We start from the raw sequence: 69685 nt of genomic DNA on the forward strand, positions 1-69685 counted from the left end.
TTTTTATATACAATTTTAGATCACAAAAACTTGAAATGTTAATATTTATTTGATGACATAACAATTGATATTTGATTTTCTTGAAATTTTGCAAGCATGAAGGATATAATACGAACATTCAATCCAACGGTTAGATTTTTAAAATTCACATTTAATATATAGATATATGAGAAGTTTGAAGTGTTTCTCTTCAAACTAATTTGGAGAGAAACTTTGTCCTTTTTTAAAGTATTGATTTCTATTAGAACTAATGGTTAAAAAGACACTAGTGACACATCAAATCTAATATCATTAAGTCATAATTCTTTTCTAAATATAAATAGGGAGTCATTGAACTCTCTCAACCCCCACCATTTTCTTCTTCTTCTTCTTCTTCTTCTCTCTCTCTCTCTCTCTCTCTCTCTCTCTCTCTCTCTCTCTCTCTCTCCATGAACTCCTCCAATGGACACACATGCCTAAAATTCTATTCAGTTTCTCAAATACAACTCGATTCATATCATTTTCAGTGGATTACAAGTTTACTTTTTGGCACTGTAAAAGGGGTTTGGTCCGTTTGGAGTTGGAGTGGGAGTCTGTTGGTGTGAATGCTATATGAATGGTTGAACCTTAAGATGCATGTCTCATATTTCACCTCTTCCCTTTTGCAACTATCAAGGGTCATTTGTTAATGTTAATCTATGTACACTGATTTCTTAAGCTAGGAATTTGCCATGGCTATCTAATTTGCTTCACCACAATTTTTTGATAGTGCCATAGTAACACGAGTTATCATCTCAGATGACTTGGAACTCTTTATCTTCCTTATTTATGCTCATAGTGACACGACTTCAACCATGATTTTCACAGAAACAATCCAATAGCACCCACTCATCATAGATTTGAAAGCTTCAGATAAAATAGATCCATGTTTTAAGCTGGGGTGCTCTTTGGTAGATGAGTATGGATTGCAGATTGAAAACAGAGGTACACAATAAGTAAGGAGAGAGAAAGAGAAAAAAAATTATAGTATTAATGAGGTAAAAGTAATAACATTTAAAAAAAAAAAATTAACCATTAGATTTTTTAGAAATCTATGGTATAAAAATTTGGTAACTTTACAAGAGTTACACAGGTGTAACTTGAACTAATCTCATTATGATATATATATATATATAAATAAATAAATAAGTTCAAAAAGTAACAAAACATATGGAAGAACACTTGTTATGGACCTTATGGTCCATATCAAAGACGTCAACGAGTAGGAGCTTGGACAAGTTGTTTTTGTCACAGAAAATTACATTGAGAAAGTACTTAAATGCTGAATATGCAATCGACTAAACCGAGGAGTACTCCACTAGCAACACAATTTAAGTTTTCCGAGACTTTGTCACCACAATTTGAGGAGGAAAAGGAGCACACGGTTCATGTTTCTTATTCTAGTGCAACTAGTAGCATAATGTATTCTATGGTTTGCGTTTATTCAGATATTTCACATGCAGTTAGTGTGGTTACCAGATATATGGCTAATCCTGGTAAAGAATATTGGCAAGGTATGAAATGGATTCTTTAAAGAGTATTGCAGATTTTGACTGTGTATATGACATGGCTTCTGTTGATATTAGCAGGGTTGTTGGACTTTTAGATTCCAATTATGCCGGTGATTTAGATAAATGGAGATCTTTGACAGGTTATGTCTCCACAAAATGTAATTGTATCATCAGTTGGAAGGCGACATTATAGTCCATAGTTGCTTTGTCTACTACTACAAAGACAGAATATTGGCAACAACAAAGGCAATGAAGGAAGCTATTTGGTTAAAGGGTTTGGCTAGTGATCTTGGTTTGCAGTAGGATGATACTTTGTGTTTGTGATAGCCATAGCGCCATATATTTGACTAATTAAATTCTAGATGTATCATGAGAGAACCAAACATATTTATGTCAAATATCACTTAATTCGCGACATATATCTTAGGGAACCATTACAATAAAAAAGGTTGATCTAGTAGATATGATGCCTAAGCTGGTAGTTTTGAACAAGTTTAGGCATTGCTTGGATTAAATTAGTATTTACAGTTTGCGATTACCCTTAGGGGCTTTGGTGAAGGGGATGGGGGAGTTGTGTTTGTGAGGCTAACCAGATTCACCTCTGGTGGAGATTTGTTGAGGCAGTTGCTTGTTTTTGTCAACTTAGCTGACCGTGTCCTACTTAAATTAGGACAGTTCAACAGATTTTAGATCGCGTTGCAGAAAACCTAATATTAGCCAGCTTTATAACTAGAGCAAACTAAATTTCTCTATTTTTTGTTATGAGAGAGAGAGAGAGATCTTTGGGTGTTATTTGAGTTCAGGATTTGTGAAAAAGCCTTTGTGCCACCTCTGTAACTTCCCTATGTTCTTAGTGAAAAACCTTCTCCCAAACACCATCCGTGGACATAAGTCTAAGGTCAGACTAAATAAAGCTTTGTGTTCCCTCTGGGAAATTGTCTTTTCTATTTTACATAAAGCCACCATTTTTTGGTTATGCAAACAATAAATAGTTATCAAAATTTCTATTGTCTCAATATTCTAAATCATGAAATAGTTCCATTTCAATCATAATTGATGAAGTTGGATGAAGAAGGGGGATTGAAATATAAAAAAAGGGAATGGCTTTGGCCTCCGGACTACTGGTCTTCTAGAACTGTGTTAGTCTAAACCTCCCTTAGAGCATCTCCAATAGATTCATCAAATTTTTGTACAGTTTGGAGAATGAATAATGACTTTTACCTTTATCTACCTATTTTTTCAAATACACCTTCCAACAGATTCTATATCTCATTTAAATATTATTTTTTTCATTCATTATTTATTCTTTTTTTAACAACTACACATCTTCCAACATTTTTTTTTATTCAACACATAATTATTATAATAGAAAAAATGTATTTGAAGAATGAACAGTTGCCCATCAGACTTGATGGGCTACTGTTCATTAGCCAAAAAAAAATCCAGTTATACCGAAGCTACTGGAGCATATACAATGCACAAAATCTCCAAATTTTAGCTAATAAAGCCGGATACCGATGCTCTTGGAGATGCTCTTGGCTCTTTGTTTTGGTTTAATTAGAAATGCACTTAGAGACACTTTTATGGGCTAAATAAACATCATATTTCAACTTCAGAACTGAGATTTATCATGAAATTTACATTCTTATTGTTGTTATCCTCTGCTTTATTCATTTCCAACTGAAATCCAACACAAAACAATCAACTAGGAAAATAGAAACTGTTGGAGCATTTTAATATTAAATAATTAAAATGAGTAAATGTTATAACATAAATATAAAGATGTGGGAGTGAATATGGAAGATGAAGAGTTGTGAAAATGTTTAACCCCACATTGAAAAGGAGAGAGACTTTTTTATTCTTTTTAATTGTGGTGATTAATGGGCTAACATGAATTGTCTCAGATATTGGGCTAGATACGTGCGCAAGGGGGAGGTGAAGAGTGGAGGTATCAAAAATGAAAATGAATCAGCCCCTTGGATCCTCCTACTTGACAGCCCATTCAGAGTAATTACCATATCCGTTGGTGAGTAAATGGCCCGAATTAATACTCCATTTTTATTATGGACAATGAAGAGCCATTAACCCACTTAATGGACTATCCGTTTGGGCCTATTCATTCTTCAGAAACTCCTTATCTCACCATTAATTGTGTAACTCCAGCCCATCAGATTAATATCCAACAATTAATCTTGTAACACCCACTACATCAGAATAATTGGACCTAATTAATCAGAATAAATTGGGTAGTAATTTCGTAAGGCTCATTGAGCCTATAAATAGACTCATTCAGACCCAATCCATGTTACTGAAATTTACAATACACACTAAAAAAATAGAGAGATTATTGGCAAGGAAGGGTGTTCTTTCTGGTGGAGCTTTGGGCTTGAACACTTTGTGCAGAGGTTGTTCTAGCCATACGACACTTGTTGGGCTGTTGTATCCTGGGGGAGACAAGTCAGAGAAAGGTCTGCACCGGTTACAAGAGTTAGCCAACCAAGGGCTTGAATCTCCTTAAAGAGAGCGAGTGCCGCGCCTCAGTCCAAATAGTGTTGTGTATTTCCTTTCTTTATATTAATAATATTCAGAAGTACTATTCAGTTTCTCTTTGTGTATTATTTCCATTATTATTGTGTTTGCACCAACAATTTTAAGGAGATTCAAACACATGGAGTCTTCACAAGAGAAACCAAATGAGCCTGTTGGAGATCTCAACAAGCCCTTTCGCTTTAAGGGAGCCCATTTCAAGAGGTGGAAAGGAAAGGTCCTCTTCTACTTAAGTCTTCTCAAAGTCTCCTACATCCTCACTGACAAGAATCCGTCAAAAGTTCCTACCGATGAGATGAGTGAGGAAGAATATATTCTCCATCAAGAAAAAATAGATAAGTATACAAAAGATGAATATAATTGTCGCTCTTATCTATTGAATTGTCTTGCCGATCATTTCTATGATTATTATGATACAACTTACAATTCTGCTAAGAAAATTTGGAAAGCTTTACAAAGCAAGTATGATACCGAGGAGGCAGGTGCAAAGAAGTATGCTGCTAGTAGATTTTTCCGTTACCAAATGGTGGATGGAAAATCGGTGGTGGATCAAGCACAAGACTTCCAAATGATTGTGGCAGAATTGAGATCCGAAGGCATAAAGATTGGAGACAATTTGGTGGTAGCTGGCATAATTGATAAACTACCACAATCTTGGAGGGAGTTCCAAAAGACTTTGCGGCACAAACAAAAGGAGACATCCTTGGAGACTTTGATCACACGCATCCGTGTGGAGGAGGAGGCTAGAGGACAAGATGCACTCATGACACAAGAGAGCAATGGTAATTCCACCACAAAGGTAAACCTTATTTCATCCAATAATAATATGCCCAAAAATCATTTTCCTAGAAATGTTCAATTGAAGCCTAAAAAAAGAGCCTTTAAAAATAATAATAGACCTCAAGGAAGGGGAAACCCAAATAAAAATTACAATAAGAACCAAGGACCCCCTTCACAAGATCAATTTAATAGATCCTGTTTTGTCTGTGGCAAGAGTGGGCATATTGCTCGATTTTGCAAATTTCGGAAACGTGAATCTGTCCCACAGGCTAACGTAACCGAAGAGCCTTTAGTGGCTATGATTACAGACATCAATATGGTGCAATATGTTGAAGGGTGGTGGGTAGATTCCGGTGCTAATAGGCACGTCTGCTATGATAAGAATTGGTTCAAATTGTACACTCCTTTTGAAGAAGAAAAAACTGTTATGCTTGGTGACTCTAGTAAAACCAAGGTTCTTGGGAGTGGTGAGGTTGAATTGAAATTCACTTCTGGACGTGTGCTAACATTGAAAGATGTACTTTACACTCCGTCCATGAGGAAGAATTTGATGTCAAGTTTTTTGCTTAACAAGGCTGGCTTCAAGCAAACTATGGAATCTGATAATTATGTAATCACAAAAAAGGGATTATTTGTGGGCAAGGGTTATGCTTGTGATGGAATGTTTAAATTGAATATTGAGAATAATAAAGCATCTACCAGTTCAGTTTATATGCTTTCTTCTATTAATTTTTGGCATGCTCGTTTATGTCATATAAATAGTAGATATGTGGGAATCATGAGTAGTTTAGGATTAATTCCAAGACTGTCAAAAGATTTTGAAAAATGTGAAACTTGTAGTCAAGCTAAGATTACAAAAAGGCCTCATAAAAATGTTGTAAGAAATACCGAATTGCTTGAGTTAATTCATTCCGATTTATGTGAATTTAAGGGAATTTTAACTCGTGGAGGAAATAGATATATTATCACTTTTATTGATGATTTCTCAAAATATACAACTATTTATTTGTTGAAAAATAAAAGTGATGCTTTTGAAAAATTTCAAGATTTTTTAAAAGAAGTTGAAAATCAATTCGGTAGAAAAATAAGAAGAATAAGAAGTGATAGAGGCCGTGAGTATGAATCAAGTGCATTCAACTCATTTGCTCAGTCTTTGGAAATTATCCATGAAACTACTGCACCATATTCACCTGCTTCTAATGGTGTGGCTGAAAGAAAAAATAGAACTTTAATTGAGTTAACAAATGCCATGTTAATTGAATCTGGTGCACCTTTACATTTTTGGGGTGAAGCTATTTTAACTGCATGTCATGTTTTGAATAGGGTGCCACATAAAAAGTCACACACCACACCTTTTGAGATGTGGAAAGGACATAAGCCAAATTTGGGATATTTGAGAGTATGGGGTTGTCTTGCTTATGTAAGGCTTACTGACCCTAAAATGCCTAAATTAGGTATAAGAGCTACTACTTGTGCTTTTCTTGGTTATGCGATTAATAGTGCAGCCTATAGATTTTTTGATCTCGAAAACAAAATAATTTTTGAATCTGGTGATGCAATTTTTCATGAAGAAAAATTTCCTTTTAAATTGAAAAATAGTGGGGGTGAAGAAAATATTTTGTCACAACCTAGTTCTTCTACTTCACATTTACAAAATCAAGAAAATTTTGAAATGGAACCTAGAAGGAGTAAAAGAGCTAGAGTTGAAAAGGATTTTGGTCCTGATTATTATGTTTTTAACATTGAGGAAAATCCCCAAAATTTAAAAGAGGCTTTAACATCACCTGATGCTATATTTTGGAAAGAGGCTGTAAATGATGAGATGGAATCTCTAATTTCTAATAGAACTTGGAAATTAGTAGATCTTCCACCGGGTTGTAAGACCATAGGTTGTAAATGGGTCCTTAGAAAAAAATTGAAACCGGATGGGTCAATAGATAAGTTTAAAGCTAGACTTGTTGCAAAAGGCTTTAAACAAAAAGCTGATCTTGATTTCTTTGATACATTTTCTCCGGTAACAAGAATTACATCTATTAGATTGTTAATTGCCATTGCTGCAATTTTTTATTTGAAAATTCATCAAATGGATGTAAAAATTGTTTTTCTAAATGGGGACCTAGAGGAAGAGATTTATATGGACCAACCCGAAAGCTTTGTAGAGCCTGGCCAAGAAAGCAAGGTATGTAAGCTAACTAAATCCCTATATGGCTTAAAACAAGCACCTAAGCAGTGGCATGAAAAGTTTGATTCCTGCATGATTGAGAATGGTTATAAATCAAATGAATGTGATAAATGTATTTATTCTAAATCATGGAATAATTTACATGTTATTATTAGCCTCTATGTGGATGATATGTTGATTTTTGGCTCAAATATGCATGTTATAAATGAAACAAAAAATATGCTTAAAAGCCATTTTGATATGAAAGATCTTGGTGAGGCTAATTTTATTTTGGGCATGAAAATTACAAAAACATGTGATGGAATATATCTTGATCAATCACATTACGTTGAGAAAATATTGAGAAAATATAATTTTCATGATCACAAAAGTGTAGCTACCCCTTTTGATTCTAGTGTTCATTTATTTCCTGTGAATAATGATGATAAGATTTTTAATCAAAAGGATTATGCTAGTATCATTGGTAGTTTGCATTATGCTACTGATTGTACTAGACCTGACATTGCATATGCAGTAGGAGTGCTTAGTAGATTTACTAGCAAACCTAATAAAGATCATTGGCTAGCTATTGAGCGAGTTATGAAATATTTAATTGGTACCAAAAACTATGGCTTATTTTATAAAAAGTACCCTGCTGTGATTGAAGCTTTTAGTGATGCCGATTGGAATACTTTGTCAGGTGATTCTCTCTCTACCACTGGTTATATTTTTACCTTAGGTAGTGGTGCTTTTTGTTGGAAATCTAAAAAGCAAACGATAATTGCTAATTCAACAATGGAAGCTGAATTAATAGCATTAGCTTCAGCTAGTGAAGAGGCAAATTGGCTTAGAGATTTGTTATATGAAATTCCACTTTGGGAAAAGCCAATTCCACCTATATTAATTCATTGTGATAGCACTGCCGCAATTGGTAGAGTTAAAAACCGTTACTACAACGGTAAATCCAGACCTATAAGAAGAAAGCACAGTACCGTGCGATCTTATTTAAGTAGTGGCATCATAACTGTGGATTATATTAAATCTAATGATAATCTTGCAGATCCATTTACCAAGGCCTTGGCAAAGGATAGAGTCTGGAATACATCGAGGGGGATGGGATTAAAGTCCATAGAATCATGAGCCATGTATGAGGATACCCAACCCAAGGACCAGAGATCCTGAGAATTGGGTTCAATGGGAAAAACAAATCATATGATGGTCGTAAGAAATGCACTATTTATTTTTTTTTTAATTATTTATTTTGTAAATAATTTTTTAATTGTTCATCCCTATGATATAAGTGCATTTATCCTGTAATGTGGAGAGGTTGAGTAAAAAACTCTTAATGAAATTTGTAGCTCGTATGAGTAGGGTGTCAGAATTACAGGAGCACCCTTGACAAATTTCACCTATGTGAGTGTGGGGGTGAGGCCGCTCCCTATGAGATTTGGACTTAATCTCAAATACACTCATGAAACTGGGATCAGCACATGGCCGTAAAGTGCTAGCTATAAAAGCTCATGTCAACACCTGGGTTGTTATGTGTAAGCAGTGATGCTTAATTTCCCTAAAGCAGTCCTAGTTCAAGTCGGAGACCACTACGACTCTGGAGTTGAGATCGCTGTTTTACTAAGTGAAGGTTCAATGCAGAGCACACCTTCATGATGCATAGTGACCCATCTTTGCCTAGTAATCTCTCTTTAACTAAAATTTAATATTAAAATGAGTGGGGGATTGTTGGAGCATTTTAATATTAAATAATTAAAATGAGTAAATGTTATAACATAAATGTAAAGATGTGGGAGTGAATATGGAAGATGAAGAGTTGTGAAAATGTTTAACCCCACATTGAAAAGGAGAGAGACTTTTTATTCTTTTTAATTGTGGTGATTAATGGGCTAACATGAATTGTCTCAGATATTGGGCTAGATACGTGCGCAAGGGGGAGGTGAAGAGTGGAGGTATCAAAAATGGAAATGAATCAGCCCCTTGGATCCTCCTACTTGACAGCCCATTCAGAGTAATTACCATATCCGTTGGTCAGTAAATGGCCCGAATTAATACTCCATTTTTAGGGTGTTCTTTCTGGTGGAGCTTTGGGCTTGAACACTTTGTGCAGAGGTTGTTCTAGCCATACGACACTTGTTGGGCTGTTGTATCCTAGGGGAGACAAGTTAGAGAAGGTCTGCACCGGTTACAAGAGTTAACCAACCAAGGACTTGAATCTCCTTAAAGAGAGCGAGTGCCGCGCCTCAGTCCAAATAGTGTTGTATATTTCCTTTCTTTATATTAATAATATTCAGAAGTACTATTCAGTTTCTCTTTGTGTATTATTTCCATTATTATTGTGTTTACACCAACAAAAACTATACTAGGCATGCAAAGTAGAACATCTCAAATAATATGTAACAGTGTATTTTACACACCCTTTTATTAGTTTCAGTACTAGTTCCATTTACTAATGCACACACAAGGATATATTTATTTCCATATATTGCCGTAACTGGGTTGTTTTCTCTTATGGGATCGGATGAATGACCAATTTTCCAATGGCTCTGTTAGATTCAAGGTGGGAAAATGCTTCAATGGTCTTGGAAAATGGAAACGGGCCTTTAGGGTCGATCACCGGCTTCACCTTCCCACTCTCTAGGTAAGGTTTCAGTTTCTCCAAGACAGACCCATCAGAAGTGAGAAAAAATATGGATGCCGGTGGATTTCCAGGACCTACTATTGTCACAGCATGCCCGCCTTCTTTCACTGCCTTCACAGCCCTATCACTTTGCCCTGTTTTTAGGTACAACAAAAAATTAGTCTTTTGCCGTGGTTAGAATAATGATTAATCGATTAAATTCTTCTTTCTTAACAACTCAAGTTTTGGAATATGTTGTAGTTTATCGTGACATCAAAGTAGGTGATCTTTCAATTTGAAATGAGTCGGGATTTATCAGATATGTAATCTACATTTTGTTTTAGACATGGAAATCAATCTAAACATAAAGTTCACATTTTGTTAAGTTGAACGTTGTCATAGGACACCCGCCACAAGACCCAGTTATAAGTATAGAATTCAATGGCTAAATTATGCTTATGCAGAAGCTAACAATGAATTCAGAATCTTACCAACTGTATCATATACAAAATCAAATTTCTCTGGAAGGTTTTCAAAGTTTTCCTTGGTATAATCAATGGCCAAATCAGCTCCTAAACTCTTCAACAGCTCCAGTTTCCCAGTACTTGAAGTAGCTGCTACCTTGGATGCGCCAAAAACATGCTTTGCTAGCTGCCCAATACATTTGAAAAAAAAAAAAAAAAAAAAACCCACGAGGATTATCATATCTAGAATGGAGTGCATTTTAGGCCACAAATATGTTGAACAAACTAATAATGATTTTTTTTTTATAATTTATAATTACAATGAGAGAGAGGGAATTTGAATTCTAGGCATTTCTGTCATAAACATCAACAAATACCAATGGAATTACAAAGCTCCTAACAAATTAATAATGATTGTGGAATATAGTGACAACATAAAACTTTTAAATACTGAACATACAGAAAGCATGAAGAGACTTGAGACTTTTCACGAGGTTGACATGAGGGCATTGGAATTGAATATCAATGAGTGAAGATTTACCTGAATAACCTGTGTTCCAACTCCACCAGCACCCCCCAAAACAAGGATGGATTTACCAGCAGAGAAACCAAAATGTTCAAGACCTTCATATGCAGTCTCAATAACCAAGGGAAGGCTAGCAGCTTCAACAAAACTTAGATTCTTGGGTTTCAGAGCCAATACTTTCTCTTCAACAGCAGTGTACTCAGCCAAAGATCCAATTACTTTTGGGTGGTCTGCAGCTTTCTCATTTATGTCCCCATATACTTCATCTCCTTCCTTAAAATTCTTCACTTGGCTTCCCACTTTCACCACCACCCCAGCTACATCATAGCCTGGAACAGTCTGCACAAACAATAACAATTACGACAATAACAAAAATAATAAATGAATACTCTTATTAATAATAATATGTGTTTTAAAAATAATGTTAATGTATTATTATAAGATTTTAATAAATTAATAAGTTACACACTGAGGAAATTTCGAACCCATTAGTGCTCTTATGGCATTCAAATCCTTGCTACGGACCATGTTAAGCAAAGCTAACCCCTAAAAAAAATATGAAGTATATATAAAGTTGTAAACTTGTAAAGGTTGTTTCTGTTATTAGGAACTCAGCCCCTAAATTGTCTCTTGACCCTTCTTCAATATTAATGGTCCATGTCTCACAATTTTCGTTTGACTCCAAACCAATTTAAATATTATAGTTTCTCAAAAAAAAAAATTAATATTATTAATTGATTTTTTTATTTAGTGTAAAAAAATGAACTAATTTTATTGCCATCCATATTAAATTTCATTTAAAATGATGTTATTACTTCACTAATTTTATGCTAAATTCATGATTTATTAAATTGTATTTAATAAATATTTAATTCAGTTAACATTAACAAAAATTATAACTTAACTTTTAAAACTTTGGTTTACCACCGCACACCCTTAGTGCGATAGTCATTCCACAAATATAAATACTTGTGAGATGTGAGAGGCAAGAGCTTTAATTCAAGTCTCCAGAAGGGAGCTTCTTACACATATACACTTAGATTATTCTAAAGTAGAATTTTTATCTTGTATTAAAAAAATAAAAAATAAAAAACTTTGGTTTAATAAAAAAAAGTTCATGATTAATTGATTATGCTATATTACCAAGAAATAGGATTGTTTAAATTTTACTTTACTATATTTATGCTAAATTCATGATTTATTAATTGCATTTAATAAAATATTAAACTCGATCAATTAATATTAGCAAGAAATAGGATTATTTTATATTAGTCCTCATTATAGCTTAATTAGAGATGGCAATTTTGTCCCACCCTACTTGACCCGCCCCTCCCCACTTCGCCCTACACAGGTTTTCCCCGCCCCACAAAGGTGGTGGGACGGGATAGGGATGAGTTTAGACTTTTTAAACCCACCCCGCCCCATCCCCGCCCAGCCCCGCATTGATAAGGGTTAAATTGTAAATTGTTTATATTCTAAAACTTCTATTTAAACAAACATATCATCAGCTTATTTTATTCTACCCAACAAGGTTTTTTACTTCTTTTTTTCTCTATCAAGGTTGGAAATAAGGTACCTGTAAAGGCAAGATTTGGAGCCCAAACCCAAATGTATGGAATCTTGGTCTAATAAGCCCAATACAATAAATTTTGTAGAGTATGAATCAAAGAAATAGATCTTAATGAGTTGGACAACGGCTAGTATGGAGTTAAGAGACAATCAAGCACCAATAAAAGACATCAGTGCCAATGGATGTTTAGTCTGAGGAGACCCAAATTTAACGTATACTAATCACAATATTAAGATTGTTTAGTATGCTATAGTATTCTCTCTCACTCTTTTTCTCCACCCCCTCCTCAGGGGGGCTCTTCCACATTATATAGCTCATTTCTGATCATCTGGGCTTTACACTTGTTAATCATCTAGATCCCCACTTGAGTACCCATCCAATTAGACATCCCTTTCAGCCCTCTGTGAGTTGTGGCAGTCAAGGCAGTACTGTTCAGGGGTCCTCTCTACATTAATGCGACCAGAAAAGTAGTTACAGTGTATTTAATGTGGTGGTAGCAGCTTTCCTTTAGATATTTTGAGTTTTCTTCCCTTTCACATGTTCATGGGATGCATTTCAATTGCTAGAGTACACACTTGGTCTGCGTTTGTCGTGTCTGAGGAGGAGTTCCTCCTCGGACCTTCTTCCCTTCATCCCCCACTGATGAGATTTGTAATGTGGATCATTTAAGTCATCTTCTCCTCCTCGGATTTGTTAGTGTCTTCGGACAAGGCCCAAAACTCAATACATTATTTTGGACCCTAGCCCCTACAGTACCAATTTTAACATTTTCTTTAATCTTTATTAACTTAAAAAATCAAATGCAGAATCAAGAAATTTCATCAAATACAAACAAAGTTGATCAAAATCTTCATAAAATAGATGAAACAATAATAAAAAAAATTTTTGAGGGGAAATAATAATAACATATATGATTCTCAATATATATATATATATATATATAATAATTCATAATACTAATAATAACATTAAAACACATACACACAGAAAGCACCGCTAGAGAAAGATTGGGAAGAAAGTCTTACAGGTAAAGGAGAGTCAGAGGCCTTGAAAAACCCAAGCATCCTCTTATAATCGATAGGGTTAAGAGCTGCAGCAACAACCTTGATCAGCACTTGGTCTTCCTTCACTTCTGGGACGGTCACGTTTGAATCCAGCTTCAAAACATCAACAGATTTTCCATATTCAGAGTAGACCCAAGCCTTATTTTTAGAGGGTAATGAAGCATCTGAAGGAGCTGCCATTGTATTGTATGCAGAAAAAAACTTGCAGGTAAAAAGAGAAGGAGTTGGGTCTGTGTTAAGAGACTAGAGGTGGCTTTGTAATGACACTAAACTTGGGTTCCTTCTCTTTTGTGAATTTGTGACAATATGGGAGTGAAAGGTACGTAGAAACTTTGAGATGTTACTTTGTTAGTGACTGAAAGGTTGTTGGAATGGCTAGATATTTATATGTACAGGTTATGCACAGAAACATTTGAATCTAGACACAATTTCTCATGAGGTTCAATGATTCATTGATAAAGCCTATAATGAGGACCCTGTCCATTTTCATTACCTAAATTCCTATATAAAAGTGATTTTGTTGAACTTTTTAAGGTAAATTGAAAAGGAAGAATAAAAAAATAGAGTGGAGTATTCATAATAATCTTAAACAAATTTCAAAAGGATTATGCAGTTCCTAAGGTAAGTTAGAATTAGATCAGCAATTACTTAACAGGTTTGATTGTGAGCTTACTCCGCTTTGTATAATCTAATGATAGTGTAGACACCCTATTTTGTAATTGAAAGTCAATTAAGGGTAAAATCCTAGATTTAGTTATCGATGGCTAAAAACATCATTGGAACCATTCAATGAACATGAATTCAATTCCAAAATACATCAAAGTTCACAAAGATCAAAATGATGTGTTGGATCTAAAAATTGTATCACCCAATCAAAAGATCAAACCACATCAAGTTTTAATGGTCAAATGTTCATTTTTCAAAGTAAGACTTAATCCCTAGTGGTTATGATTCATTAATTTTGATTGGTCTTCAAATGGATTAGATTAAGATTAATTACATATCAAAATCTCATTTGATTAAATTTTAAGATAATGGTGTATTTAAAGTATTAGATAATTCTTGAAGATAATAATGATTTTTTGAATTTTAATCAATCATTGTAAAAAAAAATAATAACAGGAAATTTTAAAGTAAAAAATTATAAATGTTTTGGAAAACAATTTGATTATCAAGTGGCTAAAAAAATGTTTGCAGGAGAACATGCATCTAGGTAAGCATCCTAATCTAGTTAATTCTTATAATAATAATTATTGGCATAAAATGATGAATTTTGATTATATGAGATAATTAACATGTTCATGCGTATTAGAATTAGAATTTAATTCCCATTAAATTCACATGATGAACATATTTAATTTCTTGCCATGCATAACATGATTATATAATTAGATGAATGCAAAAAGGGTGGAATAAGTGTCTAATACCTTTCCATTTTATAACCTAATCTTCAAACTTAGATATTGGGTTTGGAGTCCATAACTTATCAATGTAATTTTTTTTTCTTTTATCATAACTAGGAATCAAAGTGATGTGTATTTCTTTTCCTTTCTTAAATTGTAACTAATACCATAATGATGTACTTTTTATTTCTTAGACGGTATCTTTTTTCTTTTTCCTTTTTGAGAAAACTCTTAGAATGTATCTTGGATCAAAACCAAGTAAATTTCTCTTTTATGATTTAGTTCCCAAATTATTCAATAAAGAGGTATTTCATGAAAGGTTTATTATTTTTCAATTTAAATAATAAAAAAAAAATTGACAACTTTATTGTAAAATCCTTAATTGATCTAAGGGGTAAGACATATCCATCTAAGTAATCACGTCACACCCCTAAAAACTTAATATAAAGGTTTTTTTTTTTTTTTTGGTGGACAAAGACTTGGACCCTCAAAGAGATCATGGATAAAAAAAAATTAGAGCCCCATCATCCCACTTAAGAGATCATTTGATCATGCATGATACATCAATGATATTTTCAAATTCAATGGACATATTGCTTGATAATATATTTTTTTTCATCCCGTACCTATTTCTTAGAGAAATTATTCAATGCACTTGGAAAACCACATTAGCAATAATTAGTGGTCTTTTAAACTAGTAATTTAATGCCATATGATTGAGTCATATCTACTCACAATTCTAATCATAATTAAAAAAACAAAATAAAACTCTACATGGTATTGGCCTTAATGCAAAACTACATAACTTGACAAGAATTAATGTATGAAATGGTCAAGTCACCCTCTCTTATTAATGAGTACTGAAATGTGTTTGATCCTAATTGGGAAAAAGCTTACGGGCAATTGTCAAGTTTTTTTTTTTATTAATAGATGATTTAAATCTATAGTATATTCTCCATAATTATTGTGCTGATTCAACGTGATTGAGATGAACTTTTTTTCCCCATTTTGGTCAGAGGAAAGGATCAAAGGAATTGCCGTGCTTCCTAGCCTTGCTTTTGCGGCTTCATTTTGATGTAAGAAATAATTGTAGAATTTTCCGGTCAACTTCCTACCTAACATTGATAGATGAGATGCAAGCTGACATTGGGTTCTTAGTCCTTACTTCTTAGTGGAAGTCACTTGAAATACATCATATCTCTATTCACGCATTATGTTCAGCAGCATATCGCAATAATGAGTCATTCTAGAACCGCGGTTCATTTTTTACAATTACTTATGTGGTGGAGTATAATTGGTTGTCTATGACTTTCACATGAACTCATTACTTTTTTTCTACCATTTATAATTTGTTGCATCAATCATAATTTTGACAAATTTATAAGCACAAAATGGTACGGTCCTAGATTTTTTTTTTTTCCGCTCAAATTCTTTAGAGTTCTTAGGTAAGTTCAATCTATTCATTTTGAAATTAATGAAATGAATTTTGCTACATCATCAACAAATAAGATAGATACCAAGTTGGTGATAGCCAACCTTAAATTAAACGTTGATAACAAGGTTAAATCCAATTCACTTACTTTAAAATGAATATATAAGATTTTTTTAGGAACCATACGGAGAAGTTACCCTAAGTAAGAATGGCAGTAGGGCAAGACGAGGTCAAATCAAGGTGCCAATTTCTCAGCCCATCACATCTTTGGGGCAAAAAAAAAAATTGTGAGGTGTAAGGCTATAAAGTAGCCAAACTTTGTTGAGTAGTGAATAATCGAACTTGATTAGACAACAAAAGTAATTTGTTCACCAGCTTACAAATAATGTTTGAGCTCGACTTGATTCTCTTTTGGGGACATTCATTTTGTTTACAAGAATTGTAATGTTCTTACTCATTTGTTTGTTGCCTACACTTCTTGTACTACTGTCTGGGGCCTTTAACCATATCATCCATGAGACCATGATCCATCCCATCTTCTCTTTTCTGTTTTGGTTTTCTTTTCTTTTTTCTTTTTTTTTTTCTTTTTTCTTTTTTTTGAGAAGACATCCCCCATCTTAGGTTCTCTTATAGGATGAAGATGGCTTGCCCCCTTGACTAGCTTTTGTTATATAATTGATTTAATTAATGATATTTACTCATTCGGGAAGGGAAATAAAAAATAAAAAATAAAAGAACCAGTTGCAAAATAATTTACCAATTTCAAATTAATAAAAGACTTGCGTTCTCATAAAAAAACAGCTCCAAAGTGTTTATGTTGTTCTTCACTTCTTTAATAGGGAGTCATTTTTTTTAGCAGAATAAGGAATCCATAACATCTCATTTGCAAACCTTTTAGTTTCCAACTCCAATATATAAAAGAAAGATGCGGAAATAACATATTCATAATACATAATTCACCTTCCAACTTGACTTGGCCACGCATAATTTTCTTTGACTTGCCTATTAACGAACTATGATGAATAATATAAGATAAACTAGACCAATGTGGTGATAGTAATTTTTTAAAATCAACAGCATCATGTAGACATTAATTTCTTTTTCAATAAATCTGCACCAGTTCTTGGAAGATCTTCATGGAAGAAGCTGGCAAACCCATAAGCACATTTATGCTTTTCCTTTCTTTGCCATGAGACAAGAACAAAGTCACTTCCTTCTCAGGCAATGCCACTGGCCCTGATAGAACAGGTTCACCCCATCCAAAGTCTGTTGTGTGGAAAGATAGCCTGGACCAAGTAGTGATCAAAAGGGTGGAAGACAAAGATGGCCTAGCTCTTGTCATTTCAAAGTAATCTATGGCTGATCTCATGTAACTATCTGTGACCATCTTAATTGCATTCTTAACCAACCCCACTGCAAATGAAAGTGGCTTCTCTAGTAGTTCACCTGCTTGACATATAGAATTTATTAACACAATTCCATTGCCAAAGTACCCTTTTGGTAGTGGTGGGTTAAATTTAGGCCTCCCATCAACAGCAAATAGGAGCTTTGTTTTTTGGTCAGGCAGAAACCCCAGTGCCTCAGTTCTAGCTTTCCATACAAATGCTGAGAGGACTTCAAATGTAGTGCACTTGTCAAGAACCCCATTTTCCATGGCTTTCATCTTTAGTTTGTCTAGCTTCTCAGGGTCAAAACAGAAGGACCTATACACCAATTCATCATTATAAATGTCACTGATGCAGGACTTGTCTTCTATCTCGGCAAATTCCTGATGCTGGTGCTCTATCTCTGGCGGGTTTCGGGCCTTAAGTAAGCTTCTGTTTAGGAATGGAGGGACAGCTAGTGGCAAGCCTCTGGCTGTTTCACCCCATGAGTTCACAAACTCCATAGCACCAATGCCATCAAACATACAATGATTCATGCACAGCCCAAGAACAAATCCTCCACACTTGAACTTAGTCACCTGGAGGAAAAAAATTAACACTTAACAGTGATCTCCCAAGTTGTGAGAGGTTTCATGCATGAACTTAAAAGAAAGATAGGGAGATCCTATTATGTACACACAGTTTTTGCATACTGGTATGGTTAAATTTTGTGAAAATTATACACATGTAAGTGACTGCAAAGACATCCTAAATTCATTTAGCTCAGGAAAACCATTGTGAATGTGACTTGTGATAATGTCTTTACTAAATCCTTCTCTTCAATTACGTACAACAAAGAACTACAACTAGAAATAAAGTCAAGTATATTTTAAGGGGTTTACATACCTGAGCCACCAAGGGAGGCACCTCTAGCATGTTCTTTGCTCCAGGAATGTCATAAACCAGCTTCCTGAGAGTCTCAGGGTCAGGCTTTGTTATGTCTCCTATCTCTTTCATTGAACAGTTTGCTTCAGCCTCAACAAAAATAGCTCCCTCTCCATTGCAATCCACAATGAGCTTACCCTCAGAGCTGATAGTTAGCCTCCCAGCAAGCGGGTAATAGTGAACAAGAACCTTTTCCAAGGCATTCCTGATCACTTCCCAAGCCTTCTCATTTCCTATCTCATCTGACTTGAAGCAATAGACAGTACGAACGATCACCGCAATGTTCTGGTCAAGGTTTGAAAGGAAATATAGACCCTTCTCTGTTTCCTCTGCAGGAGGAACCAAAGTTGGCTCTCCTTGCTTGACACTAAGTTGAAACACATTGCCATTACAGCTCTCCATTACAGCAGATTCTTGAACCTCCAAAACCTGAGTCAAAATGATTGATAATTAGATAAATAAGCTAAAAGAAGAGCATGGTTTATATTTTTAAATGTTTGAATTCAGTGCATATTTATTGATTATATAAAAACAAACCATGTGAACAATCTGTGGAAGTGACAAAAGTTTTTTAATAAATTGAAAGGGAAGGCTCAACGCTCTTATAATGCTTCACACTCTGTAGGAAAAGCCCAGGAACCAAAAACTAATAGTACTAATTTAGAAACGAATGTGTGGTTTGGAAAACCTGGTGTCTGTCACACAATTTATTAGATGAGTCTGATCCTTTTTCCAATGGGATAAGAAGCTATATATGGAAAGTGAATAGCCCCCAGCCTAAATAATGTGTCGTTCCTTAAGCAATTGAAACATAATGTGAAAGGGATGGGTAGTTGTGCATGATTGCTAATGATGTTGCAGAAAGAGATGGTTTTGTTTATTGGACATAGTCTAATTAGTCTTGTTTATGACTGAGTTTTGGTCTTATGGGTGTGGTAGGCCACTGGTCTTGGGACCTAACAATACCAGACAAAGGTATCTAGAGTCAGAGTGCCAGACACATTGCAAGGAAGAGTGGGGGCTTATTATTTGGTGAGGGTTGGCACCGAATTTTGCTTACTTGGTTCCTTTGCTCTTATCTTTATTGCTTGCTCTTTCTCCTCTATGATCAAACTATTCAAAGTTGTATGTAGTAAGAGGAAAAGTGATTCATGAATCATGATCGATGTCATGGTACGTGTTACTTGTTAGGTTGCTTTTTTACTGAGTCAATACATAATTCAAAAAAGCAATGTACCTTATGTAGTTGCTTAGAATTTGGAAAACAGAGTTCAAGTACAGGAAGAAAACTAGCTTATGGATGCCAGATCATTTATTAGTTGTTACTTCTTTATTAATTAATTGGAAGTTTCAACCTATCAACATACAAAAACCCAAAAAATCCATTAATATCTTGATCATTTTTTTTTTAAGGAAAAAGTTATCGACCACCTTATGGATTGGTTTAAGATACATTTTTAAAAATTTTTGGATAAATTCCATTTATACCCATGAGGTTTGGACTAATGTCAACCAAATCCAAGACTTTTTAAAACTAACCAATTTGGTCCCTAAAGCCAATTTAGTCCCTAAAACAATTGAGAAAAAATAACTAATTGTTTAGGGACTAAGTTGGCTTTAGGGACTATACTAGTTAGTTTTGAAAAGTCTTGAACCTGGTTGGCATTAGTTAAAACCTCAGGATATTTTAGTGGAATTTAACCAAAACTTTTTATTAGGAAAAAAAAAAAAACAATTAATGTTTTTGATAACTTTTTATATTCTCCATGAAAGTAGTGTCAAAATTTTTCTAAAATTATTTATTAACAATTGCTCTAAGGGTACCCGTTAACATGACTTTTTTTTTTTTTTTTAAAGCAAAGCAGGAAAGCATCAAGAAACTCCAAACACTAATCCAATCAATTTGGATCATTATGTTAGAAAACTCAAATGGTAGAAAATAGTGACATTTCGAGGGGAAAAATAAAAGGCTAAATAGTATAGAATATAGGATTAGTTATAGGTTGTTATGTTTACTCTGAATTTTCTATTCTAAAATTAAGAGTCAGGTAAGCAACTAAGCCAGAAGACACATTTCCCCGTACCAAATTCGTTGAGATATTGCCTGGAAGCACTAGACGCTCTTTTCTTCGTTATTAACAATTAGATCAACTAGAAATCCTTAACTTGAATAGCCTTTTGTTTATCAGATCAACTAGAAATTTTTAAATTGAGAACCCGTATTAGTTTATTAGTTCAACAAAGATATCCTAAACTGAAGCAGCTGCCTCTCCCATTTTTCTATCGTTATTTTTTGAGGCACAAAGTATCTACTTTTTGTTGACTGTGGATAAAGATCTTTTTGGTAGTGTTCATTAAACGAACAACCGCCTTTTCTGGGTTTTTTCTTTTTCTTTTTCATAGTTAAAAAACAATTTCATATTCGCATCAAATGGATAATATGAAATTCATACAGAGCTCATATGAGCTTGAAAAGATATCCACAACATTGTTTGGTACATGAACTTAAAAACTGAAAACATGTGTTTGAAAATATGTGTGAAAATACGAGTAAGTAAAAAAGTGTGTGAAAATACGTGTAATGTTATTTAAAAACTAAAAACAAGTGTTTGAATAGATGTACCAAACGGGACCAACATTTAGAAGTGCACGTGCTTGGCAAGTAGTCACGTTTCAACTATCATGTCTTCAAAGTTCAAACCCTCTCTCTCTCTCTCTCTCTCTCTCTCTCTCTCTCTCAAAACAGATTAAATAAAGTAAAAACTCAAAGTCAAACAAATAAGCTTTGTCACAATACAGCTGAAAACTTGACACTTTTTAACTCCAGTCAAAATAAAATACAATGGATAGAAAACAACAGCTACAAAATATTGAATAATTTTCTTCTATAGATTTTCAATTTTTCTAGTTATACAACAGAGTGATGCTATGATGAGTTTTATCCCGTTTGTCAAACTCTTTCAGTAAGCTTATCGAAGGCTCATAGGAACGTAAAGATGGTAAAAACATGGCATCTCAGCTCACACACCCATTTATATAGACGTCTCACCCATTATGGATGGCTCATAGTGATGCTTTTGCTCCCCAAAAATCATGCCTGGCCACATTTGCTTAGACAAGCAACTCCTTCTTCTTGATAATCTTCCCTGCTAATCCAAAACTCAGGTGCATCCTGCATGTGTAGACCAACATATTCAATTTTTCTTAGATTACTTACCAGCCTTCAGAGTGAGATATAAGAGATTATACAAATTGCAATCACTGAATTGGTGGCAATGCTATATCAATCAACAATTGTGAGACTTGAAGTGAGAGAGAGAGAGAGAGGTGACATTTACCTTCATAATTCCTGCGAGGACTGCACCTCCTAGATACACCATATGCTTTCTTCGTGGAGGGTCCTCGATCCGCAATCGCAGTTTCTGCTCACCATTAGATATAGAAAATATAAGGGGAAGTTCAAGTATAAAAAAGATTGGCTCCATCCATAACTGCTGCACCACAATTATTGGTAGTCTTGCTAATCACTATCTTCTATAAGCTCCACTCAAATGATCAGGAATGTAGGACTTTTTTGCCAGTTCTTAAAGCTCCTAACGTGATTTTTACATAGGGAAGGACACAAATTTTTCAAATTTTTAAGTACTAGATTTTTTTAATTTAAGCCACATAGGTTTCCACCTCTTCTGTTATTACTTGGCTCCCCTAAATTCAATCTCTAGCTCCACCATTGAAAAGGAGTGAACTCTAATTCCTGAACATTCTTTTTGTTCCATTAGCTGGCTTTATATCACAATATTTTATGTTACAAACTAACAGTGATATAGTCAGTGGTGTCATTGAAAAATGTCACTAGAATTCCTTAGGAAAAGGAAAACATCAAGAATATTAAATTTAATTTGCTTCAAGCTAGCCACTAAATCTAACCCAAAAAAAATTAAAAGAAGGCAAAGTATTTTTATTCTTCTAAACTGTAACACCTGCAACTCAAAAGTTACCTTCAACCCATCTTTGTTTCCCTTCAGAACAACTTCAAGATAACGATCCAGTATTTCTTTCTCCAAACTGAAGGAAAAATAAAAACTAAAAATCAGAACTTCAACAATTTATACTAAGAAACTACATAAAAAGCACAGCAACAACAAATGATGTGCTCACAGGATAAGAAAGAATTTACTAGGCCCCAGATTCTGAAGACTTCTTCAAATTCCCAGGTTCAAAGTTACTAAGATTTAGGAACGTGTTCTATATGTAAGCTAGCAACAGTGATGGTGGATTGATGGTCATACAATACACTATATCCAATTAGTAACCATTAAAGCAGTCACCAACAAAATTTTTCAGGCATCTTTAAATTGACATGTTTCAGAAAATTAATGCTGATTAACCAACATAAAAAGAAGTCCCTTCTTGTTTGTAATCATTTATTTTGATAACCAAACATCATTTTGGAGTCTTCTCTGAAATTTTCAAGCGCTTTGAAGGCAAGCAACTATTCCTCACAAATCTTCAAACCAAAGTTCTAACAGAAACAAAAACATATTCTGGAGTATGAGGCAGGAATGTAATAACATAAAATCTAATGTATGCTAAGCAATCAAATACAATAGTAAATGAGATAACCTGTGCAGAACATAATTGGCAAGGACAACTACTTTATACAAGAGCAAATGAGGTTCATATCTGAAGAAAACAAAGAGTGGTTTACAGTATTACCGACTAGGTAATCCAGGATACATGGTGCTCCCTCCACTTAAGACTATATGCTGGTAAAGCTGCAATAGATAAATACATAAAAATTTAGAAACACATGGCAGGGAGCTCACAATTCACAACAAAACAAAGGGATATATGGCTAAGGTATGGCCCTAAATTTACTAAAGGGATATATGGCTAAGGTATGGCCCTAAGTTTACTAAGACCTGCCCCTGAAGTGGCACTAGTTTTACTCATCAATCTGAATTCTTCAATTATGGTTACCATCTAAGAAGAAGCTGAGATGAAAATCCTAACCATTATATGACCAATAACTAGGCTGCAATATTTATATGCAGCAACAGAGAATCTAAATCATGGTTGCCAGATCAGGATTAATTGCCGGATCAGAAAAGGGCAGGTACAGAATATTGAATAGGACTTAAAAACAGGATTTATTGCCCCACAAGAAAAAGTGGGAAAGCAAAGGCAAACAAAACCAATTAAAACGCCTAGATATCTAAAAGTCGTAATACATTACTAAGTATACCAATTGGTAGTTACTCCATGCATGATATCACACATAGGTGCAGCTTTTTCTTTGGGTTGTACATGTGTGCAACTTGTAAAATGGAAAACAGAGAAACAAAACCATTGGCATTTTTTTTTTTCTTTTTAAAAAGAAAAAGGAAAGGTATTAGAAAAACTAGCAAACCCAGTGAGTGTACATATTCGATGTGAGAAGTTAGAGCTTACTTCAAACATATATCAACCTTACAGCATTGTATTTTCACTCAGAACGGAGAATTTCACATCTTCATCATATCTATCACAGATATTATTAATGCTTAATTAAAGTTTAAAAGCATGTTACAAAAATTATGTTTTGGTAATAATATTAGTACCATCATACGATTGTCAATATCCATCTCCTGAATGCAGCGAAATACCATGTCAGCCATCCCATCACCTTCAACATCTATGAGTTCCTGCAAGGAAGAAGAACCTCTGAACTTCCTCTATTATTCTGATAAAATGAAATTTGCTCTAAAACTGATTACAACAATCACAATAGATCAAATATAACAATGTAGCTCAATTGACATCCATTTATACAATATATATAATCAATAGGAACAACCAGAAACATGACATCTGATCAATTACACGTTAAACAACCAGTCGTCAGATTATACATTAAGGCAAAGAAAAACATGGAGACATGCAAAACAAAAGTCAAAAGAAGTACAGGCTTACTGGAGTGAAAAGAGCCTCAGGAGCCTGGAAACGTTCAGTGCCAACTTTAATGACCCTTCCATCTGGCAGCTGGTTAATGTGACATAATGAATTAATTTTACATGGATTATATAACTTTTTATTAAAAACACAAAGTTTCAGAATATAGGAAATCCAAACAGGCAAGAAATAAGTTTAATTTTGCTATATAAGGAGGAAAGTCACAGTATAACTTATCCAAATAAACAAATAAATAAAGGAGAGAAGTCACCGATATACATCTCTCTCTCTCTCTCTCTCTCTCTCTCTCTCTCTATATATATATATATATATATATATATGCATGTGCAAGTGTGTGTATATAAGCTTCAATCAAGCCATGCATATAGAATTGCACATTTGAACATTTATATAGAAACAACCATAAGAACTTTAAGAAACTAAGAAAATGAACTCACAGTATAATTCTTAACAAGGATAGTGGTCTCAAGGCCCAATTGATACTCTCTTTTGTAATCATAACTGTAGGAAAACAGATATACCATTATATGCCAATGCATCAAGTTCCACAAAATCAGAATATAACATGAGATTGCATGTTCACCTTATATAGCAGAGTTTCTCTTTAATTTCCCTAACACTCTCAAAATCTGCAGTCCGATTCATTGCATACCTTCAGCAACAAAAGTTGTGTTTCTCCAATTAAAATGGAAGTTTAAATCAAGGAAAAAAATCAATGTTAATTATAATGATCCTACTGATAAAGCATTGACCTCACCCTCTTCGTGATAGCAAATCAACCAGATATGATGTTATATGTCGGCCAGCTACATTCATCCGTTTTGTAAGGTGAGGGAAAGAGTAGCCATCAACTACAGGAACCTGGACAGAGATCAAGTGATAATACTCTAAAATGAACCTCCAGGCTCAAAGTATATCATAATGCTAATACCCTTTACAGCTTTCTACATTAAGCTATGCCCTAGATTCACTAATGCTAACTGGTAAAGGCTTAAAGTATACCATAATGCTAATACCCTTTACAAGTGGATGAAACTAGACATATAATTAATGTCAAGTTAGAAATTTGGAGAGATGTTTCAGAGTCTAAAGACTTTCGGCTAAGTAGGACTAAAACAGAGTGCATGGAATGTGAGTTTGGCAAAAGTAGAAATAAAGACAAAGAGGTTGTAACACTTGATGACCAAGAAATACCTAAGAGTGAGAGTTATTGATATCTTGGATAAACGGATCATAAGGATGGAGAGATTGAACAAGATGTGAATCACAAGATAAGAGGAAGGTGGATGAAGTGGAGAAGTGCATCAAAAGTCTTGTGTTATTGTAGAATACCTATTAAGTAAAGGGAAATTATTATAAGATTGCTATAAGACCAATTATGCTCTATGGTACACAGTTAAGAAGTTACAAGTTCATAAAAATGAGTGTAATTGAAATGAGAATATTACAATGGATAAGTGGAGATACAAGGAAATATAGGATTCAAATGAGAAAATCCACTTAAAGATAAAGGTATCTCTTATTGCAGAAAAGATGAGGGAGAGTTTCTTGAGATATTTAAGCAAATAATGCATAGTGAGGACGAGTGAGTTAATTCAAATTGAGAGAAAAAAGAAAGCTAATAGAGAGTGTGACAATAACATTAGGTTTCTGTTTAGGAACAGCTTATTTAGCTGAAACTGAAAATTTTTGCTGAAAGTAATGTAAATAAAGCTAAAAGGTAGCTGAAATAGTACAATGGAATCCATGAATAATACCAAAAAGTGCAATGGGACTCATGAATAGTAGCAAAAATAAACTAAATAGTAAAAAAAGCTGGTTTTTTAATTTGTGCCAAACGCACACTAGTAGTAGTAAAAAGAACATGACAATTAAAGAAGTAACATAAAAGTAAGACTTCGGCCAACCCACCCCGATTAGTCCATCAAGGAACCATTCCTGACCCCAAAATTTTGGGACTAAACCTTGATTGTAAGATTGTTGTTGTAGTTTTTATAGTGGGAGAAGCATCTAATTCGCATAATTACAAAATCTAAGAAAACATAGAGAATAAGTTTAGTCATGAAGTAAAGTGGACTCGTATCACCTTTTTTTCCAAGGAGAATGAAGTCAAACCATTACTAATAGCACAAACTGAAACAATAACTTGTTTCAAAAAAAATTTAAATAAAACTTGAAACACTACCAAATAAATGATTAAATAAAAAAATGATATCACTCCAGATTTTATATAATTGCAATGAATTCAACATCCATGAACTGATCAGACCAAATTGATAAATTGACAAGAGGAAAGATAATAGTGGAAGTTCATTACAATAATACAATTCACGAAAATATGGTTCTTAAGCAATTTACCACATGAGTAACACCATCACCGGAGTCAATAACTAATCCAGTTAGCAAACCTGTGAGGAAGTCAAGGAAATGCTGAGACACATAACTAAAAAGATATGGTAATGTTGTGTATAAAATCGGTAGCAAAATTAGTATCAATAAGGAGTTTTAAAGTTTTTCCACTAAAAATGTAGCAAAGGCATCATGATGAGATTCACTGTTATTGTCTTTTTTTTTTTTTTTTGAAGAACATTTTGAAGAATATTAAAAAATTATAACCTTCAATCATCTTTATAAGCACCTTGAGCATACAATGTCAAAACAGCTTGGATTTGGATGAAGACGCCAGCAAAGTTGTACTTCTCAAACATGGTCTCAACCTGTAAAATAATGAAAAGCCAATATCATGATTCAAAATATAAATTAATATAAAGATAAGTTTACCAAAGATAATCATTTTAGAAAAGAAAAAATGATCACAAACCATTTTTTCACGATTTTTTGAAGGATTAAGAGGTGGGTCTGTAAGCAAAATCTTGCATTCTGTTGGATCAATCTGTTCATAGAAAGTTTGAAACAGACTTAGTAATGATCCGATGAAACTGTATCAAGAAAAGAATAAACAAGATTTACAGTAAGGTTGCCATAGCAATCAGAACCCCTTGACACTTACTTTCAATTCATTGTAAAATGCATGGTCCCACACATGACTCATATCTTCCCAGTTTTGCACGATACCATTGCTGACAGGATAAGATACATCGAGTTGATGCCGCAAGTCTGCACAAGATTCTCCAACCACAATATCCTAAATGAATAAGAAATAAAGAACAGCCTATCAGAATTAAGAACTAAGCATAAGCAATAAATGATTGGCAGCAATGGACTAAAGACCACAGAGCATGTGCAGTGAACACGAATATAAAATCATCACAAGCATACTAACTCCTTAACACAAGTCATAGATTTGCCTCCATGTCAATTGTCAACAACAGTAAAAATAGCAAGGGATATATAATAACCTTCTCATTTCATTCAATTCAACAGTAGCAATAAACATTAGAATGTAATGTACATTCATTCACTGATTGACATATATAGTTAGGGAAACCATTTGCAATAATACACCATGAAATTGTTTTAACAAGAAACCAGCATATAACATGATTTGAAGTTTTTCCTACAGATCCCGCTTGTGGTCTAAGAACACAAAATGCAAATTTTTGTCCTAGAGAAGAAAATTAGTTTACCCGTAGCTCTTGCTCGAGGAGTGATTCTTCATACCGAATTAATAACTAAGAATAAGCATAAACGATTGGCAGCTATGTACTTAAGACTACAGAGCATGTGTAGTGAACAAGATTATAAAATCAAAACCAAGCATACTAACTCCTTAACACTAAGTCATATATTTGCCTCCATGTCAATTTTGAACAACAGTAAAGTAATAACAAGGGATACATAATAACCTTCTCATTTCATTCAATTCGACTGTAGTAGTAAACATAAGAATGTAATGTACATTCATTGACAGATCAACATATATAGTTATGGAAACCATTTGCAATAATAACATGAATATTTGAAGATTTTCCTAGAAATCCCATTTGTGGTCTACGAACACAAAATGCAATTAGTTTACCTTTAGCTCTTGTTCCACAAGTGATTCTTCGTACCGAAGCATAGGCCTTCCCACAACACAAGGGAATACCGATGTAGGGAAATTCTCTCCAGCAAAGCCGCATTTGACATACTACATACAACAACAACAAAATTTTAGTCCCAAAACTACGGGTTTGGCTATGAATCCTCAACAGACTAATCGAAATCATTCACAAGTAACTAACATTAAAAAACCCAAGTTACGTAAATAAAAACAAAAGTACAAATCGAAATAGGCAAATCCATTGACAAATAAACCAATAATGTCATGTGTTTCCACAAAATTGTTTTGAGAAGCAAAACCTCGTTTAGCTCAGCTAATCAAAGAAACACTAATCAAATCTCGCCCTCTTACCTAGTAATTACAATCCTAAATTATAGATTATTTGATGGGTCGAAGAAAAAGGTTAAGAGGAGTAATTAGAAACGAAAATTAGTAAACATACCCCAGTGCCATTGTCACAAACGACGACGTTTCTGTTGTCCATAGTGGTGGTGGGTTTGCTTTGCTTGCTAGTGTGGTGGAGTATGAAACGGTGTAGGTTTCTTCATCTATGATCTTTTAAATTCATACTCATAAATCTTCAACCAGGTTTAGCTTTGCGTGCAAATGAAGACTTATAAGGAAAATAATAATAATAATAATAATATAGCGTCTGTTTTACGTGGTTTTAATCAAATACAACCTAAATAAAACATTAAAACATCATCAATTTGCAGATCCAGGAAGGTAAAACAAAAAGGAGTTTGTGTATTAAGGTCGGTCGGAGAGAGAAGTGAAGTGGGGCTCGAATCTGAATTACAGAATATACGCAGAGAGAGAGAGAAAGAAGAGAGAGAAGAGGAAACAAAATACTATATTTTATCGATTTCGTTGTTTTCTAATCGTCGTTATTAGTGAGTCTGGTGGAGAAGTTTGAGTAATATTATTTGTAGTTTTATATAAGAGTGTTTGGTAGAATAATTTGAGTAATATTATTTGTAGTTTTTTGAAATATGTGTGAATAAAAATATGTGTGAAAATATATATAATATTATTTAAAATGTGAAAATGTGAATTTGAGATAAAATACCAAACAGACCCTTAGTCTCATAAAATTTCCAAATACATTACTTTGTGCTTGTCAATTAACCTCTTTTTTTTAAAAAAAAAAATAGAAATATACGTTGGCAGAATTTTTTTTTTTTTTTTTGGGGAACAATTAGGCAGAATTGGATTCGTGAGATGTAAAAATTAAGATGGTAAAAAGATAAAAGGTTGAAACCTTTTTTTAGCATCCGAATTTTTACATCTCACAATCAAGTGGTAATTGCACGATTGCACCATATCTAAATCTAGGATTGTGAATAAACCGAAGCCATTCATAAATAACTTTAGCTCAGTTTGATAAAAAAAATAATTCATGTTTGTTTATAAATAAGTCAAACTTAAGTCTTAATTTTAGGCTTTTTTAATAAACAAGCTAAGCCCAAGAAAAAGAATTTGTTCATAAACAAGCTCTTGAACTATAAGTCTCGATACAAAACAAGTCAATCGTAGACTCATTTATAGGTTTGATATATGTTTGTTAAATAAAATCATTACTCATATCTTGATAATAACATGGTCCACATGGAACCACTACTCATTAGTTTAATTTTTTCATTCCCTCTAAACTGACGAAGCACCATTTTAGGCTTTAGTTACATTTTTTTACAAAAAGATTAAGTGGGCCATGTACGGTCCTTCCTTATCCACCATCTAATGTAAAGTTATGAAACATGTTAGTCTCATCTCATTCATAATAATAACAAAACAAGGATCTTTCTAGTTATTGTATTTTGAACAATTGTTGAAATTGTAAATAAGGAAGGATGAATGGATGGATTTAATTATATAAAATTGTAATTTAAACAATGGCTAAACATAAGTAGAAATAGAAGGATAGAATGAGTATGCTATTTTATTAATTTTGTTTACCTCATTTTTGTAATTATCTTGGATCTCAAGTTTGAAAATTTGACCTAAATTTGAGTTTGAGCTTGATATTAAGCTCGAGCTTTTTGGCTTTCCCACAAGTTCATGCTCAAACATTATTTTAGGCTTGTCTCAATTTCGAGCCAAGCTTGTATTTTTTACTTTTATTGACGAGCCAACTCAAACACACAATACTCCACAAAGCTTAGCTTATTTACAATATTATACAAATCTTTTTGCTAAATACAGCTATAGGGATAAGGGGCCTAAGAATATATGTTGAGTCTTGGGCCTTGTTTGAGGATGCTTATTGGTCCTAGGACAGATAAACAGTAATGAAGATGTAAGACTCAGGACTTCACAAGCAAGCTATGACTAAGAAAGCTTGGGAAGGTAGGCCGAGGAGGAGTATCTTCTCGACTAAGCGAAGCAGAAGTCAAAAGATGTGTTCTGTTATCCAAGGTGACATTGCCGGAACTTCTATTGATAAGGATGTGCATCATGAACGTACAGGACAAATGGGAGCTATGAAATATCTAAGAGAAAGCTGTTGCCATCACATTTAATGCTCTGCAGCTAATCCTCTGGCCGCATTAATGAGGAAGTGATACCTGAACAGTATTTTTCAGCCTTACAGCTACGCCCTAAAAATTTCAAGAAGGTGTTGATGTGACAAGGATAACACCTACAATCTAATTTACACGTGAAAGGCAGAGATGAAAGGATGAAGATAGTATAAAATAGAAGGGAGACCCTGAGAAGAAGGGATCGGAAAATTGAGAAAGAAATACTTCAACAATAAAAGCTGTACTTGTGATCAACTTCAAGAAATATATATAAGAATTGATTTCCTCAGATTGTGCCGAGAACTATTTTCTTTAGAGAAAACCAATCTATCTTTACCTTATTGTCATTTGAATCCACTATAATTGCTACCCAACTCATCATAGCCTAGTTTTCCAACCCACTCTCTACAAATTTATTGTATTAGACTCTTTGGGCTTAGATCCTTTTAACATTTGGACTAAGGACCCAAATTGCGTCCTTACAACAGTCATGTCCAAATCTTAGCAACATGCCAATGACCTTTGTTGAACATGCATATAATGTCTAAATATTTCAATTTATTTTGATTGAGTTAATATCATATAGCATTGTTTATTAATTTCGCATTTATATTATGTGACTTTATAGACAGTCACAGTCTATCTTTAACCAACACTAAAATTGTGGTAGGTGTCCTATATAATCACCATGAAATCTATAAATGACATGAATTATATTTCACACACCTATATATATATATATATATATTTTGATGTACACACCTATATTGTTAAATTTAGAATTGAGCTTATATTATGGAAGAATTTTTCTATTCATTTCTATAATTTAAAAAAAAAAATGGCCTTTTGTTTTTTAAGAAACAAACACACACACACAAGGAAGAGGAAAAGAGATTATTTTTCTCACATAGTCTAACTTAGAGCTTAGACTATGTGAGAAAATGTTATTCATTTCTAGAAGTTTAAAGAATTTTATACTTGATCTCTTTCAATTTATTTATTTCCAACTTCAAGTAGTGTTTATTGTTTAATTTGATTTTGATTGTTTAATTGATTTTATCTTCTTGAATGGCCATTTAATTCTTGGAATCTACCACCGCGTACCCTTGGTACATTGGTCACTCCACAAGTATAAATTCTTATGAGGTGTGGGAGGCAAGAGCCGGGGTTTAAGTCTCCAGGAAAGAGCTTCACATACATATACACTTAGATTATATTAGAGTAGAAATTATATTTTATACAAAAAAAAAAAAAAAAATTATTGGAATCATTTCAATAATGGTTTTAACTTAATACATGCTCACATAATAATCTAAAATATTGGAGGGAATTAAAAGTAAATCTAACCTATCTTAAATTCAATAAATGTTTTTTAATCACCGAAGTCATTAATAACTCCCAAACCCACTCATTTGGACCCTAATTGTTTAAGAGAAACCCAACCACACTTTTTTAGCAATGCCGCAACTTCATATTCAACCCAATAAAGCGGTCAAACAAATGGGCTAAAAAAAAAAAAAAAAAAAAAACCCTAAAAAGGTCACTCTCTTTCTCTCTCTCATTTCTACATTTCTACAAATGTATTTTGATTGGTTTAGTGTTTTAAGGAATAATTATTCCCCCACTACAATGAACTTGTCATTGTTTTTGGGAAAGAATATAGAGATAAGTAATGACATGGCGCAAACTATTGAAATGGAGAAGAGTGAAGCTACTAAAAATGTGGACTCTCTTGCAAACTTCATCAAGATCAACATCCACATTAAGATCAACATCCATAAGGAAGGAACACAACAATAATCTCATATTATAACATCCATAAAGAAGAAGAGAGTAATAATCCCACATTTATGCAATTAATAAATAACCTGAGTAATATGGGCAAAATACAATATGGGCTGATTATTTTTTTAAGGCAAAAATGTACTTTTAGTCCCCACATTTTGGGCCTATTCTCAATTTGGTCCCTAAATTGATTTAGTTCCTAGGTCAGTCCCTGATTTTTAAAAATCATTTTTAAAATAATCCATGTCGTCAACCCAGTAACAAAAAATGCTAAAGTGGCAAACGGAATGCACTGTTTGCTAACATGGCTAATAAAATAATAATAATAAAATATGTTTAGCATTTTTTAAATACCATGTCAGCATTTAAATTAATAAATAAAAAGCCAGCCCTAAGAAAATTAAAAAATATATATAAATTAAATTTAAAAAAAAAAAACCTTAAATCTAATTTAAACTAAAATCATTTATTAAAAAATAAAAAATTCATAATCATTTTAATTCTTTTTGTTTTTGCTTTTGGTTAACCTCATCAACTTAAAAAAAATCTTCTACACTCTCTACCACTAATCTCAAACTCTCTCTCTCTTTCTTCACCCTACACTCTCTACCACTAAGTTCACAAGCTCAGCCTTCTTCTCCCTCTCTATTTCTCTATTCTTTTTTCCTCTTCTCGGTCTCCCTTTCTCTGAATCGGTGATTTTTGGTTGAGTGGTGGCATTTCGGTGGTCGTGGCTCGCCGTGGGTGGGTTCAGATTGTCGTGGGCTGGCATGGGGCCGTTGGTGCTCATGGGTGGCCGTGGCTTTGCTCGCCATGGGCCGCCGCGAATCTTGGGTTTGGTGGTTGTGGCAGAAAATGGATCTGATTTGGTTTTGGTTTGGGTTTTTTTTTATTATTTATTTATTATTTGTGTTTGTGGGTATGGATTTGGCAGTGGTGGATGTTGATGGTGGTAGTGGTGGTGGCAGTGGCGGCGAATGGTTTGGGTTTTGGATTTTGGAATTTGGATTTTGTTTGGGTATTTTGAGTTTTATTATGGGTCTTGGGTTTTGTTTGAGTTTGGGTTTGACTCTCAGCGGTGGGTGGTGCTAGGTTGATCGGCGGTGGGTTTTTGGTGGTGATTTATGGTTGTTGTGGTTGGTGGTGTGGGTGATTGTGGTGGTTGTTTTGGTTGTTGGTGGTGGTTTTAGTTTTGATTGGTTGTTGGTGGTGGTTTTAGTTTATGGGTATGGATTTTTTTGTGCTGAGATTGATTTTGAGTGGGTTAGTGTATTGGGTTTGTCTTGATTTGGAGAAAAAAATGAAGAATGAAGTTAATGTTCTGGGTTGGAGGTTTGATGATTTTTCTGGATTGGTTTTCTCATATGGATTTGGGTTTGATGATTTTTTCATGTTCTGAAGGTTTCGATGGAGGATAGGGATTTTGTATGAAATTTTGCATTGTTCTGGGTTTGATTGTGCTCTTGTTCTGGGTTTGATTGTTCTTGGATTCAGGAAGAACATGAAGAACAAGTTCTTGTGTTCTTACCTCCTAAAAAATAATGAAAGCAATAATAATAATAATAAATTAGATTTCAAAGTTTTTTTTTCTCTAAAAAAAAAAGTTTGTTTTTTAATTTAGTTTGAATTAAATTGAAATTGAAAAATATAAATTATTTTTATTTTTTTAATTAAACTGACATGGCTTTTTTTAATTCAGAAAATGCTGACGTGACATTTAAAAAATATCAAATAAAATATTTTATTATTATTTTATTAGCCACGTCAACAAACAGTGCATTCCGTTTGCCACTTCAGCATTTTCTGTTACTGGATTGACGACAGGAACTATTTTAAAAACGATTTTTAAAAATCAGGGACTGACCTAGGAGCTAAATCAATTTATGGACCAAATCGAGAATAGACCCAAAATGTAGGGACCAAAAGTTCATTTTTGCCTTTTTTTTATGAGAGAAAAAATGGAGTACTTTTGAAAACTAGCATTATTTGTTCTTTTATCTATGATTTCCCCTTAATATTGGGATTAAGTATATAAAAATGATTAATTGTCATTTCACCCATGTTTGTGTCCTGAATCCAGCACTTAAGTACATGTAAAAATTGGAACTTTTTGTAGACCAATTTTGTTCAATGAACAATTTTTAAAATTTTGCATCTTTTACATAGTTTGTGTTGATGTGATTTGTGTTTTATGTGTTAGTTGTTGTTGTTATAATATTGGTGTTGTATGGGAGAATTGTGTAATCTTGTCATTGTCAAAATCTACATGGGTCCAAAGCATGAGAAAACAAATAATCAAGAGAGATACTTTGTTCCTGTCAAATAATGCCCATTTCCATTATAAGAATATTAAAATATTAAAAATCTCTACAATGTAAATTAAAGTTCTATGGGGAATTTACAAAGATCACTACAAAGCATACACTTCAAACAATGGCAGCGCCACGTTAAGAGCAGGGTGGTCCTAGGACCACCCTATCCTGAAAGAAAAAAAATTATATATAATAAAAAAAATTATTTGAATACCCTTTAAAAAAATTTTGGAAACACCTTCAATTTTTTTTATGCCAGTAAAACTAAATTTTGCTTCATTATTTGTTCTACTTTCAAGCAAAAAGAAAAAGCCCAAAAAAAAAAAAAATTAACATAGCAAGCCCACCCCAAGGAAAAAAAGCCAAACATCAATCCTAAACAAAACTAACCCAAACGGATTCTCAAAAAAAAAAAAAAAAAAAAAAAAAACCCAAATTACCAATACGCGTTTGCCGATTGATCAAAATCATCAAATGGTAAAGCAAATTAGCAAAACTGAAATCAGAACTGAACTCCTAACCTAAACGAAAAAAACCTCATCAACGACCAAGCTCCAAGCACATCGGCGCGATGGCGCCTCCACCTGGACCGTCTCAAACTCGAGCAATAGAGCACATCGAGCCTTAAACTCGAGCAACAGTGACAGCAAGATCGGAGATTGGATCAAAGATTGCTTGGCTTGCCTCGTCGCCTCGACCGTCGTCCCTCAAGTCCTCGCCTCGACATGCTACCATGGCACCACCCCTCAAGCCTCAAGTTATTTCAGTTATTTACTTCTCTCTCTTTTTCTCTATCTGTCTATCTTATCTAAATCTTACATCTTTGGATTTGCTAATTGTTGTGCTCTGATCTGAGAGTGACTGAGTGAGAGTGGAGCTCTCTCTTTCTTTCTCTTTGAACTGAAATGAGATTCTCTTTATCTCTCTGTTTGTCTGTTTCTCTATGTCTAAACATCTAATTGCGTTTACTTTATAACTTTATTTGACATTTTGACTTTATTGGTTTGTGAGTTTATCATTTCGTGTATTGTAAATTTTGTGTGTTGTGAATGTTTGATATGTTTAATATTTTATGGAATGTTGATTGGCTCTTGTGACTCTTGTCTGTTGAGTGGGTGGTGGATGGGGGCCGTGGGGTGGGATATTTGAATTGGGGAAGTGGACAGGTAGAAGTAATAAAGGCTGAAGGCATGTAGAGGTAGTATAAAAGACAAAAAAAATTAAATTATGTTAGGCACTAGGCAGTGATTTGAGTCATGGATAATGCACATGGGCTGTGTGCTAGACTGCTAGCAGTCAGTAAAGAAAAATAATGAAACAACTAAACAACAATAATTAATAATTTAAATAACCAATACATTATAAAAGACAAACAAATTAAATTATGTTAGGCAGTAGGTTGAGCCGTGGATAATGTACAGTGGGTTGTGTAATTTATACTCCTTAAAGAACACTTTGAGAAAATTCTTGGAGCCGCCACTGACTCCAAAAGTGTTCAATCAAAATATATGACTATATCTCAAAATACCACAAGATTCAACATAAAACACGATCCTCCTTAAAATATTCAAGCGTAACCAAAAAAAAAAAAAAAAATCTAGGTCTAACACACTTAAAGCTTACAACCTTCAAGAGCCCAACTTCCAAAAGAACTAGCAGATGAAATTTTTTTAAAAAAAAATGTTGTTTAAGGCAAGCAACTGGTTAGTAGGTAATGGGAATGGTTTTAAATGCAGGTTGGTATATAGGTTGGTGCCGTGTACAAGAGATATCAATAGTAAAGAATGTGGCAATGACAAAGTTTGGCTCCAAATATGTTTGAAGTCTTAGGCTCCAACAACCAATATAAATATGACATCTGTACTTGTGCAATGCACATAACTAGGCCAATTTGTATATCAATCCTCCTATTTGTATATAGAATTCAAATTGAGATTAGAACTCAAATATACAAAACTTAGTTTTGGGAAGGATTATCTCCATAGGGGTCTTTAAATCCAATATTCGACATACACGATTTAGTGATAGACACACTCCCTATAACCACTGTTGTAGTGTATTAGGATACAATTATTTTGTATATTTTCTTTTATCAAAATCTTGTTAACATTCAATGTGTGCTTGTTTGGATTTTCATTTAATAAAAAAAATGGTTTATACTTTGGCCCCTAAGTTTAAATCTATCCTTGGTTTTATCCAATTAGATGTTATATAGATCATCTTCTAAAAAAAAAAAAAAAAAAAAATATATATATATATATATATATATTTATATAACGCTCTGTTTGTTTCGCTGAAAAACCTTTTGTAAATATACTTTTCCACATTTTTCAGTATTTGGTAGCACAAAAAAAAATTGGTCAATGGAAAACTATCTCTTTGGTCAACAGAAAACCCTAATAAAAATAAGGCTTATTTTCTATATATTGTTTTCCCTTTTTTTTTTTTTTTGGAAAACAATCTCTCTCTCATGCGTTGCATCTCCTATCAATATTATTTTCGTCTATAGCGGTGGGAAACATAATTTTTTGGCGCCTTCTCTTTCTCGTGGTAAGTTTTCTCACTTTTTCTCTTCTTACACCCTCACTGTCACTAACTCTGGTCTATCCTCTTCCCATAGATCTCTCTCTCTAACTGTCTCTCTTTTCTCTTTTATCCATGTTTCTCTTCCCCTCTGTAACACAATTCTTTGATTAGATTTTTTTTTTCTTCACTGATTGATCAATAGCTCCAACTTGCAAAAGAAAACAAATTTGCAAAGGTAATTATTTCATTCCTTTCTACCAAAATCTTAATTCTTTGCTTTGAATTTCAAGCTTGATTTTCTTTTTTCTCTAAGAAATTTTCGGTTTGATGGATTCCTAGCAGAAGTTACTTCTTTTTCGTACATAAAGTGCAAATAAATAAATAAAAACAAAAGAAGAAGAAAGAATGGATGAAGTAAAAGATGAAAATTTTAAACATAGTACCTATATTGCTCTAAATTGCTTTTACATGAGACAATCTTTACCGTGGACTAATAATATTGTTATATAATGAATGATAATTACTTAAGAGATTTGCATTTGTTAGCAGATACTTTTTTTGTTGGCAAATACTTTATGCAGTGATGATATATTATGCAAATATATTATGTAAATATATAATTTAAAGTAATATTGAAGACTTGTAGTTAACCATAGTAGACAATTAGTATACTAACAAAAAGAGTAGACAATTAAAAATTATCGTTATTTATACTTATTGAAAATGTATTCCCCTGTAAAATTTATATATATATATATATATATGTGTGTGTGTGTACTACGGTCCATATATATGAGTAATATGAGTGGTGGAGATCATAAAAATTTAACAACTAATTAATTTTGATTGTATTTATTGTCAGAATTTTAGTATGAAAACCAAATTCATTTTTGGTTTTTTATTTATAATGATTACATTAGTTGGTTTATATAATACACATGTTTTAAATTATACAAGAAATATTTTTAAAAAAAATTGCATACCAAATATCAGAAAACATTCTCAAACTTATTTTTAAAGTTGTTACCAAAAATTGAAAAATGAGACAATTTTCTAAAATATACCATTTAAAAAATAAACAATTTTTCAGAAAACGTTAATGGAAACAATTAAAGCGTAAATCACCAAATTCATTAATGACCCACCCATTTGACCCTAATTATGATTGGGTTTGAGAAGCCCAACGCCGACTGACCGAAAACTTTATACCTCAGCCCAAATGGGCTATAAGCTTTTGCAGCCCAAATACGTTGACACATCGCTCACACACGTATACACCTCGCGCCTTCAGAAAAGAAAACCCTAAACGGCCCTAGTATATATAGGATACCGCACTAGGGTTTTGTTTCCTCTGCCGTTAGCAAAGGTAAACCAGACGAGACCTTCAACACATCGGCACAAATGGTCAGTCTCTCTCTCTCTCTCTTCTCATTTTCATTTCTGTATGTATTCTATTCTTCTGATTGGTTAAGCGTTTCTGTGTTTTTGTGAACGATGAAGGCTCCAAAGAGAGGTGGAAAGGCACCAGTGCCAGCAGCAGCATCGAAGAAGAAGACGGAGAAGGTGTTGAACCCATTGTTCGAGAAGCGCCCTAAGCAGTTTGGGATCGGTGGGGCTTTGCCACCGAAGAGAGATCTGACCCGATTCGTCAAATGGCCTAAGACTGTTCAGCTTCAGAGGAAGAAGAGGATCCTCAAGCAGAGGCTCAAGGTCCCACCAGCTCTCAACCAGTTCACCAAAACCCTCGATAAGAACCTTGGTATGTATACTATTTGATTCGTACTTTTTTTTTTTTTACTGTTCGAATTATTTGAGATTTGTCGAACCATATTGTTGTAACATGATGGAGGTTTTATGTTTGGTTTGGCCACTTTGAATTAATTCATGTGATTTATGAGTTATTACTTGGACCATGGCTGAACTTGGTTGTGTGGTATTGTTCTCGGTCTAGGAACATTATATGTGTTGTTATTAAATTTACATTAGATTTATGTGACGAATAGCTTTATAATATGAACCATTTTCATTTTGTTTCCTTGTTACTTTACATTTGTCAATTGTGAATGTGTTCTTGCCTTTAATTATTGCCATTAAAGAAATGGTTAGTCTAGAAAAAATGGAGTGGTTAATTGTGCCTAGTTTTAAAGATATAGTGCGATGTGCACTCCTTGATTGAAGGCTCAAGACTTATAGTTGTCTGGGCCGGTCTGGCCTAATGGGAGTAATTCGATAGCTCCCTGATGTAATATGTTTGCCAGTTGTGTTTTTTTTTTTACTGGCATTGTCTTTATATGTAAGTATGGTCTTTATTATACTATGGATATGGATTTTTATAGGGCTGTGTCATTCAAGTTTATGATATAATTGCCTCTGGGCTTGCATTTCTCTATTATTTTAAAGAGCAATGCTTTTGAATCTATTGCTTTGGGTTGTGAAATTGTGTTTGACTTTGTTGTGGTCTTCTTTTAAACTCATATGAGCAGCAACAAACCTGTTCAAGATGCTACTTAAGTACAGGCCTGAGGACAAGGCTGCAAAGAGAGAGCGTCTCTTGAAAAGGGCTCAGGCTGAATCTGAAGGCAAAACTGTTGAAGCAAAGAAGCCTATTGTTGTGAAGTATGGTCTCAACCATGTCACATACCTCATCGAGCAGGTAGTATTTTTCTTGGGCAAAACTTAGATGTAGTACCTTATGTCCAGTACCTTAGGTTCCCCTTTTAATATTAAGACATGTGGCTACTTAACTAAACACACTAAACGGTGTTAAAATTTTGCACGGAGAGCAGCTGTATTTTCTGTTTCATGAAGTGAAACTCTCTCAACCCCTCTTCTATCTCTGCTAGAAATCAAGCTCTCATACCCTTTTGAAGAGAAATCAAACAATTTTGATAGACTTGCTTTGATGGGAGTGGTGTTGGGCTTGGAATTCGAATCAGAGGTGGAACTCCAAGGCTTTGGAAATTGGAAGGTGGGAGACAACAGATTGGCAATTTTCCATACTCAAATCTAGCCCCTTTGATCCATAACAATGGATTTTCTCCATTATACACAAGTTTTGGGTGGTTATGCAAATATACAGGTTCTGGGTTTGAAGATTAATTAGAGTTTTAGGTTCAATTTTTTTAGGTTAGATGAGAGAATTAGTCAAGAATTACTGATTTAGTGTTGTACTTGATAAATTCACGGTGGTAAATGGAGGTTATGCAAACCCACTTCAGTAATTTATCCAATTTAGGATCTTTGTAGATTTTTTTCCTGCAACTTCAACTGGTTGGAGAGAGGGTGTCAAGATTTGCTGTCCATGGTTTTTGTTGACACGTTCTGAACTATGGTCGCAATGTTTGGTCAATGTGTTATCAATTGGAAGAATGAGCCATCAGATCTCTTTCTAAAGGTATATTTTCAAAACTAATGTCCACCTAATCTCTTTCCAAAGATATATTCTCATAAGCCAAGCAATTGGGTGCATGAAAATTCTGCTATTGCTGGTGGATATGATGAGTTCTACAGTTTGTTACAATCGAAGGTGGTCATTGATGGCTGTTCAAGAGGTATGGGTACTTGATTTCTAGCAAAGATGAGTGGATTGGGAGAGTTTTGTTTCTTGATTTCAATTGAAGTGAAAGAGAATGAGTTGTTGGATTTCCTCAGTCCGTGTAAAAGTTTAATGCCGTTTAGTGTCTCTAGCTAAGTGCCACATGTCTTAATATTAAAAGGGGAATCTAAAGTACTGTACTTAAGGTACTGTATTAAAGTTTTGCCCATTTTTCGTTGTTAATTCAAAAGCGTATATTTACCAACATTCTTTTGTGTTAGTGGACGGTTTTCTTAGTATCAGCTTTTTATAATGCCTTCTTGCAGAACAAGGCTCAACTGGTTGTTATTGCACATGATGTGGACCCAATCGAGTTGGTTGTCTGGCTTCCCGCATTGTGCAGGAAGATGGAAATCCCATACTGCATTGTGAAAGGAAAAGCCCGCTTGGGATCGGTAATCAAGCCTGTAATATTGTGCTATTTTAATTTCTTTCCCTGTAAAATTGGAAATGTGAACTGAAACCCAAGTTGATTTCCTTTTCTGACAGATTGTCCACAAGAAAACTGCATCAGTTTTGTGCTTGACAACAGTCAAGAATGAAGATAAGTTGGAGTTCAGCAAGATCTTAGAGGCTATCAAGGTGGTGAAGAATTACTTGTCTTGTATATATTGTCTACTGTTGAAGCTGCTTTTGTATTGATTAACTTAATTTGCAACGTTTCTTGTTCTTCCAGGCCAACTTCAATGACAAGTACGATGAGTACAGGAAAAAGTGGGGTGGTGGAATCATGGGTTCCAAATCCCAGGCCAAAACCAAGGCCAAAGAGAGACTTCTTGCCAAGGAAGCTGCTCAGAGGATGACTTAGGAGCAATGATTATGTGTTTCTTCTTGTTACTTAGATATGATTGTCTGAGCTGTTTTTATCTAGAATTTTGTTTGTTCAAGGTTATTTGCATTAACTACATAAGTTTTGTTTCTTTAGAGGCAGCTTATATAAATTAAGGAACAGCTAATGTTGGAGTTTAAGCTGCCTTGCATACATAGCTTTCGGGTGAGACTATCATGATTCCTTCTTTTTGGTATAAGAAGCAACTTGACCCCCCATTATGCAATTTTCACTCTCTAATGATAAGATCCCCAAGCCTAAACCGGATATGTGCCTCTATTTTATTTGTCTGACAATGTCTGTGGAGTGATGAAATGCCATTTAAGGTAGAGCTCATGGGAGAATATGATTTTTAAAATTTCCATTTTCATATAATAATCGTACTATATATATATAACCTGGTAGATGGTTTTTTATTTTTTTGAGAGCCCAGACCAAAACGGCCAGGGGAGAAAATAGCATAACAAGGAATATCAAACAAAAGAAGAGGGGCAATGTCCTCTAGCACCTCTTCAAGCCAAACATTTAAGTTTAAAGAGTCTTTAGCTTTCCTGGCAAGGGCATCCGCAACAACATTACAATTGCGTTTAACAAGGCTAAACTGAATAAAATCAAAATTTGCAACAACATTACAATTGCGTTTAACATGGCTAAATTGAATAAAATCAAAATTTGCAGCTAATATCCTAATGTCTTCAACGATGTGTTTGTACTCCGCTAACTCAGAGTTGCCATGGGTGACTGCTTGAATGACCATGGCAGAATCTCCTTCGAAGACCACCTGTCTCAGACTGATTTCTTTGGCAAAGAGGAGAGCTTTACGGCATGCTAAAGCTTCCAAGACAACAACTAAATTGGACAGTGGGATTGGCATAGATAATGCACCGATAGCTTTGCCTCTATTATCGCGAATGATCACTCCAATCCCTGTCAAGGAGCCTTGTCTGAAAACCGCCGCATTGAAATTGGCTTTGTAATACAAGAACTCTTGAAGTAGTGCTCATGCTCTTGGGACAACGTAGTTCATTGAAACTGTCAAGTGGCCAAACTTCAAAGCATTTCGGCAATTCCAAATAGTCCAGGCCACCATTATGAAAATTTCCTTTCTAAAATCCTTATGTACCTGCAAGAAACAGTCCAATAAATTGTTAAAGCTCAGTGGACAAGCGTGAGTGGCATATTGAGTCCAAGATAGCATATTCTAGACTTCTTCCAACTTACTACATGCCCACAGAGCATGAAGAGTGTCCTCAGGGGCTATCTTACATAGATTTGCATGCACGCCAAGCAAAGTGTTTCACCTTGTTTGGCACCCTTAAGCTCCATAAATTTTTCCAAAAATTGCGCTGAGAATCAGGAGTAGAGCTTCTTGCAACACCATTGTTATCTAGGGCAATGATCATTTTGTATGCACTTTTGGTTGAAAAAGAACCGTTTGGAGTTAGACCCTAACTGATACTATCAAGTGGCAGCCTATTATTTAAAGGGATTCCTAAGATCACAAATACTTCATGAGGGAGGAAAAGCCTTTCCACCAACTCTGTTTTCCACACTCCAAGCTCATGGTTTATCAAAGAACCCACCTTAGTCTCGAGTTGGACAGCTGTGAGGGGGGGGGGGGGGAAATCACTTTTTTATTAGCTTTAACTGGAAGCCAATTGTCTTCTTTAATTCTCATTGATTGCCCATTCCCTATTCTCCATACCATACCTTTATGGATCACATCCCTAGCATTTAGGATACTCTTCCAAGCATAGGACCCAACAGTTGAATCTTTAGCCTCCAAAATTGAGCAATCTCGGAAAAATTGAGCTTTGAACACACGATGGCATAGAGAATTTGGATTATTTATCATACGCCACACCTGCTTAGCCAGAAGGGAATCATTGAACTTCTCTATTTCTTTGAACCCCAATCCCCCAACTTCCTTGGCCTCACATAACCAATCTCACTTAACCCAATGGACTTTCTTGTTATCACTAGTGTACCCCCACCAAAATTTCCCGATTAAAACCTCCAATTCCTTAACAAGACCTTTAGGGAGTTTGAAACAACTCATAGTGTAGGTGGGTATAGCCTGAATGACTGATTTTATTAAAACCTCCCTACCTGCATGCTAATTAAAGCTTAAATCACCGAATTCATTAATGACCCACCCATTTGACCCTAATTATGATTGGGTTTGAGAAGCCCAACGCTGACTGACCGAAAACTTTATACCTTAGCCCAAATGGGCTATAAGCTTTTTGCAGCCCAAATACGTTGACACATCGCTCACACACGAATACAACATTGTCCCTTCAGAATAGAAAACCCAAAACGGCCCTCTATATATATAGGATACCGCACTAGGGTTTTTCTTCCTCTGCCGTTAGCAAAGGTAAACCAGACGAGACCTCCAACACATCGCCACAAATGGTCAGTCTCTCTCTCTTTTCTCGTTTTCATTTCTGTATGTATTCTATTCTTCTGACTGGTTAAGCGTTTCTGTGTTTTTGTGAACGATGAAGGCTCCAAAGAGAGGTGGAAAGGCACCAGTGCCAGCAGCAGCATCGAAGAAGAAGACGGAGAAGGTGTTGAACCCATTGTTCGAGAAGCGTCCTAAGCAGTTTGGGATCGGTGGGGCTTTGCCACCGAAGAGAGATCTGACCCGATTCGTCAAATGGCCTAAGACTGTTCAGCTTCAGAGGAAGAAAAGGATCCTCAAGCAGAGGCTCAAGGTCCCACCAGCTCTCAACCAGTTCACCAAAACCCTCGACAAGAACCTGGGTATGTATACCATTTGATTCTTACTCTTTTTTTTTTTTTTACTGCTCCAATTATTTGAGATTTTTCGAACCATATTGTTGTAACACGATGGAGGTTTCATGCTTGGTTTGGCCACTTTGAATTAATTCATGTGATTTATGAGTTATTATTTGAACCATGGCTGAACTTGGTTGTGTGGTATTGTTCTCTATCTAGGAACATTATATGTGTTGTTATTAAATTTACATTAGATTTATGCGACGAATAGCTTTATAATATGAATCCTATAATTATTGTCTTTAAAGAAATGGTTAGTCTAGAAAAACATGGAATGGTTAATTGGGCCTAATTTTAAAGATATCGTGTGATGTGCTCTCCTTGATTGAAGGCTCAAGACTTATAGTTGTCTGGGCCGGTCTGGCCTAATGGGAGTAATTTGATAGCTCCCTGATGTAATCTGTTAGCCAGTTGTGTGTTTTTTTTAATGGCATTTTAAGTATGGTCTTTGTTATACTATGGATATGGATTTCTATAGGGCTGTGTCGTTCAAGTATATGATATAATTGCCTCTGGGCTTGCATCTCTCTATTATTTTTAAGCGAAATGCTTTTGAATCTATCGCTTTGGGTTGTGCAATTGTGTTTGACTTTGTTGTGGTCTTCTTTTAAACTCATATGGGCAGCAACAAACTTGTTCAAGATGCTACTCAAGTACAGGCCCGAGGACAAGGCTGCAAAGAGAGAGCGTCTCTTGAAAAGGGCTCAGGCTGAATCTGAAGGCAAAACTGTTGAAGCAAAGAAGCCTATCGTTGTGAAGTATGGTCTCAACCATGTCACATACCTCATCGAGCAGGTAGTATTTTGCTTTGTTAATTCAAAAGCATACATTTACCAACATTCCTCTGTGTTAGTGGACGGTTTTCTTAGTAGCAGCTTTTTATAATGTCTTCTTCTTGCAGAACAAAGCTCAACTGGTTGTCATTGCACATGATGTGGACCCAATCGAGTTGGTTGTCTGGCTTCCAGCATTGTGCAGGAAGATGGAAATCCCATACTGCATTGTGAAAGGAAAAGCCCGCTTGGGATCGGTAATCAAGCCAGTAATCTTGTTCTATTTTAATTTCTTCCCCTTAAAATTGCAATTGTGAATTGAAACCCAAGTTGATTTCCTTTCTGATAGATTGTCCACAAGAAAACTGCTTCAGTTTTGTGCTTGACAACAGTCAAGAATGAAGATAAGTTGGAGTTCAGCAAGATATTAGAGGCTATCAAGGTGATGAAGAATTACTTGTCTTGTATATATTGTCTACTGTTGAAGCTGCTTTTGTATCGATTAACTTAATTTGCAACGTTTCTTGTTCTTCCAGGCCAACTTCAACGACAAGTACGACGAGTACAGGAAAAAGTGGGGTGGTGGAATCATGGGTTCCAAATCCCAGGCCAAAACCAAGGCCAAAGAGAGACTTCTTGCTAAGGAAGCTGCTCAGAGGATGACTTAGGAGCCACGATTATGTGTTTCTTCTTGTTACTTAGATATGATTGTCTGTCTGAGCTGTTTTTATCTAGAATTTTGTTTGTTCAAGGTTATTTGCTTTAACTACTTGAGTTTTGTTTCTTTTTAGAGGCAGCTTATATAAATTAAGGAACAGCTAATGTTGGTGTTTATGTTTAAGCTGCCTTGCATTCATAGCTTTCGGGTGAGACTATCATGATTCCTTATTTTTGGTATAAGAAGCAACTTGAACCCCCCATTTTGCAATTTTCACTCGCTACTGATAAGATCCCCAAGCATAAACCGGATATGTGCCTTTATTTTATTTCTGTCAATGTCTGTGGAGTGATGAAATGCCATTTAAGGTAGAGCTCATGGAGATTATGATTTTTAAAATTTCTTTTTTCATATTTTAATAATCGTACTATTTTTATATGACCTAGTAGATGTTGATTAGTCTTATGAGACCAATATTTTCTAGTTATGCCCTTTCAGAGGAACCTAACAAATGAAAATGCTCTGGCTTGTGTAATAAGGATTATATTTTTCTTTGAAAGATGGTCGGTTGGAAAAATGTTTGGAATAAGATTCAGTGGATCCCAACACAGGATACCCTCTCTTGTTTAAGGCATTTATGCATCCTTCTCTGACGTTAATTTAGAGTAGGTCCTAATGTTTTTAAGGCCTTACTGTCTGTTAATGATTTCTTGCTTCTTTTTGTCTTTTTAATGTGCGGCTTTATTGGGTCGGGGTTGCCTGATTTCATATGTGATGTGTGGCCAGACTTTAGTGAATTAAAAGTCTCTAATTTAGTTTGTGGTGTTTCTTGCACATATTAATAGCACTCGCAAGTTTCATATACCATTCCCGTTTGATTTGTGTTCTCAATTCCAACTTACCCGTTTGTTTCTATGAAACTTTATGTAAAAATATTTTTTTTCATATTTTTCATTTTCAGTGTTTGGTAACGTTTAAAAAAAAAAAAAAAAAGGAAAATTATCTTTGATCAATAAAAAAAGTATAATTTATTTTTAGAGATTATTTTTTTATTAGATTAAAAAAAAAAAAAAAAAACTCCATTTGTGTCATAGCAAGCTTTTTTTTAACTAAATAAGGGAAGTTAAGAAAATATTTTTCAACTCATTTAAAATTACTGTAACACATAGAAAAATAAGATAGTTTTATATGAAAATACTTTTTAAAAAATACCAATTTTCTATAAAATATTATTGCTGAAACATGGCATTAACCAAAGTGTAAAACGTTAATCTGGTGGATTATTTAAGCACATCAATAACCGAAAAATATTGAGCTAATTTGTGAAGTTGTTTTTCTATATGATAAGCTTAGTTCGAGGTAGTCTAGGTTAGTCTGCAGAATTCTTAAACCCTACAATACATTAATCTTACCCTTTATCTTTAGTAACCCTACAAAACATTAATCATTACCATTTATCTTTTAGTTGCAAAATAATCATGATGCATCCATCAACTAGAATGCTGTATGATGAAAGAAGAAGGGGAGGAGTTGTACACAATGATGACTCTTACAAAGTAACTTATCTTAAATATCTTCCTATTCATTGTATATTATATAATCACATGTTAGAGAGATGATACATGGAATACCTTCTCCTCACAAAGGTATAGGTTATTTGATATGAATTGCATTTCACCTCATGCTCTCATGCAAGGCCAAAGTGATTTATTTCCCTCATTTTTGTGTGCCCGTAGCTTTTATATTAAATATGGAGTGTTTCTACTACTTATCAACTATTCAAGTTTGCATTCTCGAAGAAAAAAAAAAAAAAAAAAAAAAGCTATTCAAGTTTAGGAAATTAAACTTGAGAAAAAAGTTTAAGAAGCTAAGATTTACTGAATCTTGACTATTTTTATCATAAATTCATAATTTAGTCTACTGAGAAATGGCTCCCAAATTAAGAAAATGCTTCTTTTTTTAACCAGTTTATTTTATATATCCCGTGACTATTTAAAGTAGTATTCTTTTTAAAGAAAGAAAAATGCTATAATTATGATTATTTATAAAAATAAAAAAATAAATATAAATCTAATTATGAGCGATTGCATCAGCTTTAACTTTGTCTTCAAGCAATTTAAAAATTGATTTCCAAGGGGGAAAAAATGAAATAAAAATACGTCTTCTCCTCTTTTTCAACTTTAGAGAATAATCAATATATTACTTGTATAATATATATATAGTTTTGGGTAAAATACTATTTTGGTTCCTAAACTTTACCAAAAGTTTGTTTTTCATCCCTAAACTATTGAAAATATTTTATTTATGTCCTTAAACTTTATTAGAAGTTTGTTTTTTCATCTCTAAACTATTGAAAAAGTTATTTTTTCATCCTTATTTTTGTCTCAATACTATTCAAAAAACTCTTTACAAAGTTTAGGGATGAAAAAAAGAATCTTTTAAAATTTAGGAACAAAAAACAAACTTTTAATAAAGTTTAGGGACTAAAATAGTATTTTACCCTACAGTTTTTTTGTGAGATTTTATGGCACTAGTTCATTATCTTTACTAAGTAAAGTTGTTCCTTAATTGAGTTACAAGACTTTTGAAAAGTTCTGTAATTTCAAAAGTAATTATATCTTGAAGTTTCAAAAAGTAACAAAGCAATTTTATATACAATTGCATTCCATTTAAATGTTTAATTTGTTACTTTTTGAAATTTCAAGATTAATTTTATGTTTTTGATGATTCGACAATTACAACAATGAAGGATGGTGGATTCGAACTTCTTTTTATAAAGAAAAGCAAATAATACCATTAATTTACAAAGTTATTGACAATAATTTATTTTGTTACTTTTAAAACTACATGATTTAATTTATTTCTTTTTTAAAACCTTAATATTTAATTAAAAACTTTTAAAATTACAATATTTAAGTTTTTATAAGACGCTTGTAGCTCAATTAGCACTTCTTACTATTTCCAATAAAGCCGTCAGTCCAAGGTTGAAATACCCCGTCTTGAATTATCAAAAGAAAATATTTAATTTGTTATTATACCCCTAACTTAAGGTTAAAATATACTTTTCATTTTTGTTTTTCCCACTCTCCTTTCTTTTTTTTTTTTTTTTTTTTTTTACACTTACAGCTTACCTCTTTGCAACTTTCCAAAACTTTACATTATTTTTAGAAAAGAAGGTAATAATAATAAAAAAAAACAAATGCACCCACATGTAATTATTTGCTTAGGAATAAAGCACCTTAATAGATTTTGAGTAGAAAAAGTTACTTCATCAATGAATATGGCATTAATTAGTGTGCGTTTGGATACAACTTATTTTGCGAAAAACTAAAAACTGAAAACAATAAAAAAATAATTTTTTTTACTGTTTATTACTGTTTGACATTGTTTATTGGCCTAAATACACTATTCATGACCAATGAACAATACATAACACGTTGGTTAAAAAAAAAAAGGCTTGAAACGCGGACGCGCAATACAAATAGACCTTTAATATATGTCAACCATGTCTTGAAGTGGTGATGCAAACATGATTTTTAATGCTATAAAAAAATTTGTTTTAAATATTCGAATTGTTAATTAATACTATAATAATAATTACTATTATTTCCAATCAAGAGAATGATTATTTATTATTATTTTCAAAATGATAAAAAAAAAAAAAAGTTTTTTAAGTACTTCAAATCTTATTTTAATTTAATTTTTTAATAGAAGTAGTACTAGAATTCTAGAAGGTATAAATAATAATTTATTTTTATTATTATTAAAATTTATAAAGGCTTTAATAATATTAGATTTAGATACATATAAATTGAATTTTTTGAAGACTGAGAAATTCACCTCCTTTGGCTGTTCTGATAAAAAATCAAACCCAAAATTCAATCCCTCTCTCTCTCTCTCTCTCTCTCTCTCTCTCCCTCCTAGTTGCAAAACGACAATCCGTTTAATTCTCTTCTTCTCCACTCTCTAAAATTCGTGCAATTTTGGAATCCTTCAAAACGACGACGGCGACCATGGCTGACGACGGCAAGGCCAATCTGCCAAACGATCTCTCCTCCTCCAAAGCGACAGGTTTTTTTTTTTTTTGCTCTTATTACCTCTTTTTTTTTTTTTGCTCATTTGCATTGTCGTTTTCGTTTTCATATTTCTCATTTCATTGAATTTGTTTCTCTCTTTATCTTCCTGATCCATAAACATCTCAATCTGTATTCATTTTTTTCCATTTCTGTACATATAATTCAATATTAATTTTCGATTGCTAAGGTTGCTAAATAAATTTGATTATCAAGTTTTGGTTTTGTTATTATTATTTGGATTATATGTTGGTGTTCGTGTAAGTGATTCCTAAGTATAATTTGATTAGTTGAAGGTTTAGTTTGAGAATTTAGGACTTACAATTATTGAATGTTCCGTGCCGTAATTTTGTGTTTATTGAATTGGAGATACGTGGTTCCAGTTCGCTCAACTGATAAAGTCTCTTGTTGTCAATTAATAGAAATTATCAAGAGTAGACGTCATAAGTTGAAACTATTAGAGATAGGGTTTTAACTGTGTTGTTATTGTCTTTCTTTTATGTATAAAGCTTTATCTAAGAAGATCTTTTGATCTGTGGCATGATATGTCGAGAGTTTGGATCGCCTTTAGTACATATGGGTTTGAGTTGGGGGGATAGAAATGCTATCCTGATTTATATAATAGTGTTGGAAATAGTTCAAATTATCTGGTTTTAGTATTTTATTTTTTCTGGGAACTCTCTAAGCCTTTGCTGAATTGTTTGTGTTTTGTTATTGCAACAAAAGGTTGAGCATAGCCAACCCCAAAAATTTGGGATTTGTTGTTGCAGTTGTTGAAATATTTATTTTTCTGGATGATGTTTCTGTGCTTTGCTTTTTAATAAATGTAAGTAACGTATTATTTTGTAAGCATTTGGTGTTTGTGTTATGGTAGATGAAGCCATTGGAGGAAATGGTGAGGACAAGACACTTTTGGGGTTACTCGATGAGTCAAAAGGTAAGTGCATGGCATTTTAAGTCCATATTTTTGTAATCTAACAATACAAACTTGTACTGTGTGATTTTCCTTTCAATTTGTGTTAATAATTCAATTTCTTATACTTTTAAAAAAAAAAAATTGTTTTTCTTCTTTGCATTTTCTTGTGGTAATGTTAACTTTAGTAAAATTTAATAATAATATTTTTGTTTAAAATGCAGACCAAGTAGCATCTGAAAGCAATATTCCTCTTTCACCACAGTGGCTCTATGCTAAACCAGCTGATGCTAAGGCATTAACTGCTGGCATTTTGGGGGTACAAAAATTTACTTTAGTCCTTTCCTTTGTTTTTTTTTTTCCCATTTGTTGAATTACAGGAATGATTATTACTTTTTTCCATATTATGATGAGACCAGTCATGAGCTATGTAAAATGGGCACTGTGATATGTGAGTAATAGGAAGGACGATTCTCTTTTTCCATATTTTGATAATTTGCCTTAATGCAATGCCTATGCTGGTTTAGTCTATTTTTCCCTTATTTGTTGTGTGGTTGAATTTGAATGTGTGGAAACATTGGGCTGAATGTTAGATGTTCCTTAATAATTGACAAGAAATTGTTTCTGATGAGAGAACATAAACATAAACACAGTCAACGATAATTAAATTTCAGAGTGCTGATGATAGAACGTTATTAGTGATACTCTCCCACAGATTGCTCTTTCTGAAAGATGGACATCAAAATAACAAAATGCAAGACTGTTCCATACATTACTCTTGTAGATTTGAAACTTCTCAATAATTTCCTAGAAATAAGATTGGAGTAAGAAACAACTCTTCTGGACTAATTAAACTATAATAGCCATTCAATGTCCATTCATCAATGCATTCAACAAACTATATTTCATGATGAAGGGCTGTGAGAAACAATTGCTACATTCCTGTTACTGAATTACAGGAAGTGGGTGCACCTGGTTCTTTGCCCCATGGAAACTCCATAGATCCCAGCCCAAAAGACGGTTGGCGTTTAGATGGGTCTCAGGAAAAGAAAGACCGGAGAAGGGCTGCTCCTGATGTTGAATTGAATCGCCGCTGGCGTGAAGAGGAGAGAGACACTGGCATACTTGGTAGAAGAGATCGCAGAAAAGAAGATCGTCATGCAGATGTCATCTCAACTTCTGAGAATAGAGCCTTGTCCTTGACTGATCGCTGGCAAGATAGCCGTAGTTCTGGGCATGAATCCCGGAGAGACAGCAAATGGTCATCAAGGTGGGGTCCTGATGACAAAGAAAAGAATTCTAGAACTGAAAGGAGGACAGATGTAGAGAAAGAGGGTAATGACACTGACAAACAATCTTTTGTTGGTAGTAATCGTGCAGCTTCTGAACGTGACACTGATTCTCGTGATAAATGGAGGCCACGCCATCGTATGGAAGCTCATGCAGGTGGCTTGGCAGCACACCGCACTGCACCAGGGTTTGGGTTGGAGAGAGGACGGGTGGAGGGTGCAAATGTGCGATTTGCTCAGGGACGAGGAAGGTCAAACTCTGCATCTTCTACTGGGTCTGTTCTTGTTAATAAGAATAACAGCATACTAGGAAAATCTGGCCCCCATGAAGATATATATATCTACCCTAGGGGAAAACTTCTAGATATTTATCGTAAGAAAAAGACTGATCCAACATTCAATGCCACGCCTGATGGGATGGAGCATGTATCACCAATAACACAAGTAGGTTCTATTGAGCCATTGTCTTTTGTTGCACCTGATGCGGAGGAAGAGGTATGTAAATCGTTTACTTTAATATCGATATTTATGCATGTTTTAATGATTTTATCATTCACTTGTTACTGTTACCATATTAAAGTAGTTCGTGTGATGTTTGCAGGTTGTACTTGGAGATATATGGAAGGGAAAAATCAATAGCAGTGGAGTGTCACGCAACTCATTTAGAGGCAAGAATGGAGGATCAAATGATAATATCACTGGTAATCAAATTGTATTTTCTGACTGTTTCCGAAGAAGCATTAACTTTCTTTTTCCTCTTTTCTTTACTTACCAAAAAAAATAATTCAAGTTTCTCTGTGATTGGAATTGTTCCGGCATCTGTGATGTGACGCTAGGTGGGCTGAGACAGAGTTCCACTAGTAATACTGAAGAAAATGTTGAATCTTTTGTAGTGGCTAATTTAAATGATTCTTGCCAATTTCCTGTTGCCGTGGGGTTGGATACTTGTGGTTCACAGTTTGATAGAATTGAGGGTAAGAAAATGATGCTTTTAGCCTTTAGCTTTTGATGATTGTGGGTTTTTGAAGTTGAAAGCAACTTTATTGTTGCCATTTTTATGATAGGGTTAATTATGTATTGTTCTGTAGAACATGATTCTTATAAAGAAGATCGGTATCTTCCAGCAGCAGTTGGTGTGGTAGTAACCAATGGCTTGATGTCAACAGTTTCAGAGGGCTATGATTGCCGCAGTGTCAATGAGATTAGTGATCCCAGCAGTACTGCTGCTGAACTCAAATCTAGTGAAAATAACCAGGCAGAAGAAGTTGCAATTTTGAAACACTTTAAGTTGAAAGGCATTGAGTCAGCTACTTCCTTTGAACTTGGCAGCCAGCTTCCTGACGATTCAAGTTCTCTGTTTGATTTTCTGTCTTTACAGAAAACTTCAAGCAGTAATCAGCCACCTTTAAATAACTATGAGGAGGGGCATCCACTGGGAAGTGATATCCCACCTGAGGAATGGAGTTTGTATTATCTTGATCCTCAAGGGGAAACTCAGGGACCTTTTCTGGGAGTTGATATCATTAAGTGGTTTGAACAAGGCTATTATGGACCTGATTTACCAGTTCGCTTGTCAGATGCCCCTGACGGATCACCTTTTCAAGAACTTGGTAGTGTCATGCCACATCTTAGATTTAGATCTGGGTGTGCCTCTGGCGATGATCTGGTTACAAATTTAGAACCATCTGATGCTGTTGGAGGCATCTTAGAAGAGAATATGGCTGCTTCTTCTTCTGCACTTGACTATAAAGATTGTGCTGTTATAAGTAGTCAAAAGTCTGCTCCATCTGTACATGAGGCTACCTCTGGTGTTAGTGTTCAGTCAAGAATGCTTAATCAGGGTTATCATTCTGAGCTCCAGTATCGCGATGATGATAGTCTCCAAAACTTTGTTAGAAAAGATGATGGTAAGTTTTCTGGCATGGTTATGCTGTTATCGTTATCATCTGGTGTCTGCTTATATTGCTATCTTGATTGCTCTTCTTTTTGTTCTATACAGAAGTTATCTTTCCTGGAAGGCTTGGAAGTAGCAATGGTAACTCTTTGCGGAGACCTTCTACTGACATTCACGGTTCATTTTCCAGTTCTATGCGACATCCTTCCCTTGCAAATGAATATTCAGAAACTGCCATGCGTAATCATCAGGATGATAATATGCATCCTTTTGGCCTCTCATTGTCTGAGCTCAAAGACAGTTGTGCTCAATCATCCAATATGTCATCAAGTATGGGTGATCAGGGTCACTTTGTTGATCCTTTGGTCAAGAGAGATGCCACTTTTGTGAGTCAGAGCTCCTTGGGTGCTATGGCTGACCAACCTTTTGGTGAGACATGGACTGGTGATTATAGAAGAAATAAACATTCTAACCCTAATTTTCATCTGGGTTCTCTAGATATTCCTCACATATCTCACATGGAGCAAGAATGCAGTGCTTTTGACATGACAGAGCATCTGATGCCACAAAAACTGCAAATGGAGCAACTTCAACAGCAGAATTTCCTTTCTCATCCCTTCAGACATGTTATAGGGTTGGGTGTTGAGAATTCTTCTGGTTTAGTTTTGTCTCAGAGCAATAACCCTAATTCCCAGCAGGCAGTCCATCATCTGGAGCCAGATCTGGAACATCTTTTGGCACTTCAACGGCATGAGCTTCAACAACAGCATCTGTTGCAGCAACAGCAGGTTCATCTCCATGAAATGAAACTGCGGCAACAACAGCAGCAGCAGTCTCAAATTCAGCAGTTTCTGCATCACCAGATATCTCAGCCTGGTTATGGGCAGTCAGAGATAGATCCTCTAAGAGACAACCCTTTTGATCAGATTCAAATGAGGAAGCACCTTCTGCATGAGCTGCAGCTGAATTCTCACTCTTCAAGGCACCTTGATCCAATGATTGAGCAGATCATCCAAGCAAAAGTTGGCCAGAATGCCGCCCAAGGCAGGCAGGCTGATATTTTGGACCTTATGTTGCAGCCAAAGCATGGAAATACAATCACATTAGAACAGCATCTTCGTCTACAGCAAGAACAGGCGCAGGTACAGCAACTATCTATGACATTGAGGCAGCAGTTAGGGTTGGAGGGGGAAAGGCATAATGGTGGGCGTTGGTCAGTTGATGAAGCTGGTCAGTTTTTCATAAATCCTACTAGTCATCAGCAGGCTGTGTCAGCTAGATTTAACGCGCCAGATTTTTGCCTGCAACAGAATAGGCTTTCCTCCCATGAGGAGCAACTGAGAAATCTCAGCTGGAATCATGCTTTACCGGAGCAAATTCAGCAAGGTGTTTATGATCCTAGCTCAATGTCCTTCGGGAGGTCAATGCCTCTTCCTGCTAGTGCTCCTGGGACGAACTTGGACAGTGTAAACACTAGTTCTCATGGTCTAGATCTACAAGAGCGACGACTCTATAGGCAATCTGATGATCAACTTGGTTCTTTTTCTTCTGGTTTCCCATCTCATCCCCAAAAAGCGTCCGATGAGTATTATGCTTCTCATCTAGATGCAATTCAGAGCTGCTCCTCTGGGAACAATGGTCGGGTTGAAAATAGCTGGATTGAAGCACAAAAGAAACAATTGCATCTTGAAGCTTTGCGACAAAGAATGGAGGCAGAAGTTAATGTATCTTCTGTAGATTCAAATGTTTGGGCATCTGCAGGAGGTGAAGAGAACTCAAGACGAGGTTTGATGGACCTTCATAAAAAAATGGTTCTTCAATCTGCACAGTCATCTGAAATTGATTATCAACATTCTGTATTACCTTCCCGAAGTCAGGAAACATTTCTGCTGAATTCAGAGTCAAATTATTCAAATTTTCCTTTTAATCTTCCTCCAGATCAACAATTATTTCTGAACGACTCTTTCTCAAAAAGGCCTCAAGACTCCAATTCAAGTGCCTTCTTGCAGGATCACTTTGTTGGTGTGGCTGTGAATGAACAGAAGTTCAACAATTTGGGAAAGAGTGAAAGGTCTCCCTTTGGATCTAATTCTGGAGACCAGTCGTTCTTATTGGGCACTAAAGATACTTCTCATGTTGGTTATGTAAATAATAGCCTAATTGGTAAATCAGCTACAGATAAAGACTTATTAGAGTTAGAAGGAAACATGGGGAAGAGACATGGATCGAAGGGTATGATTTCAACAAGCAGTTCAATTTTGGAGATCACAGAAAACTTGTCAGAGAAAACAGAGACAGCATTGGGCAGGGAACTACTTTTTAATGCTCATAGTAGGCACAGCTCACTGAGTAGTGCTGGTAAGTTGGTGAATAATCTTCTTCCTTGAGTAAATCTCATTTTCGCTTGAATCAATGTTAGGAGCACTATGAAATGGTACAGGTGGTGATGGTGGAGGCTTATTCAGTTATGAGATGGGATTAGATAAATCACTCCGAGGAGAGGACATTGGTAATGACAGGTAGGCCTATCCATTCTTAGTCAAGTGTTGAATTTTTAATATTGAACAATTTATTTTATAAATGATCATTCTGAGTGGGAAAAAGTTGCAAATTGATTTGTATTTAAGCAGCATGGATATTTCAACTAGGATTACTTATTCGTATGCATATCAAAAGAGACATTTCTACTAGGGAGCTATATCTGCATTCCTTCTATGTCAAATATAGTGCTTTTCATGGTTATTTGGTGTCCAATCAGATGATGGCTTGGATTATGGAAGCCTGCTAATGGACATGAACTCATCTTGTTTTATTTTTAATAAAATCTAGCAGCTCAAATTTGTTGTTGTGGTTGACTTCTTTTTCCATTGTCTGTAATGATTGACTTAATTTTGAAGAAATATGAATTTTCCACAATTGATAGAGGATATACTAAATCAAGATTTACCTCTTGCGGTGTGCTTTTATCCCTATTTTATCCGCAAACTTTCAATTGCTACATTTGACCCTCCTATGGTTTGTACCTTTCTATATCTACCCCAACCACCCCCCCCCCCCCCACCAAAAAAAATAAAAAAAAAGGTTTGGATTAAAATAAAATCATTAGAGTTATGTCCAAGATAAGCATTTTCCGCATGTTTGGGGCATTTGACCTCATAGTGATCTTAGTTTAGGGCTCCAAATGTAGCAATTAAAAAGTTTGTGGATGAAATTGTGATAGGGCCAAACCACAAGTTGGTAAATTGTAATTTAGCCTACTAGGAAATTGAGTGGTAATTTGCTCCCAAAATGAAAATTTTGTTAATTTTAGACATAACTCTAACAATTTAATTTTAATTTATAAACTTTGGGGGTTCAAATTTAGCAATTGAAAGTTTGTGGACTAAATTGTGATAGGGCCAAACCACGAGGGTGTAAATTGTACTTTTTCTTAGAAGATAATATAGACAAGCAGTCAATAACACCTCACATTGCACTTTCTGTGCCATCATATGCTTGTTTTATGTTCTTAGTGTGACAGATGACAAGATAAGGATCTAGCAAAAACTCCCAAAAATGATTGCATAATTTGAGCTGTTTTTGAGTCCTGGCTTTGAATGTTTTCAATCTCTTGCTATTAGTCTACAATTAGAGATAGAGAATTTGGCAGCGGTCAATAACACCTCCATTTGTGCTTCTTGAGGTACCTTTTGCTTGTTTCATTTTTTTTTTTTTTAATATAATAATGATTGACGGAGTAGGGAATGATTTTTGCGTAGTTTGAGCTTTTGACCAACAGCTGAAATATGATTGTCAACCAAACTCGCTCTCTCTCTGTGGCTTGCGAGTGTGAGGGGGTATGGTGTGGTGTGATGTGATGTTTGGCACTTGAACTGTTTAGTCAATTGTGTTGGAAACTTGAGAATGGTGATTCTATGTTAGCTAACTGGGTGTTGCTCAATATATTTCCAGAAGTTAATTTGTATTTTTTTTATCCATTTTGATAGGCTGCCCTCTACTTTAACTAAAGGGTTTGACAGCGCTTTTCATACATCCCATGATGTTTTGTTGGAGCCAGCATCAGCTTCTCTTGTCAAGCCAAAAAATGCAATGGGCATGGAAGCCTCTGATGGTAGGTTTTTATTTTAGAATGTTCTTTTGCTTCCATTGTTGTGTTACTCAGTGGTTGATTTACCATGTGGAGAATTTGGCCCACTTTCAGAAGGTGGGTGTGAGTTAGTTGGTGACCATCAGGCATCTAGGAAGAAGGATGTGCATTTTCAGAGGACCTCGTCTTCCAGTGATGCTTCTGTTTCCGAGACATTATTCATAGACATGCTCAAAAAACCAGCTCTCCCAGAGACTGATGTAGCTAGTGGGGCTCCTTCAGAGTCATCTGACGGTGGCATACAAGCAGGGCGAAGTGGCAAAAAGAAAGGGAAGAAAGGAAGACAGATTGATCCTGCCCTCCTTGGCTTCAAAGTCTCCAGCAACCGGATAATGATGGGTGAGATTCAGCGCTTTGAAGATTGACAGATTAAACACGTTTGTACATTTCTTGTACATTTTCAGGATTCAAGTTGTACAGTTCATATATCAAAAGAAGATCAAAATCTTTTTTAATTATTTTTATTTGTATTTTACTAAAAACCTGATATTTTTTGAACCTGTTGATATTATGTAGCATGCGAAGTATATATGAGGAAGTCAAGCCTTTGTAGATGTATAGAATAAAATAAAAAAATAAAAAAGTTTTTTTTTTTTTTTTTATAGAAGTGATAGATAAATAAAATGACTATTAAACAATCATCGTGGGCTGTCTACTTTCATCTCTTTTTATATTGTGTGTGTGTTTTCTGTTTTTGGTGGGGTGGGTTTAATTGGTTGACAAACCCTGCGTGCTTTCTTGCTGGTTTTCTTGTTCTAAACATAGCTTTTTGGTTGAAACTTGGGCTGTGTTTGGTTAGACTGAAATTGATTTCCGGAAAACATTTTTTCCGCATTTATGAGCCAAGCCCCTTTGTTGAAGTAAATACAAATGGCATGAGTCGAGATTTTCTACAAATCGATTTAGTGAAATTTCATATTCCGTATATCAGAAAAAGGAAAGATCCATCAGGTTCAGGATTGATCTTTGATAAGAGGCCAGACTACACCAGTATCAATCCATTTTATTCTATTTCTTCCAAGGCAGGGATTCAACAATCACCTAACCAAAATCAAGTAACTATTCCTACATTATTGAAGAGGAATAAGGAATGCCAATATTTTATAATTTTGTCATCATCTAATTGTTTTCAAATGGGTTCATTCAACGATGTAAAATATTACAATGATGTAATAAAAAAAGAATCAATGAAAAGAGATAGTCTAATTCCAATTAGGAATTCCTTGGGACCTTTAGGATTAGGAAGAACCCCTCAAATTGCGCATTTTTATTCATTTTACCAATTAATAACTTATAATCAGATCTCGGTAACTAAATATTTACAACTAGACAATTTCAAATAGACTTTTCAAGTGCTTAAATATTATTTAATGGATGAAAATGGTAGGGTTTCTATTTATAATAATCCTGATCCGTGTGGTAACATCGTATTGAATCCATTCAATTTGAATTGGAATTTTCTCCATCATAATTATTGTGAAGAATTGTCTAGAATAATTAGCCTTGGGCAGTTTATTTGTGAAAATTCATGTATAGCCAAAAATGGACCGCACTTAAAATTGGGTCAAGTTCTAATTGTTCAAATTGACTCTGTAGTAATAAGATCAGCTAAAGCTTATTTGGCCACTCTGGGAGCAACCGTTCATGGCCATTATGGAGAAATCCTTTACAAAGGAGATGTTGGAAAAACTGGTTTTGTATCTCATACAAAACCTACAGCGGAAGCAACACAAGAATCTACTTCATTCGTGATAGATAATATGTAGCCTTGAATTCTAGAACAAAGAAAAGAAATCATACTTTGGTGTAGTAAAATTCAAAAACAAGACTTGAGAATACTTTTAATCTTCATCTCAATTCCACACGGTGCCCAAGATGAGTGGTCTCTCAATCAGTTCTTGTGTATGTTGATTTTCCTTTGGAAAAGTGTATTTCCAAGATCCTCTAAAGAAAAACTGTTTTCTCTTCCTTTTAATCATACGTATGTTTTAACTGTCTTGGCAATTACTTTATTTAATAACTCTTATCAAAATAAATAACTGATTATCTAATTGGATTAGCCTTTTGGGCTAGCCCAATTGGGCTTAAGTGTGTGGCTTGGGATGGGACCAAAGGGACTAATAAGGCTCTAGCTCCAATGCGTCTTAGACTTATCTGTCAACTCTTGACAAGCCCAAAGTTACCATTAATTATATAACAAGTACCACTATGAAAATATAATTGCACTCTAGACCTTATTAATAAATTATTTCCTAAGAGTCTAATATGATATTATTTGACCCCTCCATGAAATATCCACAGTGAACAAAGTTATAATAAACTGTCACTTTATAAACAACTATTTCATTCATTGAGTACCCAGTTTAATCTTTTAGTTATTCATATTTATGAAATCTAATTTCATAAAATATAAATTTTAGTAACTCTTACTAAAGTGGCCGGCCCTGAATAACCAGTTTCATTAAACTTATCTCAAGAGGATATTTCGTGTCTCTATAGAAAGAGATTATGGATTCCATCTTGAAAATATGTGTTCCCTCAACACTACATGTGGTTACCAAACATACTGAGGTTTTGATCGTTAATCTAGATCACACTCCTGATATATTAAAGTAACCTACATTTTATGATCGGGTTCACTATCCTCTTAGGATTAAGAGTCTATGAAAGTAGAAGTCGTGAGATTAATTATTCAAGTGACAGTTGTTAATTGAATTATTAATCTCACAGTAGTCCAGTTCAATATGTCTTACACACTTAAGACCAGTGGTGACTCCAAGAATTTTTCTCAGGGTGTTCTTGGGTGGGCTTGCTTTTTTACAATTTTTTTTTTCTTCAGATTCTCTGTTACAATTTTTTCTTTTTTAGATTTTAGTTCAATTTTTTTTTAGCTTTTTCTTTTTGTTTGGAAGCAATGTTATGAATACTATTTTGGACCCTGTTTCGGTTTGTTTAGTGAAACAGAATATTTCGGTACCAATCTATTTCGACGTACCGTTTTAGGGTGTTTCGGGGTTTATAAAAAAAATTAAAAATAATATATATTTATATTTTCTTATACAACATAAAATTATTGATCCAAATAAGTAAACTTCAAATAAAACAAATCATTTAGTTTTTCGTTTTTGACACTCAAATCATTTAGTTATTACATAATAATTGTTGGGAAATTTAGACCCCGGTTGATAGAATTAACAAGTTTTAAATCCAAGTTGTTAATTAGATTTATTATCAATAAAACTTGTTAAAACAAACAAACATCAATATCATGTCAAAATCATGCAGCGGAAAAATAAATAAGACAAAATATGATAACCTAGGAAAACCAATGAAACAAACTAGTTTCACAGTAAAAAACCTGGGGGGAAACCTTTCCGAAAATCAATCCACTATAGAAAAGAGAAGTTTCAAATCTAGTACAAAACCTTTGTCCTTAGACTCTACAATCCCCGTAAATGAACTTACAACAGAAACCTTCTACTGCTTCAGAACCTCTGAACTCTTCAATATATGAACGACACCCTTTGATGCACGAATCCCAAGTACATGACTAACCAATTACGCGGATCCCAGTACCCGACTTCAATCACCAATTAGAGAAGGTTGTTGGCTGCAAAGTTCTTCACTTCATCAATCAATGAAGATCAAGAAGCACTTGGTTACAAAACCCTAAGGTGCAAAAACATAGTAGCTTCTTTTAGAGAGAATAAGGCGTCGGTCACCTTTTGCATATGTTCTCATTGTATTCTCTTATGTGACGGCCTCTAAAATAAGCCTTATATAGGTCTAGGGTTGTGAGAAAAGAAACCCTACACATATATGTCATCGTGGGCTGAAAATCATATCTGAAAATCTGAAATTTGTAAAACTCGACAGATAAGGTGTCGAGGATTAAAACATCAGACATAAGAGATGAGGCTTGATCGATCCACCAAGTGTCGAGAAGCTATCGAGGGGACAGGAACTTTCTCGATCGATCGACCAGTTATCGAGAAGGTGTCGAGATTGCGATAAGAAACACCTTAAGAGGCTCGATAGATAGCCTAGCTGTCGAGAGTTGTCAAGCAACTATCGAACTTTAAAAACTCAGCACTTTCTCACTTGATTCTTGGACAGAATTGCATGGGTTTAACACTTGAACTTGAAACCTTGTTTCTTGAAGTATTAAACCTCATCCTAGATCTACCTAAATATAAGTAAAATGCATTTTGTCAAAGGATTAGCCAATAACAAAAAAAATATGTCCTTAACAACAATTACTGTTTTAGAATATTAAAACATAAATATGTAATTAAATAATGAAAAACAACAACCAAAAATAGTACAATAAGAGTGTATATATGTATATTAAGGGAGTCAATACCGTACCGGAAGCCGTTTCGGTTTAGTCAAAGAAGTGAAATATTTCGATACCGGTTAATATCGGTGTACCATTTCGAGATTACTGCTAATTATATATATAATTATTTATAATGATAAATTTACATTTTATATATTTTTATTTTTAGAATACATATGTAACCTATTAAATCAATCAATAATAATAATAATGGTAATTTATGATTTCAAAACTTTTTTTTTTTTTTTTTTTGAGAATCTATGATTTCAAAACTTAAAAAACCAATAATATTTATATATATATATATATATGAAAATATGGAACCTTTATTACAATAGGTGAATATAAGTACATTGATGTGAGAATGGTACAGAGGGAACCATTTACGAGGACTTGAATCACCTGAGTGAAAGGTTGAAAGCTTGCCTTATGGCCATCTTTCCAAAGCTTTAACCCATATGTCTTTTCACTTGGTCACATGATCATGTGGGGGTAAAGAATGAAGATAAAGACAAAGTCCTCTCACTTCCCATCTCAATTTAAATTTCCATAAGAAATTCACGTGGGGTGAAAACCAAAAGGTGAAATGGAAAAAAGAGAAGAGGCTTGACAGATGTGTTGGTGAGAGCGAGACCAAGAAGAAGAAGAAGCAAAAGTAGCAGCTATGGTGTTCTGCAGCGACAACGTCTGCTAAATCTGGTTTTACAAAACCCTCATCTTCTTACTCTACTTCTTTTCAACCCTCTTGTTTCCCAAAAATTTGCAAAGAAATCAAAACTTTTGTTTCGCTCCAGTATCCAGTTACTGACGAAACCCTTTTTTTTTTTTTTTTTTTTTTTTTTTGAAAATGGAACAAATAATTTTTATTATTATTTTATTTGAGGGTGTTCCTAATTTTTTTTAGAGGGTGAACAAATAAAAATTTTTTAATTATTATATATATATATATATTTTTTTTTTCTTCAGGTCAGGGTGTTCCTGGGTACACCCTGACATGAACATGGCGTCGCCACTTCTTAGGACATATCAACACATCAACTAGAAGTCTTCACTTCCATGATTGAGATAAACCATCTTAGTTAATGTGTTATAATTTTCGCAGATGAAACACCCAATTTCATCAGCGACTACAAACTATATTTTGAGTTTACAAGAAATTTGTGATTTATATTTTCTGTAACTAAATCACATACAATGCATCTCAAGGACTATAATAATGTCCCATTAGTTCATTTATAAATAGTTTCATATAATTAAACAATTTAATTATTTATAACATGCCAAAAAATTGGATTTAGGGCACAAACCCTAATAGGAGATACATTAGTTACATTTATATATGAAAAATCAAGATCTAGGGATATAACGCAAGGTCTTCCAAAAGTGGAACAAGTGTTAAAAGGGCGTTCGATTGATTCAATATTGATGAACCTAGAAAAGAGAATCGAGGGTTGGAACAAGAGTATAACAAAAATTATTGGAATTCCTTGGAGATTCTTGATTGGTGCTAAGCTAACTATAGTGCAAAGGCGTATCTCTTTGGTTAAGAAGATCCAAAAAGTTTATCGATCTTAGGGGGTGTAGATTCATAATTGACATATAGAAATTATTGTGCGTTAAATAACATCAAAAGTGTTGGTTTTAGAAGAGGGAATGTCTAATGTTTTTTCATCCGGAGAACTGATTGAATTGTTGCGGGCGGAATAAGCAGGGTGCACTTTGGAAAAAGTGCTTTGTTACCGAGCTATCTTATTGGGAATAACGAAAGCATCTCTAAATACTCAAATTTTTATATCCGAAACAAGTTTTTAAGAAACTGCTCGAGTTTTAGCAAAAGCCGCTCTTCGAGGTCGTATTGATTGGTTGAAAGGTCTAAAAGAGAACATTGTTCTAGGGGGATGATACCCATTGCTACGGGATTCAACGGATTAGTGCAACGTTCAAGGCAACATACCAGCATTCCTTTGGAAACCAAAAACAATAAACTATTCAAGGCATAAATGTGAGAGATTTTGTTCCACCACAAAGAATTATTTGATTTTTTCATTTCAAGGAATTTACACGATACACTGAGACAATTATTTCAAGGGTTGAATGATTCCTAAGAGCGGATTCATCCCCTTTCTTTTTACCTATTTGTATTTGCGGTCAAATTTTTTTTTTTTGGTAATAGTAATAAAGATAATAAAATAACAAATAGAATAGAAGAAAAATTAATATTAATGGTTTGAATCGTGTATCAATGGCCAATATCCATTAGAGATAGAAACAAAGGTTCCATTGGAACAATTATTTATTTCTATTTCAGGGCACCTCATCTCTCTTTTTTTTTAATAAAAAGAAAGGAGGTGTGGATAAATAAATGACAAGAAGATATTGGAACATCCATTTGGAAGAAATGATGGAAGCAGGAGTGTATTTTGGTCATGGTACTAGTAAATGGAATCTTAGAATGAAACCTTATATCTCTTTAAAGCGTAAAGGTATTCTTATTATAAATCTTATTAGAATTTCCCATTTTTTATTAGAAGCTTGTGATTTAGTTTTTGATACAGCAAGTAGGGGAAAAAAATTCTTAATTGTTGGTACCAAAAATAATGCAGCTGATTCAGTAGCACGGGTTGCAATAAGGGCCCGTTGTCATTATGTTAATAAAAAATGGCTAAGCAGTACGTTAACGAATTGGTATACTATGGAAACGATACTTCATAAGTTCAAGGACTTGAGAACGGAACAAAAGATGGGGAGACTCAATCGTCTTCCGAAAAGAGATTCAGCTGTGTTGGAGAGACAATTATCTCACTTGCAAACATATTTGGGCAGGATCAAATATACGACTGGATTACCCGATATTGTAATAATCATTGATCAGCAAGAAGAATATATGGCTCTTTGAAAATTTAAGATTTTGGGAATTTCAACGATTTGTTTAATTGATACAAATTGTGACCCAGATCTTGTTGATATTTCGATCTTAGCAAATGATGATGTGATAGCTTCAATCCGATTAATTCTTAACAAATTAGCATTTGCAATTTGTGAGGGTCGTTCTAGTTATATACGAAATCCTTGATTCATATTAATAATGAATAATAAAATAAAATAAATTCTTTTGGGAACTCCGTAGATTTATGAAATCAGTTATGATTCCTAAAAGAGATACAAGTAACTAGGGATATTATGTAATTAATTGGTATACAAATTTTACTTTTTTATTATATAATGTGCTTGGGAGATTTAAAAAAAAAAAATAGAAAATATGTTTTCTATAATATTTTTAGGAATACAACCAAACACTAAAAACTATTTTCTTAAGACGAAGAATATTTTATGTTGAGTTAAACACAGCCTTGGGTTAAAAATAGTGAAAGACTTAAAAAAAAAAGAAAAAGAAAAAACGATGTGCAAATTTAGCTGAATAAATTGGGTTAGGATGTGTTACATCCACCAGGAGACCAAGTCGTGTGACGTCAAAATGGAGTGGCATGAATTACAGAAGGTCCTATGTTTTTTGGGTTGACTAATATTAACCAATTCCAGATAAACAGTTAATGTTATTTTTTTTTTCGGAGGAACGACAGGTAATGTTATTTTGACAGTGTCAAGTAGTTTCGCTGACCTCTAGTCTTTTATTTTAAAACCTCAATCTCTTTTTCTTCATGTATCATATCCTTTCTTCCTCTTCTTCTATTATAGTGTAAAAGGTCAGAGCCACCTACTAGCTAGTGTCACGGCCTTGGAAATTCCCAAGAAGAAACCTTCCAAGCCAACCGTGACGCTAGGATCCATTCCACCATAAAATTTAATGCTATGGAGCCTGATGACATTTCCCTCTATGCCACCACCAAAGCTCTCGACCCGCTTGACAATTTCACATCCTTATGCAAAGCAGCATGGATGACCCATTCAGATGGTATCTTCTTCAACTCCAATCCTCTGCATTACTCATTTCCTCTATTACTGCTTCAAATATTTCTTGCCTCTGGAGTCATGCTGCTCATGAAAGTACTCCTCATGCCTTTCAACCAACCCACCGTGGTCTCACAAATCCTAGTAAGCTTTTCTCCCTACAAAACCATTGTTTCCAAACTCTTTTTTTTTTTTTTTTTTTTTTCTCATTACAAAATGATAAGGATATCACAATGAAAACTTAAATAAGATAGCTCATGCATGCAATGTTATATTGTTTTTTACTGATTGCTTTATATTATTTATTATCAGGGTGGTATAGTCCTAGGTCCATCGTTTCTAAGCCGAACTACGTGGTTTGCAAGAAACATATTTCCTCTCAGAGGCTTCATAGTGATTGATATGATAACTTCTTTTGGATTCATGTTCTTATTTTTCCTCGTCGGACTGCAAATGGATCCATGGATGCTAAAGAAATTTAACAGGAAGTCTTGTGCTCTTGGATTTTTTTCAGTGGCACTACCAATGCTCCTAACCTACACCTTTTCATCTGTCTTGATAAATTTCACAAATTTAGAGCCAAAGACAAACTACTCACTCCCAATAGTATCACAAGCAGAATCTATTATTGCCTTCCCAGTGATTGCTCATTTCCTCACTGAGCTCAAGATTATAAATTCTGAGTTTGGTAGAATTGCATTAGCTTCCTCTATGACTAGTACCATTTTCAGTTTTTGTGTGATAACCTACACTGTTCTGTCGCATTATACAACTGGTGACAATTACAAAATGATAACAACAATTTCTACCGGTGTTGCTGTTGTAGTTATCACTGTTTTTTTTATTCGCCCTACAATTTTATGGATGATATGTCGAAATCCACTGGGGGAGCCATTGAAAGAAAGCTACATCGTTGCCCTGCTTTTAGCGATCTTAGTGAGTGGGTTTTGTTGTCAGGCTATTGGTTTAAATGCTTACTTTGGCCCTTTTGTTCTTGGGATTGTTACTCCATCAGGGCCACCAGTAGGGACAGCAATGGCTGAGAAGCTTGATCACCTCACCTGCTGGGTGTTTATGCCACTCTACTTTGTCAAAAATGGCTTGCTTCTTAATATTTTTTCCGTCAACTTCAAAAAATATTTGACAGTGCAATTCATCGCATTCATCGGAGCCCTAGGCAAGTTTCTGGGAGCCTTTCTGACTTCTTTTTACTGCCACATGCCAAAAAAGGACGCTATGGCACTGGGACTTGTCATGAATGCCCAAGGTGTACTTGAGCTCGTCATATTTAAAATGTTCAGGAGCAGTAAGGTATGAATCAAATTTTATCTTATTTTTACAATTTCTAATTGCCCATTTGCTGATGACTGCTATCTGTAATAATACATCTCCTTATTGAACCTGTTTGAGAATCTGGTGGTGTTCTATGATTGTGCAGGCAATAGACTATGAGTCTTATGTGGTAATGTGCATATACATGGTGGTTGTAATGGGGGTCATCACACCTTTGATCAAGTTCCTTTATGATCCTTCAAAAAGGTACCAGGTCTATAGCAGAAGAACTGTGATGCACTCTAGACCAAACTCTGAACTCCGGGTTCTAGCCTGCGTACATGACCAAGAAAATGTTCCAACCATAATCAACCTCCTTGAGGCCTTGAATCCAAGCAAAAGAAGCCCTCTCTCCATCTACTTACTCCACCTCCTTGAGCTTGTCGGCCATTCAAACTCCACTGTCATCCCCCACAAGCTGACCAAAAGACACTCTTCCAAAGCCGATCCCTCAAGATACATTGTCAATGCCTTCAGATACTATGAGAAGAACAGCCATGGATTTGTCACGGTTTTCCCCTTTACAGCAATTTCTTATTATAAAACCATGCATGACGATGTGTGCTCAATTGCACTTAACAAAAGGACTTCCCTCATTATAGTTCCTTTCTATAAGAACAATGGTGCAATGGCGAACAAAAAGGCCATTAGGATCATGAACCGTAATGTCCTTGATAAGGCACCTTGCTCAGTTGCAGTCCTTGTTGACCGTGGTGTCCAGATAACCTCAAGGCCTCTATTAGCAACCTGGTTTTCATATCGTGTTGCTGTTCTCTTCTTTGGTGGAGCTGATGATCGAGAGGCACTAGCTATAGGGGCACGGATGGCTGGACATCCCAGCATCAACTTGGTAGTGATTCGATTCCTTGCTAATGGAAGTGTTGTCGGTGACAATGAGGAGGAGAAGAGGTTTGACAGCGAGGTGATGAATGAGTTTAAACACCGTATGGCAGGAAACTATCAGGTCATGTACGTTGAGGAGGTGGTGACAGATGGGACAGGGACCATTTCTGTGATTCGATCCATGGAGAACAAATATGAACTTATACTGGTGGGAAGACAACATGATAGTCGATCGCGTCTCATATTAGGACTTGAGGATTTTGCTGAACCCAGAGAGTTGGGAACAATTGGTGAGGTATTGGCTTCAGCAGAATTTTTGGGCAACACCGCAATCTTGGTGGCACAACAGCAAAACGCAGTACATGATGGCAGTGACTATAACATTGGAATTTTTAGAGATAAATATTTAGTAGAGGCTGATGCAGAAGATATGCCGATTCGTAGAATAAATGTGTAGCGTTCATCTATAAATTTGTATTTTAGTACTGTACATGATATTGATAGGTCTCTTCACATTTCTTCTTGGACTATCTCCATGCACTCTTAACAATACTTTTCGGAAAATAACATACAGTGCACTGCCATAAGATTGAACAAAGCAACAGTAATGACTATGCTTTATGATCATACCCAGAGCCAAAATTTTCACTCAGAATTCCATAGAATGACACTAATTTGCTAGCCTAGGAAGCACGGACATGCAAATATGAGTACAATACAGCAATATGACAATTTATGAAAAATTAGTACACGACACGGCTAGTGTATATTAATT

At 34.6% G+C, this 69685-nt stretch overlaps 8 protein-coding genes across 12 annotated transcripts; 5 read left to right on the plus strand and 3 right to left on the minus strand.

Annotated features, from left to right (window-relative positions):
* The first annotated feature begins 4197 nt into the window (after nt 1-4197).
* On the plus strand, nt 4198-8388 carry LOC115969796. Its single transcript, XM_031089411.1, has 3 exons — nt 4198-4875; nt 5125-5567; nt 8376-8388. Exons 1-3 carry the CDS (start codon nt 4198-4200, stop codon nt 8386-8388), a joined length of 1134 nt encoding a protein of 377 aa, XP_030945271.1.
* A 1014-nt stretch (nt 8389-9402) lies between these two features.
* LOC115978215 (2-methylene-furan-3-one reductase-like) lies at nt 9403-13581 on the minus strand. Its single transcript, XM_031100231.1, has 4 exons — nt 13232-13581; nt 10652-10975; nt 10138-10297; nt 9403-9801 (listed from the first exon to the last, which is right to left on the minus strand). Exons 1-4 carry the CDS (start codon nt 13448-13450, stop codon nt 9536-9538), a joined length of 969 nt encoding a protein of 322 aa, XP_030956091.1. The 5' UTR covers nt 13451-13581; the 3' UTR covers nt 9403-9535.
* Nucleotides 13582-16982: 3401 nt separating this feature from the next.
* On the minus strand, nt 16983-19304 carry LOC115976403 (omega-hydroxypalmitate O-feruloyl transferase). The gene is made up of 3 exons (XM_031097660.1): nt 18952-19304; nt 18376-18843; nt 16983-18068 (listed from the first exon to the last, which is right to left on the minus strand). Exons 1-3 carry the CDS (start codon nt 18952-18954, stop codon nt 17208-17210), a joined length of 1332 nt encoding a protein of 443 aa, XP_030953520.1. The 5' UTR covers nt 18955-19304; the 3' UTR covers nt 16983-17207.
* Nucleotides 19305-21052: 1748 nt separating this feature from the next.
* Nucleotides 21053-29243, minus strand: LOC115976404 (actin-related protein 2). The gene is made up of 15 exons (XM_031097661.1): nt 28812-29243; nt 28346-28456; nt 27377-27511; nt 27188-27259; nt 27005-27083; nt 26725-26774; nt 25124-25227; nt 24950-25018; nt 24804-24867; nt 24367-24435; nt 24015-24098; nt 23131-23189; nt 22413-22479; nt 21753-21836; nt 21053-21586 (listed from the first exon to the last, which is right to left on the minus strand). Exons 1-15 carry the CDS (start codon nt 28851-28853, stop codon nt 21506-21508), a joined length of 1170 nt encoding a protein of 389 aa, XP_030953521.1. The 5' UTR covers nt 28854-29243; the 3' UTR covers nt 21053-21505.
* Nucleotides 29244-38804: 9561 nt separating this feature from the next.
* LOC115976406 (60S ribosomal protein L7a-1) lies at nt 38805-42197 on the plus strand. Its single transcript, XM_031097664.1, has 6 exons — nt 38805-38915; nt 39012-39270; nt 39995-40164; nt 41373-41501; nt 41596-41688; nt 41783-42197. The coding sequence occupies exons 1-6, from the start codon at nt 38913-38915 to the stop codon at nt 41912-41914; spliced, it is 786 nt and encodes a 261-aa protein (XP_030953524.1). The 5' UTR covers nt 38805-38912; the 3' UTR covers nt 41915-42197.
* Nucleotides 42198-44242: 2045 nt separating this feature from the next.
* LOC115976405 (60S ribosomal protein L7a-1) lies at nt 44243-46441 on the plus strand. The gene is made up of 6 exons (XM_031097662.1): nt 44243-44353; nt 44446-44704; nt 45366-45535; nt 45642-45770; nt 45863-45955; nt 46050-46441. The coding sequence occupies exons 1-6, from the start codon at nt 44351-44353 to the stop codon at nt 46179-46181; spliced, it is 786 nt and encodes a 261-aa protein (XP_030953522.1). The 5' UTR covers nt 44243-44350; the 3' UTR covers nt 46182-46441.
* Nucleotides 46442-50009: 3568 nt separating this feature from the next.
* LOC115976407 lies at nt 50010-58945 on the plus strand. Of its 5 annotated transcripts, XM_031097669.1 has the most exons (12): nt 50010-50242; nt 51119-51181; nt 51382-51476; nt 52117-52427; nt 52527-52941; nt 53048-53147; nt 53283-53420; nt 53511-54353; nt 54446-56698; nt 56781-56859; nt 58327-58451; nt 58524-58945. In XM_031097669.1, exons 1-12 carry the CDS (start codon nt 50185-50187, stop codon nt 58850-58852), a joined length of 4809 nt encoding a protein of 1602 aa, XP_030953529.1. In that variant the 5' UTR covers nt 50010-50184; the 3' UTR covers nt 58853-58945. The 5 variants fall into 5 exon arrangements, with proteins under 5 accessions (XP_030953529.1, XP_030953525.1, XP_030953527.1 ...); XM_031097665.1 differs by having other exon boundaries at nt 52117-52941; XM_031097667.1 differs by having other exon boundaries at nt 52117-52941; nt 58542-58945.
* Nucleotides 58946-66536: 7591 nt separating this feature from the next.
* Nucleotides 66537-69390, plus strand: LOC115978306 (cation/H(+) antiporter 15-like). The gene is made up of 3 exons (XM_031100326.1): nt 66537-66879; nt 67048-68046; nt 68174-69390. The coding sequence occupies exons 1-3, from the start codon at nt 66637-66639 to the stop codon at nt 69365-69367; spliced, it is 2436 nt and encodes an 811-aa protein (XP_030956186.1). The 5' UTR covers nt 66537-66636; the 3' UTR covers nt 69368-69390.
* The last annotated feature ends 295 nt before the right edge of the window (nt 69391-69685 follow it).

Source organism: Quercus lobata, chromosome 2 (genome assembly GCF_001633185.2).
Source record: "Quercus lobata isolate SW786 chromosome 2, ValleyOak3.0 Primary Assembly, whole genome shotgun sequence".
Taxonomy (NCBI): domain Eukaryota; kingdom Viridiplantae; phylum Streptophyta; class Magnoliopsida; order Fagales; family Fagaceae; genus Quercus; species Quercus lobata.

What these genes read in the sequence shown, in the direction of transcription:
- LOC115976405 (XM_031097662.1), top strand. An exon ending in AACCCTCGACAAGAACCTGG is followed by an intron (nt 44,705 to 45,365) that starts GTATGTATACCA and finishes TCATATGGGCAG; the next exon opens with CAACAAACTTGTTCAAGATG. An exon ending in GAAAAGCCCGCTTGGGATCG is followed by an intron (nt 45,771 to 45,862) that starts GTAATCAAGCCA and finishes CCTTTCTGATAG; the next exon opens with ATTGTCCACAAGAAAACTGC.
- LOC115969796 (XM_031089411.1), top strand. Translation starts at nt 4,198, where the DNA reads ATGGAGTCTTCACAAGAGAAACCAAATGAGCCTGTTGGAGATCTCAAC. An exon ending in ATGGTAATTCCACCACAAAG is followed by an intron (nt 4,876 to 5,124) that starts GTAAACCTTATT and finishes TCTGTCCCACAG; the next exon opens with GCTAACGTAACCGAAGAGCC.
- LOC115976407 (XM_031097665.1), top strand. Translation starts at nt 50,185, where the DNA reads ATGGCTGACGACGGCAAGGCCAATCTGCCAAACGATCTCTCCTCCTCC. An exon ending in TAACTGCTGGCATTTTGGGG is followed by an intron (nt 51,477 to 52,116) that starts GTACAAAAATTT and finishes ACTGAATTACAG; the next exon opens with GAAGTGGGTGCACCTGGTTC. An exon ending in CAGCTCACTGAGTAGTGCTG is followed by an intron (nt 56,699 to 56,780) that starts GTAAGTTGGTGA and finishes GAAATGGTACAG; the next exon opens with GTGGTGATGGTGGAGGCTTA.
- LOC115976406 (XM_031097664.1), top strand. An exon ending in AACCCTCGATAAGAACCTTG is followed by an intron (nt 39,271 to 39,994) that starts GTATGTATACTA and finishes TCATATGAGCAG; the next exon opens with CAACAAACCTGTTCAAGATG. An exon ending in TCACATACCTCATCGAGCAG is followed by an intron (nt 40,165 to 41,372) that starts GTAGTATTTTTC and finishes GCCTTCTTGCAG; the next exon opens with AACAAGGCTCAACTGGTTGT.
- LOC115976404 (XM_031097661.1), bottom strand. Translation starts at nt 28,853, where the DNA reads ATGGACAACAGAAACGTCGTCGTTTGTGACAATGGCACTGGG. An exon ending in TCCTTGTTAAGAATTATACT is followed by an intron (nt 24,436 to 24,803) that starts GTGAGTTCATTT and finishes CACATTAACCAG; the next exon opens with CTGCCAGATGGAAGGGTCAT. An exon ending in CTGAGGCTCTTTTCACTCCA is followed by an intron (nt 24,099 to 24,366) that starts GTAAGCCTGTAC and finishes TCTTCCTTGCAG; the next exon opens with GAACTCATAGATGTTGAAGG.
- LOC115978306 (XM_031100326.1), top strand. Translation starts at nt 66,637, where the DNA reads ATGGAGCCTGATGACATTTCCCTCTATGCCACCACCAAAGCTCTCGAC. An exon ending in CCGTGGTCTCACAAATCCTA is followed by an intron (nt 66,880 to 67,047) that starts GTAAGCTTTTCT and finishes ATTTATTATCAG; the next exon opens with GGTGGTATAGTCCTAGGTCC. An exon ending in AAATGTTCAGGAGCAGTAAG is followed by an intron (nt 68,047 to 68,173) that starts GTATGAATCAAA and finishes ATGATTGTGCAG; the next exon opens with GCAATAGACTATGAGTCTTA.
- LOC115976403 (XM_031097660.1), bottom strand. An exon ending in TGCCTCCCTTGGTGGCTCAG is followed by an intron (nt 18,069 to 18,375) that starts GTATGTAAACCC and finishes TTTTTCCTCCAG; the next exon opens with GTGACTAAGTTCAAGTGTGG.
- LOC115978215 (XM_031100231.1), bottom strand. Translation starts at nt 13,450, where the DNA reads ATGGCAGCTCCTTCAGATGCTTCATTACCCTCTAAAAATAAGGCTTGG. An exon ending in CCTCTGACTCTCCTTTACCT is followed by an intron (nt 10,976 to 13,231) that starts GTAAGACTTTCT and finishes TTGTTTGTGCAG; the next exon opens with ACTGTTCCAGGCTATGATGT. An exon ending in TTTTGTATATGATACAGTTG is followed by an intron (nt 9,802 to 10,137) that starts GTAAGATTCTGA and finishes ACCTAAAAACAG; the next exon opens with GGCAAAGTGATAGGGCTGTG.